Here is a 72,089-nt window from a genome sequence, read left to right on the forward strand (position 1 = left end):
CCTATAACAGTATAATTCAAGCTATCATGGAGCACCATCATCAGAGATTAAAGGCACACATATAAAAAAATCACAAGGGGGGAGCCCACTCTCAACATGCATTATTATCTAAAGCCTTACTAACTATTTTTACCTTAAATGACAAACAAGAAGCTCCTATTATGACTCATTGGACCCCATTAGCCTCTTGAAGTCCGTTACCTCAGGTACAGTGGAAGGATCTCTAAACTAATCAATGGTGTGGTCCTAGCCCATTACTAACCTGTGGCAGAGGATATCCTTGTGTCTTTCCAAAAAATGAACCCAGATCACAATGGATCCCTCTCCTACACATCCAATCACACCATACAACAGGGGATGAAGAGGCTACACATCCCCAAGACACTGAGGGAGATCAAAAGTGGGCCAGGACATGGAGAGTGCTGAAAGCACTTGTGGAACAAGCCAATAACTTAGGAAGAAGACAAAAACAGGACATTTCCAAGCCTGAAAATTTATTAATCTTTTAGTGACACCTATGGTTAGCAATGTAAATGTTCAAGGAGTACATCGGGCTTCTGTTCCTTACCCACCTGGTATGCATGTGCTAGAATGGCATCAGGTAGCACCATATTGGTGTGTAAATGATACTAAGTTATATCCAGGATCTGCATAATGGGATCATGACCCTAAAACAGAACATAAATCTCCTAAGGGAAGTGACAGAGGGACTTGTTAATTATGTTCAATTGGATTGTGACAAAAATTGGAGAGATATATGTGTGTCACTATAGCATAATGGAATAGCTCAATCTATAATCTGTCCATGATTAATCAGTACATCCCTGGATGGTGGAGTGTTGAAAATATGCAAGGGATTGTAAATTTGACAAAATGTAATTATGAATTGGCTAAAATTCATGTGGATGCTATCAATGAATCAGTGTTCACAAATCTGATTATAACTTTACTAAAGGCTTACATCAGATAAATCTGGGGACTCTTACTTTGTAGGGTGCTACCATAAATGTTCTCTGTATATTTCTTAAAATAATTTGGTGACTACTCTCTAATATTCATAAATCCCTGATGTTCACTGTGTATTATTTACAAAATAAAAAGAGTGGAGGAAATGTTAGGGAACAAGACAGCCACAGTATTGACAGGTTTGAGGCTCTGTGTCTGCACATGGCCAACAGACCCTTGAGGAAGTGAAGAGGGCAGTCCTGCCCAAGTGCCTGAAAGGCTTGGATTGAACTGGCCCAGTGCATGGAGAGGAAGAACAGGAAGGACACAGATTTGCAGATGTACTGCACATTGAGGTGCTTCGGCATCAGGTTTGGCATTGTCAGCTTAAACATGAAGTGTGTGTCTGAAAGGATAGGGCCTTCAACCTCAATGGCAGGTGCTTACTGGTCCCTTATGGTGACGTGGAGGCTCCCTCCTCCACTGGCATCCATCTATTTGATCAGGCTTGGTGGCCAGGAGCTGTCTGTGGTATTAAGTGCTTTAGCTAAGGTATCAAATGCCCTGCAATCTCACTTGCAGACTGGTCCTCTAGCTGGATTTCTGAAGTGTAACCATTGTTCAAGGATTCACTTAGGTTGACAAGGAGGTCGCTACATTTGCCAGTGTGCCTAAGCTCCCTGGATTGTTTCTGCCTTGGAGTCACTGCCAAGAGAATTGTGCCATCCTAGGCTGCTAGACATTCACAAGCATCCCTGATCCTTCTGTCTTGTGGATATCAGAGGACTTCTCAGGTCCTTCTGGATATAGATTTTCTCAGGTGAAGCAGCACAATTGCTCAGTTTCTCCCACTGCTATCAAAGGACATCTGTTTACTCTGTACAGATTCTATTTTAATGCTCATAGCCAAGCATTTTTTTTCAGCTGGCAAAACTGACAGTGATTACAGTGATGTTTGCTGATGACGAAGTCTTGGTTGCTCTAAAATTTTTTTTGCATGGTCCTTTTAAAGAAACCTTTGCAACCTTCACAACTGACAGCCACATAGTGATGGCCAGAGGCTTTGTCACCACAGATCGTACAGTACTCCACCACCTGGAGCTGCTGTAGGTCCATCCTGCCCAGAAATTGCTCCACAGAAGCAGAACCCATGACAACCTGGATCCTGCCAGGAACCAGGTTGTCTCAGGTGGTGAATATTTCCTGCTTGGTGCTGGAGGTCTCTGGAAAAGCCAGTATCACCACCCCAGTTCCTGCTCCATCTGGACCAGTGAGAATGAACTGATGTTTAGAGGATAGAGAGGCACCCACTGCTGTAACTCTCTGTGTCATCTTTCCTGTCAGCTGGTCCATCACAGTCTGAACGTGCCGAGGAGAGGCTACCAGCAGAGTTGGTGTAATGATCTGAAAGCACAGGGAGAGGCTGGCCATCCCTCAGAGATTCTGGCAGAAAGGTCTTTGTAGGTGGTAATTCAACCACTTGTGGGTCCCCACTTTGTAATGAACCAGCCCCTCCATATTTGTAGCCAAGGTGAAGCAAGATTATTAGAGAACCTCAGGATTTGGCACCAAAGTGGCCTGGAAGCAGGTCTCATGTTGGTGGTGGGCAACCCCCAAAGAGGAGGGCAGGGCAGAGTGAGACTGGGCCTCCTGAGTAGGTAGATGGCAAGAGCCTGGGGGCTAAGGGATCCCTGGACCACAGGAGAGAGGAGACACTGAATTGTATGGGGGAGGATCAGAGCTGGGGGTGCCACAGGAGTTGTGGGGAAGGAGGAAACTGTTATTGTTTTTGTCAGTGAAAGGTCAGAGTTCTTGACCCCATTGCTGTAGCCACTGCAGCCTGGGCACTGGGAGGAGGAGCACGAATGTTCTTCCTTTTCTTTGTGACAACCATGACACGCAGTTTTTCTAAAATACATATTTTCCATGATTTCTAATCATATCATCTCAGATTCATTATGCAGATATAGTATGACTTTTTTCCCAATATTAAAACATTCTTTGTGTAGCATGGTAACCTGAATTCATGAGTTAATGGTATTTATTTTTATTAGACAATGAAGTCCTATCCCATTTAATGAGCAATGCTTACTTCAACTTTCCCACATAACAGGAATGTCCTGGGAAGAAACCAAGTCAACATTCCTATTAACATTTCACTGATTTTTTTTAGATATACTTATTTAGCTGAAGGTCAGAGTTACAGGGAGAGATACAGAAAGACCCTGAAAGTGTGGGTTCACTCCTTGCAATGTCCAAGGTGGGTCAGGCCAAAACCAGGAGCTTCATCCATGTCTCCCACATGGGTGGTGGTGACCCACACACTCAGGCCATTTTCTGCTGCTTTTCCAGGCCATTACCATGGAGATGGATTAGAAACGAAGCCACCAGAACATAAACTGGCACCTATATGGGGGGCAGGAATTGCTGGTTGTAGCTTTACCCACTATGGCAAAATGAAGGCCCCTATTTCACTGAATTGCAGGAGACAATGGCCAGCTGTACCCAATGCCACCTCAGCTTACTTTTTAGTCTGGGTTCTCTTAGATTATCCTGGAATATTTCATTTTATCTGCAAAATATCCTTCAAAAGGAAGAAAGTTTTAAAGCTAAATCTTTATAGGTTCCAGGTAAACATGCTTGAGTGGAAGGCAGTGTGTTTGTGCACTATGTGTATCACATATTGTGTTGCTGCAGGGGTGTTTGCTATATAAAGTCCAGGACACCCTAATATTGTGTGGAACATAATTATACTAATATGTATGTTGTTTAACTGAAATTCAAATTCAACTAAATGTTCCATCTTTCTAACTCTGACTGCCTTACTCAAAAGACACATAAAAGCCTCTCAAATTAACTAATAAAATGACAAACTGCTATCTATGTTGTATCATTGTGGTTATTTCCTTCTTGCTACCAAGTGTGTGAGGTTGCTTGGCTATCATATAAATTTCTACTCTCAACAACCATTTAACCAACTTCCCAGGTAATTACACTGATTCTTTTCTAGTCCTATCTTTAGGCTTCACAAAATGCCTCTCATAATTCTAATTTGACTTCTACATTATTTTTAATAGAAAACTTTTATTTAATAAATATAAATTTCAAAAGCACAACTTTTGGATTATAGCAGTTCTTTCCCCCATAATCACCCTCCCACCCACAAACCATCCCATTTCCACTTCCTCTCTCATCTAATTCTTCATTAAGATTCATTTTTAATTATCTTTATATACAGAAGATCAACTCTATACCAAGTGAAGATTTCAGCAGTTTGCACCCACGCAGACACACAAAGTATAAATTACTGTTTGAAGACTAGTTTTACCATTAATTCTCATAGTAAAACACATTAAGGACAGAGTTCCTACATGGGGAGCAAGTGCAGAGTGCCTCCTGTTGTTGATTTAAGAGTGTCAATTGTTGGGCCGGTGCCGCGGCTCACTAGGCTAATCCTCTGCCTTGCGGCATCAGCACACGGGTTTCTCGTTCCATTCAGGGCACCAGATTCTGTCCCGGTTGCCCGTCTTCCAAGGCCAGCTCTCTGCTGTGGCCAGGGAGTGCAGTGGAGGATGGCCCAAGTGCTTGGGCTCTGCACCCCATGGGAGACCAGGATAAGCACCTGGTCTTATGCCACGGCGGCCATTGGAGGGTGAACCAACGGCAAAAGGAAGACCTTTCTCTCTGTCTCTCTCTCTCACTGTCCACTCTGCCTGTTAAAAAAAAAAGAGTTTCAATTGTTAAATTAACTCCTATATTACTGTAGTAACATTCTACTGCACAGAAAAACTTCCTTTGTCAGCTGAGGCTATTAGTAATTCTCAAGCTATGATTCCTAATCAAAGCAGAGGAAGGCAGGATCACTGCTTCCATAACAATGACCACAACTCGACCTTTTCTCAAATAGCCACAGCTCAAGCACCATGACTCTAAGAATAGGATGCCTTGTGTGAGGGAAGATTAGACTGTTTGTGCTCTTTGACCTAGTAATTTCATTTCAGGAATTTATGCTAAGGAAACAACAACAACAACAAAAAACAAAACACAAAAACATACGCAGATGATGTTCCTTACAGGTTTACTTGTAATAGCAATAAATCAACAAATAAATAGAAACAAAAATGGAGGCCAACATTCAAATCTCCATCAGCATAGGATTAGGTATGTCCCAGATGGTGCACCAAACAAGATTAGTTTCCTAATGGGACCTTACCCTACTGTCCAGTCTCAACAAACTATGTGATCTCAAAAAAACACCAAAGACAAAAAAGCTCTCCATGCTTCAAATCCACCAATAGATTCTAATTTTATTTTATTAATTATTTATTCATTTGAAAAAGCAAAAATTGCATTTTAATTAAAAATAAAAATATATTCATTATATATTAATAAATTATGAACAATGGGTATTTCAAAAGTTTGAGGGAAATAGAATTCAAAGCTAAATTTATTTTAGTGGAAGAAATTTTGAAATCTATGTATATATGTGCTCTTTAAAAAGTAATAGGACATGTTTATTATAAAAATCTATACATAGATTCAAGTCTTCTTCAACAAAAATAATCTCTTAATTCCATTTTGCATGAACTATTTGAAATATCATTGTCTGCATTGTTCTGAAAGATGTACACATTGTAGAATGACCAAACAGTGAATTAACACATATATCATCTTGCACATTTTTAAGAGGTAGTAGTCCTTAAATCTATTTTTTTCAACAACTTTAGAGAATACAATATATTTTTATTAACCATAGTCACCATGTTTCACATTTTATTCATGTCCCAGCTCAATCATCTTCTATCTTTTGATTATACATGCACATTTTTCTTCTGCTAATTAAGATCTTCAACTTAATTGTCTATTGAACTTAAGTGTTCTTTTCCTAGTTTTCTTAAAGTTACCCTATTATTATGCTTTAATGTTAAATATTAGCAATTAGTTATGTCTTTCAAACTACTATAGCTAAACTAACATTTAACCCTGTACTAGGACCTGTCACATTACAACATTTTATTTTTTTTTCTCCAGAGCTCTTTAAAAACATGAACTATTTTTACACAAAGTTTTATTTTGTACTACATTTTTGAAATATGAGGTCAGAGTTTTTGACATTCAGCCCACTCCAGAATGTAGAATGAATTATAGAAAATTCAGATATATGACCTTCATTTTCAATACAAGTTAGCAATTAACAGGCAGCCCCACAAAGCAAAAAACAAACTAAAACAAACAAAATAATCCAGAAAACTGAAAATCAGAGCAATTATATTTGTTATGAAAGAGTGCTTTATAGGCTGATAATGCAGAATTAGTCAGTAGTAAATACGGAAGTGTCTACCTTTGAAGGTCCGGGAAAGTTTACTTGCTTCTCTAAAAGAAAACAGGAGAGACATGGCTCAATGAGGATGTGATACATTTTGAGGGGCTACAGTCCTTTTGTAGACATGGAAAGGGTAGTTGATGGGCTGTGACTACCTGAGCATATAAGTGTAAAGAATGGGTCTCTGATGGTTGAGACACTAATTCACCAATCAGAATAGATGGACTTCAGGAACAAAAATGGAGACATGCATAGCCTGTGATGGTTGCAGGCACATGTGGGTGGAGACACTGGGAGTCAGACAGGGCATGCACATATAGGGTTTGTAGACATGAAATGTAATAAAGTGGATGCAAATAAACCATTGCTTAGAGATAATTTATAGTCTTAGATGATTATGTTAGAATAAAACACTGAAAAGCAATCATTATAGCTTCCTTGTCAAGAATTTAAAAGAAAATTAGAAGAATATTGAATAAAGGAAAGAAAAAGTAAAAGTAGACATCTATCAAATACCATTAAAAATACCACACATAAAAAAGGATCCAATGATTTTTAAAGAAAAATGCTAATAAAGTTAATAAACCATTAATAAAGGCAATTAGGGAAACACAGGGAAAAGTAACACAAATAACCAATTTCAGTAATTAATATAGAATCATCCTTTTGTAGAGGTTATAGCCCTGGCCTGAAGCACTGGCATCCCATATGGGTGCCAGTTGGAGGCCTGGCTGCTCCTCTTCTCATCGATCTCTCTGCTATGGCCTGGGAAAGCAGTAGAAAATGGGAAATGACCCAAGTTCTTTGACCACTGCACCTGCATGGGAGACCCAGAAGAAGCTCCTGGCTCCTGGCTTTGGATCTGCACAGCTCTGGCCATTGTAGCCATCTGGAGAGTGAACCAGCAGATGGAAGGCTTCTCTCTCTCTCTCTCTCCCTCCCTCTCACTCTCTCTCTCTACTTCTCTCTTTAACTTTATCTTTCAAATAAATAAATCTCTAAAAAAATACACCATGTTTTGAAAATTGAATTTCCAAAACACAAGTGTAACATAAAACAATATAGGGTGATCACTGATGCCATAAACAAGAGTGTCAATTTGTTAAGTCAACAACAGGAGTCACTGTGCACTTACTCCTCATGTAGGATCTCTGTCCTTAATGTGCTGTACATTGAGATTTAATGCTATAACTAGTACTCAAACAGTATTTTTCACTTTATGTTTCTGTGTGGGAGCAAACTGTTGAAAGCGTTACTTAATACATGCTAAATTGATCTTTTGTATATAAAAATAATTGAAAATGAATCTTGATGTGAATGGAAGGGGAGAGGGAGCAAGAGGGGGAGGGTTGCGGGTAGGAGGGAAGTTATCGGGGGGGGGGGGTCATTGTAATCCATAAGCTGTACTTTGGAAATTTATATTCATTAAATAAAAGTTTAAAAAAGCCATAAAACAGGAAAGCTTCTAAGTAAGTTGAATCACATTTTGAAAATCCCAAACAACCAACCAAGAAAAAAGTCACACAGTAAAAATTTCAGGTCCAGATTTACAGAATGCTCCAGAGTTTTAAGGTAGAAAAAAACAGATCTACATTTCCCAGACCTACCCAAAGTAAAAATAAGCAGAGAAAATTTTTAAATTTCCTTTGGAAAATCAATGTTTCTTTGATGATGAAGCAAGTGGACCAGGCTATGAAATAAAAAATAAGTTTTTTAAAAGCATCCATTCATAAACTGAGCTATAGGTATCCAAAGCAAAGTAATAATGTAACAAATTAAACCCCATAAGAAAACATCAATAGCAAGCAAGATATAATAAAAATGAAACAGTTGTTAAAGTTCTCAGACAATTCATCCAGGTAGGTAAAATTACAGGTAGAAAAACCACATCATGTAGGTTACATGTTGTAAAGCATTTAATAAGGTTCAGCATCTAGTAAAAAAATTAAAAACTGCTAGCAGAACATTGAAATAATAAAAGCTAGTGAGTTCATTACTGTGATCAAGATTGAAAGGAACTTACAAAAACAGTGCAACTAGTACAGGATCACTGGATTTTCCCCCTCCTGGGAGTAAACCTAGACCATGATACCTGTACTATCTCTCTTCAGCTTTCTATTGCAGGAGTAGTCAGGGAAATAAAACAGTAAAAAGAAGCTATAAGGTGCAAAAATCAACTTCTAAGTAACAAAATGTGACTATATTGGATGCTGCTTTAATACAGAGATGAACTATGAAGTCTAAAAACATACAAGGATAAATGAAATTACTGGAAAAATCAATATATAAATAATACATAAAATCCACTGGATTACTAAGTACAGCAAGGAATAGAAAATAATATTAAAGGACAATAGGCAGACTAGAAAAAAGTCTGCAAGAGGAATGGAAAAAAGGATGAAAGTATTCAATATATTTAAGTATTCTTAAAATTAAATTAAAAAATGAATGAAAAGAAAAATTAAAAGAAAAACAAAGGCTCAGAAGGCAATAAACAGTCTCTAAATTGTAACTGACCTGAATGAAGTAGGCTGCTGCAACCCCCAGGCAGGATCCTCTCAGGAACAGGGACCAGGGAGGCAGGAGGGGCCAGCAGGTGGCAGGACCCGGAGGTGAAAACCCCTCCTGCTGCTTGGCAGGTGATGTGAGGACTCTGTCGGAACTAAGCCGGGACCGGCCCCTACTTTTCTCCCCTGTGATCCCTGAAGATACGCGTCTGCGCTGTGGAGGGTGCTGATTGGCTCCGTTCTGTATTACGTGTGCGTGCCCTCGGCTACACAAACTGTCCAATCAGGGGCGCTTGCGTAAACAATGCACAATCACGCGGGATCTTGACGCCACAGTAGTCTTCCGGTTTTGCGGTGGAGCGAGGTCCAGGAGGAGTTTTCACGGATGGGAACCTGAGAAGGTGAGGAGCGTCCGTTCGCTGTTTTCTGATCTTCCTTCACGCAGGACGCCTGGCAGAGGTGAGTGTGCGGGACAAGGAGTGCGCGGAGGGGTAGGGGGGAGTTGGCAGAAGTTGATGTTCTGCCTGGCAGGACTCGCAGGGCTCCGGAGGTTGTCCCCAGGCCTCATGTCCCTGCTGGCACCTCACTTCCTTCGCCCCCTGCTGCTCCACGGTGTAGGCCTGGACTGGCACCTGGGACTCCGGGCTTCCTGTCGCTTCCTCACAGAGACTTGTCAGCCCGGAGCCATCTCTGGGCAGCTGTGTGGCAGCAGTCGCCCATCTTCCCCGATTGTGCAGTGGGGGTGAGCGGTCCTTTGGGAGAACCCGTGCTGGGGGTGGGAGGGTGCATGCAGGCGAGCAGCTGTCCTCTATGGGGTCCTCGGTTCCCCTTCTCATCCCAGGGCTGACCCTACTCTGACTATGTCAGAGGCAGGGTCTCATTTCGCAAACTCTGACCTCTCAGCATAGCTCTTTCTGGGAGTCTGATATCAGTGCTATAGACTAGGCAAGTTAAAATCAAAGCTGTGTGGTTCAAGGCTTTTGGTCCAGGTTTTAGTGGGGCAGGGGGACACTGTGTTTGATACTTGAATGTCATTTTATCACGCACACATTCCCTTAACAGGCTGTCATCTGTGTTTGAACTTTCAAAATAGAAACTTCGGTTACATTTATGAGTGTTTTAAAAAAGATTTCTGTTCCATGATTACCTTCCCAGTCCCAAAGATAAAGTAAAAGATTCCTAAGTTATTTTTAATTTGTATTTTAACAAGGTAATTTTTCAAGATTATTTGAGTACAATTGACAAAATTGGTTTTTACTGAAGGCGTGCAACCTGATATTTTGATACATTACTGGAATTTCAAAAGTATATGGAAAATTAAGATTATTTTTAAACCTATTTTCACAAAACATTTGGAGTCCCCATGTGCATATATATCATGAAATTATTAGGACAATCCAACTTTCATATCCATCAACTTACATCGTTCTTAAAAGAGTACTTAAGTTTTTAATAAGTTATATCTAATGCTGTATTCATCTCGTTATTGTGTTGTATATTATATCTCAAGGAGTTAATTTATCCCATAATTGTAAATGTGTATTGTTCCAGTAACATCTTTCCATTTCCTCCACTCTCAGGCTCATGGTAACCACCATTCTGTTCTGTCTTTCATTTGACTTTATTATATTCCACATATACATGAGATATGTGGTATTTATCATTCTCTGTGATATTCCAAATAGTGTAATGTCCACATCGGTACTTTTGGATCCAAATTGTGAAAAATGTCAGAATTTGCTTTTCTCCACATCTGATTCAGCATTTGACACTTTTGATTTTATTTTACTTTTTGATAATATCTTTTTAGCCTATGTGAGGTAGTAGGCATTATGGTCTTTATTAGCATTGCTGAGCCATTTTTCATATGATTGCTTGCATACGTTGATTGGAAAATCTGATCAAATACTTTGTCCATTTTTATTACAGTATTTGCTTTTGCAATATGTATGTTCTTTATATTATTACATTACTCTTACTATCATCTGCCAAGATTTTCTCCCATCTATTTCTTTTTTAATTTTTTCTGTTAGTATGCAGAATCATTCTTCAGTTTTTAAAAATATTTATTTATTTGAAAGGAGAGTTACAGAGACAGAAGCAGAGAGACAGCAAGAGACATATTCCATTTTCTGGTTCACTCCCCAGATGGCTGCAATGGCCAGAGCTGGGCTGATCTGTACCCACAAGTCAGGAGTTTCTTTTGGGTCTCCCATTTTTCTCTGCTATGCCACAGCTCTGGTGACATCTTCAGCTTTGTGTTAAACCTATAAATCTTTTATTTAAGATATAAAAACTTCATGCATTTTGTAAATACAAATTTAGGAACATAGCGATCCTTTCCATCCTGGCCTCCCTCTCACCTGCACCCCCCACCCTTCTTCCTCTTCCCCCTCCTATTCCCAACCTTATTTTTTGCTAAGATTTATCTAAGATATATTTTCTATTAACTTTAAATGCAAAAGATTAACCCTACACTAAATAAAGAGTTAAACAAATAGCGTGAAAAAAAAAAAAACCAAAACACTGTTCCTCAATAGTGGAGACAAGGGCTGTTCGACGTCATTACATCTCAAAGTGTCGCTTGCATTTCTACAGATTACCTTTGAGGCATACCACAGATCAGGGAGTTCATTTAGTATTTGTCTTTCTGAGACTGACTTCCTTCACTAAATATAATATTTTCCAAATGAAAATGAAAGTATTCCATTTTCATTTTGTTTTTTTGCAATCCTACTTCCTTATTTTTGCTTTTGTCACCTATGCGTTTTGTGTCATATCCAAATTATTGCTGAGGCTAAAGCCAATGGATTTTCTCCCAGTATTTAAGGAGCTTTAAGTTCTGAGATCTTCTGTGTAAGCCTTCAATCCATTTGGATTGATTTTCAGGCATGGTGTAATATAATGATTCACTTTCAGATTCTGGCATGTGGATGGCCAATTTGCCCCTGCCTCCAATGCTGGCCCCCAAAATGTCCAATGAGTACACTCAGTGAACCCATTGTCACTTGATCAAGCACCCCTGATGCTGTGCCTGGAGCTGGACAGTGATAAGGTAGAAACTGGCAGAGTCCAGTTTTAGCATCACTTGCTATCTCATCTCCCAGGCCCATCCTGCTGTGCTCTGCTGCTCTGCCCTGTCTGTATTGGGATACCACAGAAGGGGAGAATTCAGGGAGAGGGACATGAGAAGAGTTTGGGATGATGGGGAGAAACAGACCGTGCAGTGATGGGGTTGGGCTCATGGGGCTGTGTTCTCTCTCTGCAAGCCAGAGATGTGGAGGTAATTCAGAACTTTCCAGGAGGGATGGACATTGTGTTATAACCTTGTTTAGAATGCACATGTCCCATATTGGGGTGTCTGGGCTAAAGTTACATCTTCCACTTCCAGCTTCCTGCTAATGTGTGTTCCTGGATGGGGGGGAGTGATAGTTGAGGTAGTGAATCCTTGCCACCCACCTGAGAGACCCTGGTTGAGTTCCTGGCTTCAGCTTGGTCTGGCATGGCCATAGCTTTATTGGGCATTTGTGAAGTGAACAAATAGATGAGGGTGTTCTCTCTTCCTCTCTGTCTCTGTGCAATCTCTTTTTCTTCCACACTAATTAATTAATGAATTTGTAAAAACTGCATGGAATAATTGGTACCAAATCAGAGTTAAATTATAGGAGTAAATTCCTAGTGTTACATAGCATATTGGAGTAACTATAGTCCATAATCTTATATTTTATGAACAAATAGAATTGTGAATTGTGATTTTGAGAAGGGAATGTGTTGTTTACCCTGATTTGATCAATATGCATGGATTAAAAGCTCATACTGTATTCCATAGATATGTACAATTATTTTCAATAAAAAATTAAAAAACAACATTTTACTTAGTGTATAATGTTACAAGTTGTTGAAATATTTAAATTAGTATCACAATTAATGTGATCTTTGGAAGTAGTTTATTAATACAAATGTAATCTAGAACACATGGACTGATATTTTGTCATGTTAAGTGGAGCAATCAGGAGGCAGTATTTTATCTTAAATTAATGATTAATATTTTAAACTGTTTCATGTAAGAAAAAAATTAATTATTTCTTAAAGTGTATATGGAATTAATTAGAATTAGGGCAATATCAACAAGAAATGTGGAATTAAATGTTGGGTTAATTTTGATGCAGAAATTTCTTGAAACATATGTATAGTTCTTTCATACAAAATATTGTCCATGAATTTGAAGTCCTCTCATATTCATGCTTTCAAATATTTTTGAAATAAAATGAACATATTTTAATTTCATGTTCCACAAAATACTTGAAGCCCCCTCATATTTACTGGTTTTTAGTTTCTTCTGTGAAGCCCAAACTCATGAGCCTGTCTGTGCGGTCCTAACTGTCCCATGTTTTCAGTGTGTGTTCCATGCTTTGTACTACTTTGGGAGTCATATAATCATAAGCACAGTATAAGATAAGCCCATTTTCATTAATTCCACAAATGTTTCATATTATTTACAGTACCTCTTCATGACTATTAGTCCCAGACAGGTCTTAATCCAAATTTTGTCTCCAGACATTGACCTTTTCTGGACTGACCCATAATTGGAATCATATAGTGTTACAGTATGTGTGGTTTTGCTTTTTATTTCTTTTCTCTCTTTTTTCCCTTTTTTGAGTTTCATTACTTTTGTAGTCTGTCATTTCATAATTATTTTTGATTTCTAAATAGTATAGCATTATAAAAGATATACTACATATTGTTGTTTTTCCACATCAGTATTTGGGTTGCTTTCACATTTGGGTTTCATGAATATTGCTGAAGTGAGTATTTGGGTGCATGCGGGCTTTGTATCTTTTAGTGATGTATCTTGGAAGGAAACTGCTGAGGCAATCAATAATCCCATGTAAAACATGCTGAGAAACTGCCAAATTATTTTTCCTAGTGGTCTCACAGTTTTATTGGAAGTTTGTTTACCTATAGCTGAATCAGTCATTTTATTGAATGTGAAGTTGGATTGTCCAGAGGCTTTGATTTGCATTTTCACAATGATTAACTTTAAGCATACCTCTTTTGTAATATTAAAATGTGTTACTGAAATCACTGCTTCATTTTATTATGCTTTTTAATTATACTTTGTAATTTTAGTATAAAATCCATGGTCTTATTTTAATTCATTAGTGCTATTTTCATTCTGTGATGCTACATTGAATGTTCTCATTGATTATATTTTCAGAATGTTCATTGCTACTAAACAGAAATATGATTGATACTTGAATCTTTTATATTTTGCAACATTACTGAATTTTACTTTGAGTGGGTCTATAGTGAATTCCTTAGGATATATTTTACATACAAGATTATGTGTTAGGCATTACAAGCCAAGTTTGCTCTTTTGTTTCTAATTTGGAGAGTTGAATTTTTTATTATGAGGTCTTTAGCAGAATCCTCTAATACACTGTTGAGTAGAACTTCTAAGAGTATTTGTGGTTTGTTTTCATCTTATAGGAGTTTACTGTAGATTTCCCATAGGTGCCCTTCTTGAAGTTCTCTTCAATTCCTAGTTTGTTTAGGGTTTTAATCATAAACTGCATTAGTCAAAATTTTTCCTCTATCATAATGAGGTTATCAAATTTTGATTTCCTTTTATTAGCATAAATTATTACATTAATTTTTTATCTGTAACATTTTCTTTGTTTATATTTGAGAACTACATAGAGATAGAGCTCCTACCTTCTGGTTCACTCCCCAAATGTCTGCAGTAACCAGGTCTGGCATAGAACTGAGACCAGAGCCAGAAGCCAGAAACACAATCATGGCCTCCTATTTGGCTGGCAGGGAGCTAGTTGTACCATCACCACTGCCTCCTAGAGTCCAAATTGACAAGAAACTGGAGTCAGGAGTCAGAGCTAAACATTGAACTGTAATATGGAGTGAAGGTATCTTAGCCAGCATCTTAAATGATGGGCCAAATGCCCACACTTAACCTCTGTAGTCTGCTCCTTTGGTCTATCTGTTTTTGCAGTAATAATGCATTGTTTTGATGACTTTTGCTTTTGAATTAAGGGAATGTGAAACCTCTGATATTTATCATATTTTCAGTAATACTTTGTGTATTTGAATTGTTGACATTCCATGTGAATTTTCTGTATAGTTTTTTTTTTTAATTTCTGCTAAATGTAAGTATTGGAATGTTATAAAAATATGTTGAATTTATAGATCACTTCGGATCATATTGATTTCATTTTTAATGAAAGTTTTTCTCTTTTTAAAAAGTTGTTTGAAAGACATAGTTACATACAGTGAGAGAGATCTTCCATCCACTAGTTCACTCCCCAAATAGCTGTAACAGCTGGGGTTGAAACAGGCCAAAGCCAGTAGCTTCTTCTGGGTCTCCCAAGTGGGTGGCATGAACCCAAGGACTTGGGCCATGCTACATTGATTTTCCCAGGTGCTTTAGCAGGGAGCTAGATCAAAAGTGGAGCAGCCGGTTTTGAACCAGTTCCCATAAGAATGTCAGCAACACAGGCAGCAGCTTTACCCACTATACCGCAAAGCCAGCCCCAATACTGATTTCTTACATATATTTTATAATCCACAAACACAGGATATATTTCCATTTACTTGGGCCATCTTTAATTCCTTTCAGTAATCCTTTATAGTTTTCAGTGTTTAGATATTTTATTTCAGTGGTTAAATTTATTCCTAATTATTTTATTCCTTTTGATGCTATTGAAAATTCAGTTCTTGTTATTTCCTTTATTATTGTTAATTTTTAGTTTATAAAAAGACAGCTACTTTTACTATGCTTATTTTGTATTATGAAACTTTGTTGTATTTGATTATATTAACAATTTTACTGGAGAATCTTTAATATCCTCTACATGAATGGTCATGCAAATGAGGCTGCAGAAAGGTTCTGTTGTTTGTCCTGCAAGAGTTAGAAATCTGTCTGCTGGGCCGGCGCCGCAGCTCACTAGGCTAATCCTCTGCCTTGCGGTGCTGGCACACCGGGTTCTAGTCCCGGTCGGGGTTCCGGATTCTGTCCCGGTTGCCCCTCTTCCAGGCCAGCTCTCTGCTGTGGCCAGGGAGTGCAGTTGAGGATGGCCCAAGTACTTGGGCCCTGCACCCCATGGGAGACCAGGATAAGTACCTGGCTCCTGCCTTTGGATCAGCACGGTGCACCGGCCGCAGCGCGCCGGCCGCGGCGGCCATTGGATGGTGAACCAACATCAAAAAGGAAGACCTTTCTCTCTGTCTCTCTCTCTCACTGTCCACTCTGCCTGTCAAAAAAAAAAAAAAAAAAAAAGAACGCGGGGTATCAGCGCCACTGGCGGAGGATTAGCCAACTGAGCCATGGCGCTGCCTCCCCTCCCCCGCAAAAAAAGAAATCTGTTTGTTGGACATTGGGCTAACACTGCTAACAAAATCCACAGAATCACCCAGGGCATCACACCACCTCTGCTTCATGCATTCCCAGTTAGACACTACAGCTTCTTAAGGGATATCTTACACCCTATAATGTGTATTGTGTACTTCTAGCAGCAGTCTATAAGCATGACTGATCCTAAGGGATTATTTGAGACTCAGGTCCTCTAAACTGCATAAACAAGAGTTTTGGGAGCTGTGAAATAGTGATTCTGAGAGCACCAGGTGACTGCTGCCTGCACTTCAGGTTCTTACTGTTCCAGCCTAGCACATAAGTGATGGCCACATCTACTATCAGTTAGGAAGAGGAAGATTGCTGCCCGTACTAAGGAACTCCATACCAAGGTATGACCTTTGATAGAGATGGAAATACAAAGCCTGTTCAAAGACCCAAGACAAAGACTCAGTGAGAAAGACACACCTGGTGCACATATGTTCCTGACAGGAAGTGATCTGTAACTCAACAGACAGGGACTGGAGAGCTGATAGCCATCCTGAAAAGATGCCAAGATCATCTCGAAAGCACAGTTGATGGTGTCCTAGGTGCAGAATGCTTGTTTGGAGACTGACAAATTGCATATTGCAGCATAAATTTTCTTGCATCAAATGATGGTACACAATTGAGAAAAGAGCTGCTGAGGCATTTAGGTGTTTTTCATAGAGTTTATCTGACTGCCATCCCCATGGGACAGGAAGAAGACCAGAGTAGTCCCATTCTGCCACATTTGGGCTCAGCAGTTTATTAAAACTTTAATCAGTGTTATTCATGTTAAAGGCACTAAGACAGATATTCTATCCACTGATTCTCTCATCAAATGTTCACAATAGTTGGGACTGAGCCAGCCTGAAGTGAAGATCCCAGAACTCAGTCTGGGTGGCAGAGACCCAAGTTGTTGAGCTATCACTTGCTGCCTTCTAGAGTGTGTTTTAGCAAGAAGCTTGATTGGTAGTAGTGTGGGGTCGCAAACCTATGTGCTCAGAGGCAGGATGTGGGCCTCTAAAGATCTATCTTAAGTGTAGTTCCCAAATGCTGATTCATCTACTATTCTATGAGAACTCCCAGTGGAGGCCAAACCCACTCTCCTGGCTCTGATGATCACAGCCCCTAAAGTTCCCAGGCACAACCATCCAAGGAGTCTTCACAGCATCAGACTCCTGCTGTGCTACCTATCCAGTGTACCACCAGGTGCTGTTCTCCCTGACTTCTCTCCATCCATTATCCACAGGCTAGCACCCAATCTGGCCATCCACAACAAAGTCAGAATGCTCTCTACTGATGTGGTGGTGAGAGGGACTTCTAAGATGACTCATTTCAAGTAAATCTCATGGCTTCCTCTAGTCCTTCCTTGACATCCAGGTGGCCCATCTACCCAGATAGCCACCAGTAGCTAGCCCCTGGCACACTAGGCCTGGAACCCCACAGGCACCCCTCTGGATGACAGTCACCTGTTTACTGGCTCATGGCATAGATAATCATAGCCTTATTGGGAACTGAATCATAGGCCATTTGGTCTTCAACTCAGCCTAGCCCTGCTGGGTCATTAAGAAAAAGGCTAGCCCTTAGGATACTCTTATGGTCATCATTCTTAAGGCCATGGTTTACATTTCTGGTGTTGTTCTTTCCCACCTCTCATTTACCATTTCTGATCCTTGGCATGGATGGAATTTATGATAGTCTAACATCATTCTCCAGTATCTGGCTTTGTTATGTTTCAACTGATGGATATGTTGGGTTCACTATATCTGCCTCCTGCTTTATTTAGTTTTTAAGGGTAGCATGTAAGCAGATAATACTTTTTAAGAACATAAATCCAGTACCATCATCCCAACTTTCAAAATTGATAGCTGAATATTATCTAATACCCATTGCTTCTGATTGTCACATAGATTTTGACTTATTTATGGCTGGAAGAATGGCTAGAGGATTTCACTTGGACTTACTCTTACACTATAGGCCATGAAACCAATTCTTCCCATTACTCCGTATTTCCCTTCCAATTCTACAGCTTGAGACCAGTGAAATTAGCTATGCTGGGCTTGGGGAACCAGTAGACTCTTTGAAAACTAACCTTGGACTAGAACACTGTTTTCTACCAGCGCCCCATGCACAGCTACTCCAAAATAGGACTGTGATTCTGCTTTATACTTAGGATATACAGGTCAAAAATATTAAGGCATTTATCTCCCCTCACTGTGCAACTACCCACATAAATGTGACAGATTGTTTTAGTTAGAGACTGCAAGAATGTTAACATATATGCTTGATGTGATGTTACACATATCTGGGAACTTGTCATCTTGAGATTTGTATTTGAAAACTGGCTTATGTACAGGAACAACAGAAATTTGACTGATGGAACATGTGCTCTCACTCGTCTTATGAACTGATCTTAAAGTGTTTAGATTGCATCAGTTGAGCACTGCCCTTTTTATCTGAGAAGTCATGTTGTTTCTATGGATGCATGCTATAATAAGCATTTCCATAGCTCTCTTGATCAAGTACCCTTGGCTGCTATTTCATTCTTATTCAAAGTGAACACAGCTTGCTTCAATAGTTAAGTACTTCCACCAAGTCCCTATTATTATTGTTTTGGAATCTTAGCATTCAAATTGCTGAGTTCCCAGTGTTTATGACATTTCCCACCATCAGGAGTGACCTAGAGAGAAGATTCACCTCTGTGGTACTCAGCAATGACAGTGCCCTTCTCACCAACACACATTTTATAAGTTTCATAAATGGATTGTCTTTGGGCCTCTTGTAGAAAAATAGTCATTTTATAAGCTTTTCAATTTTAAATATACTTCTGTATTAATTTAATAACTGAAGCATAATTACTGTGAGATTTCGATTGTTTCTCTGTCACAGCAATTCAGGTATTTATACCTCACTTAACATGGATTATTTTTATTCAATTTCAGATGTCATGCTAGCATTACCATCACCATTTGGAATTCTTGATAGTCAGTAAAATCCTTTGTTTTCAATGAGTGCTCTCACTTTGAGAAATGCCCCTTTTCTAATTTTGTCCTGTACCCTCAGGACCCAACCCCATACATATTCTCCTACTCCTGATAGAACATATTGGCTATGCCCTGCAACTATTTCTTTTGAGATAGATCTATTTTTCTCTCTTAAAAAACTATACTTCTGTATCTGGGTTCATGAGGATGAAAAAGTTATTTGGTCCTTCAAAGTACTTGTAGGATTAGTAGATGTAGTAAAACCCCCAAGTGAAATCTATTTGTAGGTAGCAGACTCCTTTCTTTCACTAAGGCATATGTGATATGATTATATTACCTTCACATAAGTTCATGAAACCAGGATGACCACAATCAGTAATTTTAGAAAATCCACTGTCTGGGGACTAGTTTAGCAAGACAAAAGAGAGTATAGTTAGTTCTACTAGGCAAAGACCATTTTCCTCATGAGTAAGCAACATAACCAGTTAATTCCCCTAATGTTATGGTATCATCAAAATTATGTAAGTATATTATATGGCTTCACTGGAGTACTGTCATAATTTAATCTTTTTAAAAGTAAGCTTTCTTGCATTTCTCCCCAAATCTACATGTTTGATGAATATTATCAACATTAAAATGATAGTTGTATTAAAATGTTTTATTGACACAGTTAACAATTATAGGTTAATCAGACATGGAAACTAACTTTATGGATGAATATTATAACTGTAGCTAGCTGAATCGTCTTCTAGGACAAACATATAAACCCAACAATTAAAGGTTGATATACAGTTTTGGCCTTGTTGAATATTATAATCTATATAAAGTATTTTATGTCCTAGAAGATGAAATATAAATAACACAGCTAAAGTACTTAACAGAAATTACATTGAAAGTCAACAGTCATTGTCGTAGGTGTCTATCTTAATTTCATGGTTGTTGGTTAAGCCTTATAATTCTAGAAATTCATCTGATTCAGAAATGAAGAAATCCTGTACGTGATATGCTAAGCTGTTTATATAGTCTGCCATATTTGTACTAATACTGTAACCTGTACTGAGAAACCTCTGCTCTAAACTTTTTAACTTTTTCCCCGGAAGACTTAATATTTGATAGCAAGAGTTTTCTGTATAAAGCAGAAATGATCTTAGAATGATAAAACTGGCTGTAGTCAACATATTGTAATTATAAACATCAGAATGGAGAACTCAGTGCTTTGTTGAGGAATAATAAATCATCAAGCTATGGTGTAATTCAGTGATTTCCTGGGGGGAGAGAATATTTTGGGTACTGACAGATTTTCAAAGCTTTCAATTAATGACATAAAATGTATTATAAATAAACTCTAGGCTGGCGCTGCAGCTCACTAGGCTAATCCTCCACCTTGCAGCGCCAGCACACTGGGTTCTAGTCCCTGTCGGGGTTCTGGATTCTGTCCTGGTTGCCCCTCTTCCAGGCCAGCTCTCTGCTGTGGCCAGGGAGTGCAGTGGAGGGTGGCCCAGGTGTTTGGGCCCTGCACCCCATGGGAGACCAGGAGAAGCACCTGGCTCCTGCCATTGGATCAGCGCAGTGCGCCGGCTGCAGCGCGCTGGCCACAGCGGCCATTGGAGGGTGAACCAACGGCAAAGGAAGACCTTTCTCTGTCTCTCTCTCACTGTCCACTCTGCCTGTCAAAAAAAAAAATAAGTAAACTCAATAGACAAGACAATCAGTTTTAAATCTTATAACCATGTCACAAAGTGGGAAAATTATCTTTTACATTAGTAAGCACTAAATCACTAGAATATTTGTATCATGTGGGATACATTTATGAGTAGTAAACCATTTTTGTTTTAAAATATAAATTTATTTTATGAGAAATTATTATTAAATTTTGAATAAGCAGTTTAGAGGTAAAATATAAAATGTGTATGTGGGGGCTGGCATTGTGTAGTAGTAGTGGGTAAAGTCATTGCCTGTAATACCAACATTGCATATGGGTGCCCTTTGGAGTCCAGCTACTTCACTCCTGATCCAACTCCCTGCTACTGTGCCTGGAAAAGCTGCAGGTTATGGCACAAGTTCTTGGGCTTCTACACCCATGTGTGGGACTCAGAACAATTGCCTGACTTTGGACCGGCCCAACTTTAGCCCTTGTGGCCATTTGGGAAGTGAACCAGTGAGTGAAAGTTCTGTGTGTGTGTGTGTGTGTGTGTGTGTGTGTGTGTGGATAACTGCCTTTCAAATAAATAAATAAATCTTTTAAAATGCATTTATGTACAGTATATATATATAAATGTTTCAAAAATCCGTGGTGTTATTTGAACAGTAATAATTGAAGTTCTCTGTTTTAAAATAAATATTAATAGAAGTAAATTCATTGTTTTTTTTATGATTTCCTTGGGTGTTCTCTTTGTAATACTTCATGGGTCTTGGACATACTAGTGGGTATGTTGAAGTTTATCTTGGTATCGTTTAAAATTGTGATGGCAAGAAGAGTTTCCACTGTTTTTGTCAGAACACATCATATCAAATAGCCTATAGTCAGGAAATTCTCAGTTCAAACCTTGCAGAGACAAAAAAACTGAGATCATTTCAAGGAGGGTCCCTCTTTTTCTGGTTTGTATCAACTCTGTAAATCTAAATACTGTTTGCTATGTGCCCTGGATTGTAGAAGGAAAACAAGCAACAAAGCTTTAGCTGCTGAGAATAAATTTTGTTTCAACATTATTCTAAAGACTGTAGTTGATTGAAAGAACTCAAAGAAACAAAAATGGGACCTTATTCCTCAATGTCCTTGATATTTTTAATTCTGAAGTCAATTGAATCCAAAACATCTGGCCTCACATCCATATTGTTCACTTTGATAGTGCTGAACAAAATAGCCCTTTAAAAATCATAGAGTCAGTTGAATTTCAGAACATCTACAGGTTCCATAATGGCAGATTTGGGCCAGCATTGAAATATGAGTGATCAGGAATCTGGTTCTTTTGTTCTGCTGAGAGCACATCCAAAATTTCCCCAGAGGCTGGTGCCATGGCTCAACAGGCTAATCCTCCACCTTGTGACGCCGGCACACTGGGTTCTAGTTCTGGTTGGGGCTCCGGATTCTGTCCTGGTTGCCCCTCTTCCAGGCCAGCTCTCTGCTGTGGCCAGGGAGTGCAGTGGAGGGTGGCCCAGGTGTTTGGGCCCTGCACCCACATGGGAGACCAGGAGAAGCACCTGGCTCCTGCCTTCGGATCAGCACAGTGTGCCAGCCACGGTGGCCATTGGAGGGTGAACCAATGGCAAAGGAAGACCTTTCTCTCTGTCTCTCTCTCACTGTCCACTCTGCCTGTCAAAAAAAAAAAAAAAAGAAGAAGCCAAAATTTCCCCAGAGCAGATGGCCTATGTGAACCTGATCCATGAAGGCTTCAATGTAATTCTATTTAGGTCTCTGTGTAAGATAATAATCATGAACCCAAGGCCCTGATCACCATGAATCTGACCCGAATCCAAAAGCAAAACACAGAGCTAATTATCACTGGCTCATTTTAAAGGACTTACAATTCTGCATACGCTTGGTGCCCAGTGGCCCAGTTATAATTGGCTTTGTAGTTGAATTAAGCTTGGCTTTAAGTTATACAGTGGATAGTGTCTGTTTTCTCCCTGAAGACAAAAGCTGATATCCAGCAGAGTGTTGGCCTGGATACAGTCACCCTAAACCATAGAAGATGACAGTGTTAAGTCACATGTGAGAAATGAGGAAGCTTTCTCAGTAAGGTGGTAACAGTACCTATTGATAGATCTTAGCAGTAAAAGTTCCTGTATGGGGCCAGTGCTGTGGTGTAGTAGGCAAAGCCTTTGCCTGCAGGACTGGCATCCCATAAAGGCACCTATTCATGCCCAAGCTGTTCCTCTTCTGATCTAGCTCTCTGCTTATTGCCTGGTAAAGCAGTGAAAGATGGCTCAAGTGCTTAGGCACCTGCACCCATATGGGAAACCTAGAAAAAGGATACTGGCTCCTGGTTTCAGATCAGCTGAGCTCCAGCCTTTGTGGCCCATTTTGAGAGTGAACCAGCAGAGGACCGTCTGCCTTTCTCTCTCTCCGTCTGTAATTCTACCTATCAAAGGAATAAATAAAATCTTTTTTAAAAAGTTCATGTGTCTGTTTGGTACTTTATATATGCATTTAAAGTTCAAGTGGAAATTTATCTTAATTTAATGTGTTATTTTTCTCATATAGGATTGTTGAAAGAATAAATAGACTAAGTGTGTAGAACAACAATATATATGTGCTAGTAGAATATATGGTAATAAATTAACCCCTTCATTTTTTACATGGAAACCTTTGATCAAAGACTAGAACATTTTCTTCTGATTCTAACTGTAGGACTCTACTTTAGGGTTTCTCACTCCCAGGCCATATTGGTTTTCCTATTTCACCAGATGGTGGAGAACCCCTCCTGTGGTGGGAAAATACAACATTAGGAACAAGCAACATGCAAGAACCATCTAACACAGATGTTCAGGTATTTTGGTTCTTCTAGCTTTGATTTGGATGACCTTTGGAAATGGAGGTGACTGTTAGGATAATAGTGGCTTGATTTGGATGACCTTTGGAAATGGAGGTGACTGTTAAGATAATAGTGGCTTTTGTAACCTTTTTTTTTTAGGTTTTGATGTTGGTGTATGCTTATTGAAGGTAGTTGTTCCTTAGGTTTGAACATTTACATTAATTAGAATTTGATGACAATTTTACCCATTTACTTTTCTTCCCCTTTATCTATATCGCCCCATATTTTTCACATGTAATTCCTCTGTTGCAACCAAATGTTACATTTTCCTACTTGTTTGATGATGTATCTGCTATTCTTTTACTGGATCATTTAAATTCTAGCTTGGGGTTGGCAAACTATGGTCTGTATGTTAGATCTGACTGGCATCTATTTTATAAATAAAGTTTTATTGGAATAGAGCTATGTACACCTATTTATGTATTGCTTGGGGCTGTTTTTGGTTGATTCTAGTTTGTAATGGCAGATGTGAGAAAATACAGAAATAGAGACAGATGGGCCCACAGGACTAAAATATATACTATCTGGGCTGTATAGAAAAATTTGCTGACCCCTGTTCTAATTTTTCAATCTATTTATACTTTTGAGCACATGAGTTGGGATGTATCATCCATTCATTGCACTGGAAACTGACAAGAAATAGATGTGTTTCAATTGGGTTAAAATTTTGCAGGAAACAAATTTTGCAGGATAACCATCCAGGTCATGGAGCTGAAATAGGTATTTAGTTAAAACACATGAATTTCATGAATTTCATGAATTTGACTTTTTTGTGGGTCAAAATAATTTGAATTATGTAATTCCTTAAGGTTCAACCCAGTAATACTCCTAACATAATTTTTCTAGTCTCCCTCCTGCCATGAGAACCTGCTGTCAGTAGTAGGGACTCACTGGTCTGGAAAGCCCATTGCTTACTGTGCAAGCATTTCCTCCTACAGTTTTTTTTTTTTAATTTCCATCTCTCTTCAGGTGGTCGCAAATAATTTTTGCACTTCTGTTAAGCCCATGTTGACATATACATGGTCATCCTAGTTCTTGAACGGAACTCTAAATATCAAGTCTGTATCTGCACCTGGGGAGGAAGAAGTGGATTCAGTGTCCAGGTATCCCTAACAATATCCATTCTGCTGGTTTCCTTGACCTTGATAAGATCCCACTGGTAGGACCACTTCATGGGCAATGTACTTAGCATTCAACAGCATTCATGCTGTTGTAACAATCAGGCTAAGTAAAATAGTTTACCCAGAGCCAATAAATTTCAAAAGTCAAGTTCACTTTACAGTGAATACACTTAATTATTTTCATCAACCAATAGTCCAATTTAATCACTATAAAGATTGAAGTTTCACTTGACCATGGTGGCAGAACTTTGATCAAATCCGCATGACTTTGAGTTCCCAAATATAGAAAGCAACTTTGCAAAGATTGTAAATACAAAATATTTTAACACAGATTTCTGTGGTGGTGTTTTTTTATTTAATCAGTATAGGGAATACTTTCTATTAGATTTAAGGTCAAAGAAACAAGTAGGAGACTGTCCATGATGTAGGAGAAAGAACACTGAGTTTGGGAGTTTTGTTTCCTGGGTTCAAGACCCAACTCCACCATTTAAAAGCTGTGCTAACTCAGACATACTTCTTAATCTATAGATTGGACATTATTCAAGTGCAACTTGAGTTGACATATGCAGTCTGAGGCCCCTACAATTTTAGAAGTGCAAGGCATTCAATAATATTATTCTCATATATTTAATTGCAGAGTACAAATAGCTGATCACAGTGAGAGCTATTAATTATTATATTATTATTTCATAGTGGTTAAGTAATTAGCCACTAGATCACCAAAGATCTTGAAGATACACAGAAATAAAATCTCTCTGCTGACAATACTAATTGGTGTGGTATTCCTCAATCAGTCCTAATTTATGCCTGTAATTCCAACCTAATTACTATCAGTTATCTCTTTCATTCTTAAAATAGTTGCAGTGAAAATGATAAATTATGTGGCCACTTTAAGTAAAATGTAAGTAGAACCTGATGTTCAAAAAAAACATTATGATTAAAATCCTTTATTAGTACATACTGTTGATTTTATGTGTACTAGAAAATAAATTGTCCTGCCCTTATTATCACTTTACAGTTGCACAAAAGATGATTGAAAATGTTATTAGCCTAAGGTCAAGAGTCTGTGGGTCATAACAGGATATAGAGTTATTCTCCCAATATTGAGATATTGTTTTAGTCATTAGGCTACTTTTACTTGCCAAGTGTAATAGGGTCACTGTATTTTTTAGTCAAACTCACAGATGTTTCTTCTTTTTTCTCTTTGTTATTTGTTGCCTCTGGGATGAATAACTCTAGAAGAAACAGCCTGCTTTTGTTGCTTCCCTGAATTGGAAAGACTAACTTGAAATGAAATTGGCTGGTTTTACTCAAAATTTTATTAATTATATTTAAGATTAATGTGTTGAGGGTCCTTGCTGTATATTCATATAAGAATTCTGAATATCCAGGTTTCTGAGGAATCTCCAGACTGACTTCCATAGTGGATTAACCAGTTTGCATTCCCACCAACAGTGGGTTAGTGTCCCTTTTTCCCCACATCCTCTCCAGCATCTATTGTTGGTAGATTTCTGAATGTGAGCCAATTTGACCAAGGTGAGGTGAAACCTCATTGTGGTTTTGATTTGCATTTTCCTAATTACTAGAGATCTTGAACATTTTTTCATGTGTCTGTTGGCCATTTGGATTTTCTCTTTTGAAAAATGTCTATTGAGGTCCTTGGCCCATCTCTTAAGTGGGTTGTTTGTTTTGATCTTGTGGAGTTTCTTGATCTCTTTGTAGATTCTGGTTATTAACCCTTTATCTGTTGCATAGTTTGCAAATATATTTTCCCATTCTGTTGGGTGCCTCTTCACTTTCCTGACTGTTTCTTTTGCAGTACAGAAACTTCTCAATTTGAGGCAATCCCAAATGTTAATTTTGGCCTTGACTGCCTGTGCTTCTTGGGTGTTTTCCAAGAAGTCATTGCCGGTACCTATATCTTGCAGGGTTTCTCCAAGGCTCTCTAATAATTTGATGGTGCCAGGACATAGATTTAAGTCTTTAATCCATGTTGAGTGGATTTTTGTGTAAGATGAAAAGTAGGGGACTTGCTTTGTGATTCTGCACGTGGAAATCCAATTTTCCCAGCACCATTTATTGAACAGACTGTCCTTCCCCCAGGGATTGCTTTTGGATCCTTGATCAAATATGAGTTGGCTGTAGATGTTTGGATTGATTTCTGGTGTTTCTATTCTGTTCCATTGGTCTATCCATCTGTTTCTGTACCAGTACCATGCTGTTTTGATTACAACTGCCCTGTAGTATGTCCCAAAATCTGGTATTGTGATGCCTCCAGCTTTGTTTTTGTTGTACAACATTGCTTTAGCTATTCGAGGTCTCCTGTGTCTCCATATGAATTTCAGCACCAATTTTTCCAGATCTGAGAAGAAGGTCTTCGGTATCTTGATTGGTATTGCATTGAATCTATGAATTGCTTTTGGGAGAATGGACATTTTGATGAGATTGATTCTTCCAATCCATGAGCATGGAAGATTTTTCCATTTCTTGGTATCCTCTTCTATTTCTTTTTTTAAGGTTTTGTAATTTTCATCATAGAGATCCTTAACGTCCTTGGTTAAGTTTATTCCAAGGTATTTGATAGTTTTTGTAGCTATTGTGAATGGGATTGATCTTAGAAGTTCTTCCTCAGCCGTGGCATTGTCTGTGTATACAAAGCCTATTTATTTTTGTGCATTGATTTTATACCCTACTAATTTGCCAAACTCTTCTATGAGTTCCAATAGTCTCTTAGTAGAGTTCTTTGGGTCCCTAAGTAAAGAATCATATCATTTGCAAAGTGGGATATTTTGAGTTCTTCCTTCCCAATTTGTATCCCTTTAATTTCTTTTTCTTGCCTAATAGCTCTGGCTAGAACTTCCAGAACTATATTGAATAGCAGTGACCCTACCATTCAACCCAGCCATCCCACTCCTTGGAATTTACCCAAAGGAAATGAAATTGGCAAACAAAAAGCTGTCTGCACATTAATGTTTATTGCAGCTCAATTCACAATAGCTAAGACCTGGGACCAACCCAAATGCCCATCAACAGTAGACTGGATAAAGAAATTATGGGAATGTACTCTATAGAATTCTATACAGCAGTCAAAAAAAAAAAAAAAAAACGAAACCCAGTCATTTGCAACAAGGTGGAGGAATTTGTAATACTTTATCCATTTTAGTTTTTTTTTGTTCTTGTACCATTGGTTGAACTCTGTAATTCACACACAATTATTCTTAGGTGCTTAAATTTTAACTGAAAAGTGATCCCTGTAAGGAATCTGGAAAACATTATGCTGAGTTAAATAACCCAGTCCAAAAAGGACAAATACCATATGTTCTCCCTGATCGGTGACAACTGACTGAGCACCAAAAAGGAAACCTGTTAAAGTGAAATGAACACTATGAGAAATGGTGACTTGATCAGCCCTTGCCCTGACTGTTGATGAACAACTTAATGTTATTCCTCTTAGTATTTTTTTGTTTATTTGTTCTACTTAATACTTTTGGTTGAATACTGTAATCAATACACAGTTATTCTCAAGTGTTGAAACTCAACTGAAAAGTGATCGCTGTTAAATATAAGATTAGGAGTAAGAGAGGGAAGAGATGTGCAATTCAGGACATGCTCAAGCTGACTTACCTACATGAAAGTTCTCTGCGAGTGAGAAACCAGTGAAAAGAACTGGTCATCAAAGCAGGAGGTACCTTTCACTGAACGGAGGAGAGAAGTTCCACTTTGAATACAACCTTGTCTACATATGATCAGAGTTGGTGAACTCAAAAGGCTTCCATAGCCTTGGAAACTCATGACAAGAGCCTAAGGTGATTACTGATGCCATAAACAAGAGTATCAATTTGTTAAGTCAACAACAGGAGTCACTGTGCACTTACTCCTCATGTAGGATCTCTGTCCTTAATGTGCTGTACAATGTGATTTAATGCTATAACTAGTACTCAAACAGTATTTTTCACTTTGTGTTTCTATGTGGGTGCAAACTGTTGAAATCTTTAGTTAATGTATGCTAAACTGATCTTCTGTATATAAAGAGAATTGAAAATGAATCTTGATGTGAATGGAAGGGGGGAGGGAGTCGGAAAGGGGAGGGTTGCAGGTGGGAGGGAAGTTATGGGAGTGGGAAGCCATTGTAATCTATAAGCTGTACTTTGGAAATTCATATTCATTAAATAAAAGTTAAAAAAAAGATGGAGGAATTTGGAAAACATCATGCTGAGTAAATTAAGCCAGTCGCAAAGAGACAAATATCATATGTTTTCCCTGATCAGCGACAACTAACTGAGCAGCAAAGGGGTAATTTGTTGAAGTGTAATAGACACTATGAGAAACAGTGACTTGATCAGCTCTTGTCCTGACAGTTCATGTACAGTGTAATACTTTATCCATTTTAGTATTTTTTTTTGTTCTTGTACCATTGGTTGAACTCTGTAATTCACACACAATTATTCTTAGGTGCTTAAATTTTAACTGAAAACTGATCCCCGTTAGGAATTTGTAAAACATTATGCTGAGTGAAATAAGCCAATCCCAAAGGGACAAATACCATATTCTCTCCCTGATAGGTGACAACTAACTGAGCACCAAAAAGGAAACCTGTTAAAGTGAAATGAACATTATGAGAAATGGTGACTTGATCAAGCCTCGCCCTGACTGTTGATGAACAACTTAATGGTATCCCTCTTAGTATTTTTTTGTTTGTTCTACTTAATACTTTTGGTTGAATACTGTAATCAATACACAATTCTTCTTAAGTGCTGAAACATAACTGAAAAGTGATCGCTGTTAAATATAAGAGTGGGAATAAGAGAGGGAAGAGATGTGCAATTCGGGACATGCTCAAGCTGACTTACCTCAACGGAAGAGTTAGAAACATACCAGGGGATTGCAATTCAATCCCATCAAGGTGACATGTACCAATGCCATCTCACTAGTCCTGGTGATCAATTTCTGTTCACAATTGATCATAATGATAGGACTAAGAGCCAAAGGGATCACATAAACAAGACTAGTGTCTGCAAATACTAGCTGATAGAATCAAAAAGGGAGAGAACGATCCAACATGGGAAGTGAGATACACAGCAGACCCATAGAATGGCAGATGTCCTAAACAGCACTCTGGCCTCATAATCAGCCCTTAAGGCATTTGGATCTGGCTGAAAAGCCCATGAGAGTATTTCAGGCATGGAAAGCCAAGACACTCTGGGGAAAAAAAAAAATACTAAATGAAAGATCTCCACGAGTGAGATCCCAGTGGAAAGAACAGGTCGTCAACGAAGAAGGTACCTTTTTCTGAAGGGAGGAGAGAACTTCCACTTTGACCATGGCTTTCTAAATATGATCAGAGTCGGTGATCTCAGGAGGCTTCCACAGCCTTGGCAGACAAGAGCCTAGGTTGTTTACTGATGCCATAAACAAGAGTGTCAATTTGTTAAGTCAACAACAGGAGTCACTGTGCACTTACTCCTCATGTAGGATCTTTGTCCTTAGTGTGCTGTATATTGTGATTTAATTCTATAACTAGTACTCAAACAGTATTTTTCACTTTATGTTTCTGTGTGGGAGCAAACTGTTGAAATCTTTAGTTAATGTATGCTAAACTGATCTTCTGTATATAAAGAGAATTGAAAATGAATTATTGATGTGAATGGAAGGGGAGAGGGAGTGGGAAAGGGGAGGGTTGCATGTGGGATGGATGTTATGGGGGAGAAGCCTTTGTAATCTATAAGCTGTACTTTGGAAATTTATATTCATTAAATAAAAGTTAAAAAAAAAATAGCCAGGTATGATGTAATTGGGTTCATACATTTAATATAGTGACATCTTCCTGTTGAACTGATCTGTTAATCATTACATACTGCCCATCTTTGCCTCTTTTAACAATTTTTGAGTTAAAGTCTGTTTTGTCTGATATTAGGATGGCTTGACCCGCTCTTTTTGTTTTCTGTTAGCATGGAATAACTTTTCAGTCTCTGTGTATATATTGTTGGTGAGATGTGTTCGTTTTAAGCAGCAAATAGAGAGCTCTTGTTTTTAATCAATTCAGCCAGTCTGAATCTTTTAACTGGAGAGTTGAAGTCATTTACATTCCAGATTACTATTGATATGTAACAACCTGACCTTGCCATTTTTCCATAAATATTACTATTGTTTACTTTGTATTTATATTACTTTTTTGAAGATTTATTTATTTATTTGAAAGGCACAGTTACAGAGAGGCAGAAGCAGAGAGAGTGAGGTCTTCCATCTACTGACTCCTCGGATGGCCACAATTGCCAGAGCTGCACCAATTTGAAGCCAGGAGCCAGGACCTTTTAGCAGGTCTCCATGCAGTTGCAGGGGCCCAAGCACTTGGGCCATCTTCTCTTTTATAGCCAGCTCCTGAAAGAAGTTCTGATATTCGTGAAATACAAATAACCACTACAATTGGATCATGCCTGGTTACTGGGAACTTTTTGGTCAGGTTTGTTTCTGAAGCTGCTTTATAGCTGGATTTGGCTACTTTACATTAATTTATACAATAAGTGCCTTTTATAAAAAGATATAGTATGATGAAATAAAAATAAAAATAACTAAGAAGTACACAGGAAATGTCTTTTAAAGTTTTATATGATGTAAGAGACAAAGAACAGCACAAACCTTGGAATATCTGTAAAAATAAGAAAGCAAATAAGAATCTTTATTTAAAAATATTTTATTCTTTTCTGAGCTGCAAACCAGTTTCTGGAAAAACAAATATGCAAGGGTTTTAATAAATAATGCTATTATAATTACCTTCTGGCATCTTTTGTTATAGAAAATAAAGTTATAGCAAAGTACATATATAAGTAGAGAACCACTTTCTTGCAATGCAGCAGATATATAGAAAGACGCTCAATATCACTAACATACCAGGTAAATGCAAGTCAAATATTCAATAATATTTCACCTTCTTTTACAGTGCCTTTTGTCAAAAGGATAGGAGATGACAAGTGTAGTCAGGGATTTGGATAAATAAGAACCCATCTATATAATTAGTGGAAATGTACATGGGTACAGCCAGTATGAAGACAATATGAAAGTTCCTCAAAAAGTAAAAATAGAATAACTATACGACTCATCAATTACTCTACTGGGTGTATATGCAAAGAAATCAGTCAGTCATCACCTGGTAGAGATATCTGTGCTCCCATGTTTATTACAGCATTTTTACAGTAACCAAGAGATGAAAACACACTAAGTAACCTCTGATGGATGAAGAAATATTATAAATAAAGAAATGGAGAATCAAATATTTTATATTGGAATGCTATTGAGAGAAAATTATTTAGCCATTTGCTACAGCACAGATGAATCTGGAGTATAAACCAGATATAGAAAAAATATTTAAATTGCTTTGTGGTCTTGATTATATGTAGAATTTTTAGGATCCAAATGCTGTACATAGAAACAGTGCAGAACATTGGTTACTGGGATAGGATGGAATGATGTAGATCTTAGGGTAGAATTTGTTTTTAATCATTATTGATTTGAAAGGCAGTGACAGAAATTTATCCTTTTAGATTATTATCCAAATTCCCACAATACCTAGGGCTAGCCAAGTCAAAACAGGAGCCAGGGACTCAACCCAAGTTTCCCCTGTGGTGACAGACCTACAACTTCAGCCATCACCTGCTGCCTCCAAACATGTATTAGCATGACTCCAGAATTTAGTGCAGAGCCAGGGCTCAAACCCAGACCCTCTAATAAGGGATGTGAGCCTCTCATGTGGCATCTTAACTGCTCCACCAAATGCCTGGTCTGGGTATAAAGTTTTAATTCTGTAAGGTTAATCAGTTTAGAGATCTGGTGAACAGCATGAGAACTCTAGAGAATTATATTATAATCTCCTAGAAATAAATTCTCAGTGTTCTTACCATGTACATTAAAAATTTAATGTGAGATACACATTGATATCATATTTTGTCAACATACCACAAAACATGAATTGTAGTGTTATAAATCCATTTTACTCTGAAATATAATTTGCTTAACTTTAAGAAAGATACATATACATGAGGACCTACATGCACATAAATGCACATTCTTCTGATTCTCCCAAAAATCATTAATAGAAATTATTTGAAAATGCTACCAAGATTTTAAGAAAATCATACAGTTTTACATTAAATATTTATGTTCATTGTGTTATCAAGACTTTAAAAATATGTTAAAGTGTTGTACCTCTCTTGTAAACACTAGCAAATTATCTATTATGTGGTGATCATATAGAATGAAAATAGATAATTCAGTGTTCCAAAATAAATATAGAATGATTACATGCAGTGGAATGCATTACAGTTTTATGCTTTTAACAGTTCTCAGATTTTCATGAGAAACATGTGTGTTTTTTAATTGTAATTTTAATTTTAAGTTTTCACACATCATATAACATGTCCAAATCTTGAATATACTATTCAGTGGTAGCTATAAATAATCCAGAGTTTAGGAAATGAGTCAGTTTTCATCTATATTATGAGTGCTTTTGCAGGGCCATAAACAAAACACACTTAAAGGGAGAGGACATTTCTAAATGGAATTATCTCTACAGGCAAATGTCTTGGGAAGAAAATGTGAGAAACAGAAAATAGTAATCAGAGAAGGCCTTATAAATGTGCTGACAGTAAAACCCTTCCAACTCTAAGAGGTATATCATCAATTTATTTGGGTTTCTAAGACCTGGAGTGTTTTTAGTTCTAGTATGATGGAAGCAACACTAGTATCCCTAACTTGATGCAGGCCTATGCAGCAGCTTTGGGCTGCTTTTCTGTTGTATGTGCAGATGTGCCTATCTGAGGTTGTGCCTATGTGTCTGTGCTCCTATTTTTCTCACCTCCCCAAAAAGTTCTTAATTTTATCACCTGCTCTCAGTTGCTTGTGGGAAGTAATGTCAATAGCACCAGCTATTCTGATGACTGGGATCACAGTGTGTCAACCAATCACAGAAACCCTGTGGTCACACTTGGTGTCATCCAGGACAGGGTGAGGGACAGCAGTAGTCACTAACAAGGTGTTAGTCCTTGTTGTCCATTTATCATGAGCAATTATAAGTTCCAGAGTATTCTGCTGCCCAGTCTTCAGTGTTACATTATACAATAGCTCATTTCACACTCAATGGCTAACTCAAAGAATGCTGAGAGTACAGCAAAATGAAATAAGGGCTCAGAATATTCTAGGGGGCTGGCGCCATAGCACAATAGGATAATCCTCTGCCTGTGGCACTGGCATCTCATATGTTCACCGGTTCTAGTCCTGGCTGCTCCTCTTCCAATCCAGCTCTCTTCTATGGCCTGGAAATGCAGTAGAAGATGGCCCAAGTCTTTGGGCTCCTGCACCCACATGGGAGACCAGGAAGAAGCATCTGGTTCTTGGCTTCAGATCAGTGCAGCTCCAGCCATTGCAACCATTTGGAGAGTGAACCAATGGGAGGAAGACCTTTCTCTCTGTCTCTCCCTCTCACTGTCTGTAATTCTACCTCTCAAATAAATTAATAAAATCTTTTAAAAAATCTTAAAAAACAATATTCTATACAAAATTCCCACTGAAAAATATTAAAAATTAAATATTTATTTTTTAAATGTATATATTTTTCTGAAAAGTAGAGGCAGATTTTCCATCTAGTGGTTTATTTCCCAAATGCTCCCAACATCTGAGATTGGACCAGGCTGAACCTAGTATCCAGAGACTCCATCTGAGTCTTCAATGAGGGTGGCTAGGGGCCAAGTACTTGGGCCATAATTTGCTGCCTTCCTGAGAATATCCGGGGAGGGGGACAAGTGCCTGTGGGCCTCTCAGACACGGAAAGAATTTCTGACATAATCAGGTTGCAAATGTTGTGCAAGCAGGCTGCAAGCTGTGGCTGGAAAGCTTGTTATACCTGCTGGCATCTCCCCCATGATAACCTCCTGTTCAGTATGTGTGAGCCTGTAGTTCTAACCACAATGTCAATCCTCTACCCAGAGCTAGTACAGGAGAGGCCTGAGCCCCTAAGGGGACTCTGGCTGACTTCAGGAGACCCCCACTATCTCCTTGGGTGGCCCCAGTTCAATCAACATAGACTATGTGAAGCCCCTGTCCAATGGGCACCCCCATTGATTGACCCAATTAAAATGCAGTAATGCCATAAAAACCCTGGGCACTTCCTGAAAGCCATAGTCCTGCTCTGGCATTCCATCTGGTCTCCTGTTGGGTTAGATGCCTTACTGTTGCTTTGCAAACTAAATAAAGATTTTGCATCTTATTTGCAAATTGTTTCCCATGTTTTTATTTCTATGCTAAGCTGAGGAAAAGCACACATGGAGCTTTCTCAGGTAACCACCCTCCCCTCCATGACCCATAACACTTCCCAGGAACACTAGCCAAAGTGGATCAGAAGTAAAGCAACTGGGACTTGAACCAATGCTCTGATGTGGGATACTGGCATCCCAAGCAGTGACTTATCTCACTATACCATAATGTTGGCCTCTAAGAATATTTAAGTAAACTTGTTAAGTAAAATTATTTAAATAAAATTCTAGATTTACACTATGAGAAAATATTTAAAACATAGATTTTAATTGATTTTAACTACTAGTTTAGGAGTTACTTTTGGTCCAGATAGGATCACAAATTGATATATTTATAATAGTGTATAAATACATATATATTCTGTACAACTTCTGTTATTTGAATATTTAACCAAAAATGCACCACATAGAATCCAGATGAAAGATAAAATAGACCTATTAGCCTTAGAAATCATACATTGCATACACACAATACATATGTTATGAAATCATTTACATATCTCATCTGATGCACCTTCCTGTAAATAATCAATAATGTGAATAATATATTCTTCCTCTCTTGAGTGTGTCTTCCGGTTGGGATGCCGGATTCTGTCCCGGTTGCCCCTCTTCCAGGCCAGCTCTCTGCTGTGGCCAGGGAGTGCAGTGGAGGATGGCCCAAGTACTTGGGCCCTGCACCCCATGGGAGACCAGGAGAAGCAGCTGGCTCCTGCCTTTGGATCAGCACGGTGCGCCGGCTGCAGCGCGCTGGCCGTGGCAGCCATTGCAGGGTGAACCAATGGCAAAGGAAGACCTTTCTCTCTGTCTCTCTCTCTCACTGTCCACTCTGCCTGTCAAAAAAATAAATAAAAATTTTAAAAGAATATTGATTTATCTGGAGGCAGAGCATCAAAAATTACCCTTCCTTCCTTCCAAGGCAGAGTACCAGAAAAATCATGCATTTGGACTCAAAATGGAATCTTTAGTACTAGGAGAGCGAGAGCCATTTTGAATCTAAAAGGAAGGTCACTAGGTGCAGAAATTGAACACTAGGTGTTCTAAATCAATCAAGCCATCTTAAGAAATAAGTGCCCCACAGTAGCTGGGACTGGACCAGATCAGGACATCTTAGCAAGAAGGAGGAAGAGCCCACACTCCGATATAAGATGCTGATGTCCCAAATGGTGTTTTTTTTTTTTTTTTTTGGCAGGCAGAGTGGATAGTGAGAGAGAGAGAGAGACAGAGAGAAAGGTCTTCCTTTGCCGTTGGTTCACCCTCCAATGGCCGCCGCGGCCAGCGCACTGCAGCTGGCGCACTGCGCTGATCCGATGGTAGGAGCCAGGTACTTCTCCTGGTCTCCCATGGGGTGCAGGGCCCAAGTACTTGGGCCATCCTCCACTGCACTCCCTGGCCACAGCAGAGAGCTGGCCTGGAAGAGGGGCAACCGGGACAGAATCCGGCGCCCTGACTGGGACTAGAACCCGGTGTGCCGGCGCCACAAGGCGGAGGATTAGCCTAGTGAGCCGTGGCGCCGGACTTTTTTTTTTTTTCTTTTTTTTAAAGAGCTTCTCCAGGGAACCTGTCTTCAGGAATTTTTCTTTCATAAGATCTATTTATTAGAAAGGAAGAAAGGAAGAAAGGTTGATTTTTTTTTATTTACGTATTGGAATGAGTTATAGAGAGGCAGAGACAGAGACAGAGTCTTCCATCCCCTGGTTCACCTCCAGATGGCTGCTATGGCTTGAGCTATGCTGATCCAAAGCCAGGAGCCAGGAGCTTCTTCCAGGTCACCCACATGGGTGCAGGGGCCCAAGGACTTGGGCCATCTTCTGCTGCTTTCCCAGGCCATAGCAGAGAGCTGGATTGGCCCCAATACAGTGCAATCTTCATTTTTTTTAATTTTAAAAGATTTATTTATTTGGGGCTGGTGCTGCAGTGCAGCGGGTTAACACCCTGGCCTGAAGCACCAGCATCCCATAGGAGTGCCATCAGACAGAAGACCTCTCTCTGCCTCTCCTCTCTCTGTGTGACTCTGACTTTCAAGTAAATAAATAAATCTTTAAGAAAAATTTATTTATTTATTTATTCACTTGAAAGAGTTACACACACAGAGAGAGGAGAGGCAGAGAAAGTGAGAGAGGTCTTTTGTCTGATGGTTCACTCCCCAATGGGCTGCAATGGCTGGAACTGTGCTGATCTGAAGCCAGGAGCCAGGAGCTTCTTCTGGGTCTCCCACAGGGGGTATAGAGGCTCAAGGGCTTGGGCCATCTTCCACTGCTTTCCCAGGCCATAGCAGAGAGCTGGATTGGAAGAGGAGCAGCCAGGACTCAAACTGGTGCACATATGGGATGCTGGCGCTTCGGGCCAAGGCGTTAACCTACTGCACCGCAGCGCTGGCCCCCAGTGCAATCTTTCTTTAAAAAAAAAAATCTTAAGGGAACTCGGCTCAGCTGTGACTCCGTGATCCGCTAATATGAGATCTATTTCCGTCTCTCCTCCTCCATTTCCAATCCAGCTCCTTGCTAATTCACCTGGAAAGCCACGGGAAGATTGACCCACTACTTGGACCAGCTGGGAGAAGTGGAACAGGTGAAGCTCCCAGCACCTGCCTCCTGGATTTGCCCTGGCCACCCAGAGCCCATCCAGCAGATGGAAGATCTCTCTTCCTCTCCCAACCCTCAGCCTGTTACCCCATAACTTTTCCACATACATAAGAGTAAATTAATTTTAAAAAGAATTGGCTAACTAAATCTCTGAAAGGGGGGGGGATGAGCTGGCCCTGGGGCATAGTAGGTTAAGCATCTGCCTGCCTGTGTGTGTGGCTCCACGATCTGATATGAGATGCTGATGTCCCAAATGGTGTCTTTTTTTTTTTTTAAAGAGCTTCTCCAGGGTACCTGACTTCAGGAATTTTTCTTTTATAAGATCTATTTATTTGAAAGAAAGGAAGGAAGGAAAGATTTATTTATTTATTTAAAACAGAGTTACAGAGAGACAGAGGCAGAGAGAGACAGAGTCTTCCGTCCCCGGGTTCACTCCCCAGCTGTGCTGCTCGGAAGCCAGGAGCCAGGAGCCAGGAGCTTCTTCCCAGTCTCCCACGTGGGAGGCCATAGCAGAGAGCTGGATTGGCCCCAGTACAGTGTAATCTTAAAAAAAAAAATCTTGGGCTGGCGCCACGGCTCACTAGGCTAATCCTCTGCCTGCAGCGTTGGCACACCGGGTTCTAGTCCCAGTTGGGGCACCGGATTCTGTCCCGGTTGCTCACCTTCCAGTCCAGCTCTCCGCTGTGGCGCGGGAAGGCAGTGGAGAATGGCCCAAGTCCTTGGGCCCTGCACATATAAGGGAGACCAGGGGAAGCACCTGGCTCCTGGCTTCGGATCGCTGTGGTGCAACAGCCACAGCAGCCCTTGGCGGGTGAACCAACGGAAAAGGAAGACCTCTCTCTCTCTCTCACTGTCCACTCTGCCTGTCAAAAAAAAAAAAAATCTTAAGGGGGCTCAGCTCAGCTGTGACTCCGTGATCCGCTAATATGAGGTCTATTTCCAGTCCCTCCTCCTCCATTTCCAATCCAGCTCCTTGCTAATTCACCTGGAAAGCCACGGGAAGATTGACCCACTACTTGAACCAGCTGAGTGATGTGGAACAGATGAAGCTCCTGGCACCTGCCTCCTGGATTTGCCCTGGCCACCCAGAGCCCATCCAGCAGATGGAAGATCTCTCTTCCTCTCCCAACTCTCAGCCAGTCACCCCACAACTCTTTCACATAAATAAGAGTACATTAAATTTAAAAGAGAATTGGCCAACTAAGTCTCTGAAGGTGGGGGGGTTGGGCTGACCCTGGGGCATAGTAGGTTAAGCATCTATCTGTGACTCCAGTTTGAGATGGAAGGACTCTCTGTAACTCTGACTCTCCAGAAAAAAAAAAGATAAAAATCTTAAAAAGAATTATTATTATTATTATTATGATTATTATTAGGGGGCCTGTGCTGTGGTGTAGCAGGTAAAACTGCCACGAGCAGTGCCAGCATCCCATATGGGCTTCCATTTGAATCCCATCCCAGCTGGCTGCTCTCTGCTATGGTCTGCAAAAACAGTAAAAGGAGGCCTGAGTCCTTCTGCCTCTGCACTCCCATGGGAGACATGGAAAAAGCTCAGGCTCCTGGGTTCATATCGGTGCAACTCAGGGTGTTTCAGCCACCTGGGATGTGAACTGGTACGTGGGAGACCTCTGCCTCTCTGTAACTCTGCCTGAAAAAAATAAATATCTAAAAAAAAAAGGATTAGAAGTGAAAATTGTGATAAAATATTGACCATGTAGAGGGAGGAGATTCAGACAATGGGCATGGCATGTGACACAACATGAAAAAAATCACAGCTTGCTTCTTTTTCTTAAAGGAAGATTGCAAGGCAGAGTGAGTGGGGCAGGTGGTCATTATGCCCTTGTGAGTTATGCTTGGGATGCACACACCCCACAGAGGAGTGCTGCTTTAGGTTCTGCCTGGCTGCTCTGCTAAACATATAGTTTCTGATGAATAGATCCTGGGAGTACCTTGTCCTTTTCACACACACACACACACACACACACACACACACACACACACACACCCCTACCTCCCTACCTCCTTCCCTACCTTTCCTCTCTGTAAGTCTACATTCTAAATCAATCAAGGCAAGACATCTTAGCAGGAAGGAGGAAGAGCCCACACTGATCTGAGAAGCTGCTGTCCCAAATGCTGGATTTTTTTTTCCTTTTAAAGAGCTTCTTCAGGGTGCCTGTCATGTATCGGGGTACACCTGATATATGACAGCAGAATCTGCCTTAACCCGCTGTGTTACCACACTAGTCCTGGCATCACAACATGTATGAATGAAGCCTTTTACCACCTTTTACTACCTGTCCCTGTGCTATAGCTGAGAAACTGAACTGAGAAAACATCATATTACACAGGAGATTGCACTTACCCTGGCTGTTACATTCAGGGTTCATGTGATCAGGTGACAGAATGTGTGTGTGTGTGTGTGTGTGCGTGTGTGTGTGTGTGTGTAAAATCCCAAATCCTGATGATGAATGACAAAAACAATTGAGGTGGGGTGTTTTGTGGCATGGTTGGATTAGCGGTTGCTTGAGATGTTGGCATCTCACACCAGAGTGCCAAGTCGGGTCCTGGGTACTCTATATGCTTCTGAATCGAGCTTCCTGCTAATGGGTCTGGAAAGGCAGCAGTGGATGGCTGAAGTAGATTAATGGAAGCAGATTTCATAATATAAAGACACTGGTGAGACCAGCATTGTGGTGCAGCAGGTACAGCTGCCGCCTGTGACCCCAGCATCTCATATGGGCACCAGTTTGAGTCTTAGCCACTCCAGTTCCAATCCAACTCCCTGATAATGGCCTGGGGGGTGGTATCAGAGGCTATCCCAAGTCCTTAGGCACCTGGAAGAAGCTCCTGGTTCCTGGGTTCATCATGGCCCAGCCCTGGCCATGGTGGCCATTTGTGGGAGTGTACCAGATGTCTCACCTTCTCCCTCTCTCTCTCTCTCACTATCTCTCTCTATATCTCTATCATCTCTATCATCTCTACCTCTATCTCTATTTTTAACCTTTCACATAAGCAAGCAAATAGGCTAACACAGAAGGATCTGTGAACAGAGATGCATCTGGCAGCAGCCTTGTATGTTCTGGCCAAAGAACAACTGGTAAGTTAAACATGCCTGTGGATGGGCTCATGGTGGAATACACCAGTGTGCACCTATGCCCAGGAAGAAAAAGAAAAAAAAAATATTGGTGCCTTCCTAGTTATAGAATATTCTCTGGATAAGCTAAGATGTTCCAAGGTTGGAGCAAAAGGGCAGGGAGGAAAGCTGTGTTCCTGGCATCCCTGGCCAGTTATTTCACTCCCCTGCCCCGTGCCCTCTTCCTAGGCCAGAGTCAGGGCAGAGGTGCCCATGGGGACAGAGGTGGGGGGAGGACACACACCCTCCCAGAATGAATCTTATCCTATCCTGCCACTGTGATGACTTTGCAAGGCACAGCTGAAGAGAGAAACTGGTAGCCTGGCCTTGGGAATCTGCTTGCCACACCCACCCACCCTCAATGACTTGGAATCTGCCTCATTCAATTGGCTTCATTCAAATGCAGAAGAAACAGCCCCGAGCTTTTCTCTGTGAATGGGTTTCCTTTTCTCTTCTCCTCAGCTCCCCCACCTCGGGTCTTTGTCAGTGAATGGCCAACTTTCCCTGCTCTGCCAGAATGCTGCCTTTCTGGGGCAAAGGTCAGTCAGTCCTCTTAGCCCTGGAAACCATGACAGCGACCACAGCTGAAACCCTGACTTGAAGGCTGACATCTTTCTTTATGGCCTAGGGTGTGTTTGCTTAAGATAGAGCGTGCACATGTGTCTTTCAGAGGAGACAGAACCAGTGCAGTGGAATGCTGAGCAGATTCTCTTGCCGTTCTGGAATTCTGGTAGTCACAGGACAGAAGGCTAGCAGGGGATGATTTTGACAACAGACAGACAGACAGACACCTCTGCTGAACTGTGCTTGCTCTGGGGAGGAGGGGCAGATTATGGTCATTCACCTTTGGGTTTCACAAGCACTTCTCACTCTCCCACCTGCTTCCCGTGGAAATCCACAGTCCCCCTCTGTGAGCCCAGGGCATCAGTGAGTGACCTCATGTGCCTTCTCACCACCCTAACACAAGAGGTAGTTGGACAAATGTGAAGGAACCCCAGAGAAGATCGCCACAGAGGAAGACTTGTTATGGCACGATGAGTGGGCAGGCGAGGTGGGGTTGAGGGCCGTAGGGGGATATGGCTGTCGTTGGGCAAATAGGAAGGGTACTGTCTGACAAATACCCCAAAGTGTTTAGGCTCCTGCTGAGCATGTGGGAGATCTGGATGCAGTCTCTGACCCAGCTCCAGCCCGTGTGTGTGTGTGTGTCCCTCTCCCTCCTTATTTTAAAAATAAAAATAGGACTACAGCAACGAACGTGACCATGACGTGAGTGTACCGAAAGTCATGGAACTGTGCAGCCGAACGTGTTTCTGACGGGAGTGGATTTCACATCAGCGAGGAAGTTTTCTGGCTTTGTCGAGTGGGGATGTGAGGGATGTGAAAATCTGACAGTGCAGCCATTTGGAGCATCAGAAAAGAAGTGAATGAGGACTGTAAATGACTGTGGGTCCTGTGACAAAGAGTGAAAGGAGATTTTCAACTTGTAAAATCCACATGCCGGGGGGGGCGGCGCCGTGGCTCACTAGGCTAATCCTCCACCTGCGGCGCCGGCACACCGGGTTCTAGTCCCAGTCGGGGTGCCGGTTCTGTCTGGGTTGCTCCTCTTCCAGTCCAGCTCTCTGCTGTGGTTGCCTGGGAGTTCAGTGGCGGATGGCCCAGATCCTTGGGCCCTGCACTCCCCTGGGAGACCAGGAGGAAGCACCTGGCTCCTGGCTTCGGATCGGCACAGTGTGGCAGCCACAACGCACAGGCCGCAGCAGCCACTTGGGGGGGGTGAACCAACCGAAAAAGGAAGACCTTTCTCTCTGTCTCTCTCTCTCACTGTATAAATCTGACTGTCAAAAAAAAAAAAAAACAAAAAACCATACCCTGGCATATGCCTGCATGCTATACATCCGGGTGCCTGCTTTGAGTCTGGCTACCCACATTCTGGCTTCCCAATGATACACATCCTGGGAGGCAGCATGTGATGTCACGAGTGCCCCCCCTCCTCCACTGGGTAGCGTTTCTGGCTCCTGGCTTTGACCAGGCCCAGCCTTGGCTCTTTGTTGTGGGCATTTGTGGAGTGAACCGGTGGATACAAAGTCTACTTAGACCTCTCCCACCCAGACCGTCGTTGCTGTTACACCCTGAATTATGTGTCATTTCATGATTCCTCTTGACTTCTTGCCTGTGTTCCATTTGCTTAGTTCTCTGTTGGCCTGCTTGTTCATTCTGTAGGGAGGGGAGGTAAAGGGGTTTTGATATATGTACATCTACATTTGCCAGAGGAAGTCAGTTCTGTCCGCATCCTAAGAGAAGTTCACAAAATTCCCTAGTCTGTGGTAGTGTGGTGACACAAGATTGGTGCCGCTGCTGTATATGGTCACTCGGATGTTCCGTGTCTCACAGAGATTTTGTCAAAGGCAGCGATAGGTAGGACAGATGAGGAGCCGTGGGACAGCCGCCACTAGTATGTTCCTTCATTTTGGCAGTGTTGTGAGGGAATTTGCAAAGGTGGGCATATTGTAGAGTATGTTGTAGAGAGCTGTAGTTTGAAGAGGCGGGGAGTGAAACCAGCAGATGGAATCAATCTCTCTCTCTCTGTGTTTCTACCTCCCCCCACCCCACACACACTTTACCTTTCCAATTCAGAAATAAATAAATGAATCTTAAAACTTGAAGAAATAATGTGTGGTGGGCGTTCGGATCAACGGTTAGAGTTTTCGGCATGGGGCGCTCCCGTCTCATGCAATGGAGCATGGGTTCGATTCCTGAGTCTCCTCTGATTCAAGCTTTGTGCAGAGGCATGCCCTGGGAGGCAGCAGGTGAGGTTTCAAGTACTTGGCTCCCTGACATCCATGTGTGGGGATTGTTAGAAAGCCCCACGGTGAAAAAATAGAGTCAGACGCTATTGGGTATGAGTGACGGGAACTGTCAGGGCTGCACCCCAGAGTCTCCACTGGTGGAGAGCTAGAGTCATACTGGAGTAAAAAATCCAATCCTGGCTGGCGCCGTGGCTCAACACCGGGTTCTAGTCCCGGTCGGGGCACTGGATTCTGTCCCGGTTGCCCCTCTTCCAGGCCAGCTCTCTGCTGTGGCCAGGGAGTGCAGTGGAGGATGGCCCAAGTGCTTGGGCCCTGCACCCCATGGGAGACCAGGAGAAGCACCTGGCTCCTGCCTTTGGATCAGCGCGGTGCGCCGGCTGCAGCGCGCCGGCTGCGACGGCCATTGGAGGGTGAACCAATGGCCAAGGAAGACCTTTCTCTCTGTCTCTCTCTCTCACTGTCCACTCTGTCTGTCAAAAAAAAAAAATTTAAAAATATCCAATCCAGGTACTCCAATGGGAGAGGTGGATCATCTTATGATTACTTGAAGATAGTTGAAGATTCAATCCCACAATCGATCACTTTCTTTTCACTTTTTAATGGATTACATATTTATTGGAGAGGCAGCATTACAGAGACAGGGAAGGAGAGAAGGAGGAGGAGAATGAGAGAGAGAGAGAGAGAGAGGGAGAGAGAGAGAGAGAGATGCAAGCATTGTGGGACATCTGGTTAAGCTGGATCAGTCCTGGACCAGGTGGCAGGCACTCAAACCCATGCTGCTGTGGGATGCCAGCGTTGCAGGCAGAGACTTGAGACCAAGGAACCGCTTCCTAGGGCCCTGAGGTTGCCACTGCCTGCGATGCCAGAGTCCAACTCCCTGCTAATGTGCTTGGGAAGATAGCTAAAGATGGCCTGAGTGCTTGGGCCCCTGCACCTATATGGGAGACCTTGATGAAGTTCCAAGCTCCTGGGTTTGGCCTGGCCCAGCCCAGGCTGTTGTAGTTCCATTTGTGGGAGTGAACCAACTGTCTCTGTAACTGCCTTTTGAGTAAATCGATACAGGAGAACCTGGTTGGTGACAGACATCTTAGAGACTACCGGTTATTTTTAAGCAGGAGATTTCTGGGAATAAAGCGGATACTGTCGATAGCCCTACCTGGACTCTCTTTGGGCAGGTCTCTGTGGATGTGGAGTTGATGGGGAAGGAGGGAGGGAGGATCCAGTGTGAAATTTCTGCTTCCCTTCGTCTCCTCTTCACCGGGCCCTCCCTCACTCCGCAAGCCGAGCCGAGCCAAGCCGAGCCGAGCCGAGCCGAGTCTCTCTTGCCTGAGGCTCATGCACCACCTAGTGGCCACAGTATTGAACATGGGTTTGGTGAGGGAGAGCTAAGATGGAGTCACAACTTTCCGGGCTGGTGGGCGGTTGGGGGTGGGGGCTTGTTTGGCGTGGGCTGGGTGTGGAGCACCTTTGGACTTCCTCCTTTGGAAGCTGCTGGCATGACTTTGGGTGGGGCTGGCCCATGTGGGACTGGAGACTGGGGTCAGTTGGTCTCCCCTCCCCAAGTCTCCTGGCACCTGCCTCCTGGATTTGCCCTGGCCATCCAGAGCCCATCCAGCAGATGGAAGATCTCTCTTCCTCTCCCAACCCTCAGCCTGTTACCCCATAACTTTTCCACATACATAAGAGTAAATTAATTTTAAAAAGAATTGGCTAACTAAATCTCTGAAGGGGGGGGGATGAGCTGGCCCTGGGGCATAGTAGGTTAAGCATCTGCCTGCCTGTGTGTGTGGCTCCACGATCTGATATGAGATGCTGATGTCCCAAATGGTGTCTTTTTTTTTTTTTTAAAGAGCTTCTCCAGGGTACCTGACTTCAGGAATTTTTCTTTTATAAGATCTATTTATTTGAAAGAAAGGAAGGAAGGAAAGATTTATTTATTTATTTAAAACAGAGTTACAGAGAGACAGAGGCAGAGAGAGACAGAGTCTTCCATCCCCGGGTTCACTCCCCAGCTGTGCTGCTCGGAAGCCAGGAGCCAGGAGCCAGGAGCTTCTTCCCAGTCTCCCACATGAGAGGCCATAGCAGAGAGCTGGATTGGCCCCAGTACAGTGTAATCTTAAAAAAAAAAAAAACTTGGGCTGGCGCCACGGCTCACTAGGCTAATCCTACATTCGAATTTTCGAATGCATTCGAATTTTCTCGGCAGAACAATTGAGAATCCCGAGAAAACATACTATTTCTATTTGTTACCATGGCACTGGATGCATTTGCTGAACAGAAAGATTGTGCTTTTCTCCAAAACCACTTTGACGGTGATTTGTTGTTTCAATTACTTTTTTTTCTTTTATTTTTTCGTTGTTTCAATTTCAATGGAATTCCACAACACTTTGTCCGGAGATGTCTGGAGGAAAGCAGAAATATCCGTTGTGTTGTGGCTATCTAAATCTCAGATTTTGCTACAGCCTCTGTGTGTGTTTGTGTTTTCTGCACTTCATCTACGGACTTGAGGGTGTTGAATGCATTTTAGCATGCAACATTTAGTTTTCTGCCGACAAACGCTAATTGGTTCCACATGAAGTCAATTCCTCCACACATTCAATTTTCCCGGCTGAACAATTCAGAATCCAGAGACACCATGCCATTTCTGCTGTAAACATGGGATTGGATACACGTGCCGATCAGAAAGATTGTGCTTTTCTCCAAAACCACTTTTTTTTTTTTATTTTTATTTATTTTTTTTTTTTTTGACAGTCAGAGTGGACAGTGAGAGAGAGAGACAGAGAGAAAGGTCTTCCTTTGCCGTTGGCTCACCCTCCAATGGCCGCCGCGGCCGGCGCGCTGCGGCCGGCGCACCGCGCTGATCCGATGGCAGGAGCCAGGAGCCAGGTGCTTTTCCTGGTCTCCCATGTGGTGCAGGGCCCAAGCACCTGGGCCATCCTCCCCTGCACTCCCTGGCCACAGCAGAGGGCTGGCCTGGAAGAGGGGCAACTGGGACAGAATCCGGCGCCCCGACCGGGACTAGAACCCGGTGTGCCGGTGCCGCTAGGCGGAGGATTAGCCTAGTGAGCCGCGGCGCCGGCCTTCCAAAACCACTTTGACGGTGATTTTTTGGTTCAATTTCACCCAAATTCCACAACACCTTGTCGGGATATGCCTGGAGGAAAGCAGAAATATACGGAATGTTGTGGCTATCTCAATCCCAGATCTTGCTACAGCGTCTGTGTTTGTTTGTGTTTTCTGGGCTTTATCTACGGACTTGACAGTTTTGAATGCATTTTATATGTAACATTTGTTTTCTTCCTGCAAACGCTAATTGTTTGCACATAGATTCAATTCCTCCACACGTTCGAGTATTCTCAGCAGAACAATTCAGAATCAGAGAAAACATGCCATTTCTGTTTAGAAACATGGCATTGGATTCACTTGCCGAACAGAAAGATTGTGCTTTTCTCCAAAACCACTTTGACAGTGATGTTTTTGGTTCAGTTTCACCCGAATTCCACAAAAGTTTTTCCTGATATTCCTGGAGGAAAGCAGAAATATCCGGTGTGTTGTGGCTATCTCAATCCCAGATCTTGCTACAGCCTCTGTGTTTGTTTGTGTTTTCGGGGCTTTATCTATGGACTTTGTGGTTTTGAATGATTTCAGCATGTAACTTTTTGTTTTGTGATAGCAAACGCTAATTGGTTTCACATGGAGTCAATTCCTCCACACATTCGAGTGTTCTTGGCAGAACAATTCAGAATCCGACAAAACATGGTATTTCTGTTTGTAAACATGGCACTGGATGCACTACCCGATCAGAAAGATTGTGCTTTTCTCCAAAACTACTTTGATTTTTTGGTTCAATTTCTCCCGAATTCCAAAACACTTTCTCTGGATATGACTGGAGGAAAGCAGAAATATCCGGTGTGTTGTGGCTATCTCAATCCCACATCTTGCTACAGCCTCTGTGTTTGTGTTTTCTGTTCTTTAGCTATGGACTTGACCGTTTTGAATGCATTTTAGCATGTAACATTTTGTTTTCTGCAGGCAAACGCTAATTGGTTCCACATGGAGTCAATTCCTCCACACATTCGAGTTTTCTCGGCAGAACAATTCAGAATCCCGAGAAAACATGCCATTTCTATTTGTAAACATGGCACTGCATGCACTTCCCGAGGAGAATGATTGTGCTTTTCTCCAAAACCAGTTTGACAGTGATTTTCTGGTTCAATTTCACCCGAATTCCACAACACTTTGTCCGGATATGCCTGGAGGAAAGCAAAAATATCCAGTGTGCTGTGGCTATCTGAATCTCAGATCTTGCTACAGCCTCTGTGTGTGTTTGTGTTTTCTGGGCTTTATCTATGGACTTGAGGGTGTTGAATGCATTTTAGCATGCAATTTTTGTTTTCTGCCGGTAAACGCTAATTGGTTCCACATGGAGTCCATTCCTCCCCCCATTCGTATTTTCTCGGCAGAACCATACACAATCCGAGAAAACATGCTATTTCTTTTGTAAACATGGCACAGGATGCACTTCCTGAACAGAAAGATTGTGCTTTTCTCCAAAACCACTTTGAGGGTGATTTTTTGGTTCAATTTCACCCGAATTCCACAACACTTTGTCTGGATATGCCTGGAGGAAAGCAGAAATATCCGGAGTGTTGTGTCTATCTCAATCCCAGATCTTGCTACATCCTCTGTGTTTGTTTATGTTTTCGGGGCTTTATCTACGGACTTTGTGGTTTTTAGTGATTTCAGCATGTAAATTTTTGTTTTGTGATAGCAAACGCTAATTGGTTCCACATAGATTCAATCCCTCCACACATTTGAGTTTTCTCGGCAGAACAATTCAGAATCCCGAGAAATCATGCTATTTCTATTTATTACCATGGCACTGGATGCATTTGCTGAACAGAAAGGTTGTGCTTTTCTCCAAAACCCATTTGACAGTGTTTTTTTGGTTAAATTTCACCCGAATTCCACAACACATTGTCCGGATATGCCTGGAGGAAAGCAGAAATATCCAGTGTGTTGTGGCTATCTCAATCTCAGATCTTGCTACAGCCTCTGTGTTTGTTTGTGTTTTCTGGGTTTTATCTTCGGACTTGAGGGTGTTGAATGCATTTAAGCATTTAACATTTTGTTTTCTGCCAGCAAACGCTAATTGGTTCCACATGGAGTCAATTCCTCCACGCATTCGTGTTTTTTCGGCAGAACAATTCAGAATCACAAGAAAACTTGCTATTTCTGTTTGTAAACATGGCACTGGATGCACTTTCTGAACAGAAAGATGGTGCTTTTCTCCAAAACCACTTTGAGGGTGATTTTTTTGGTTCAATTTCACCAGAATTCCACAACACTTTCTCTGGATGATACTGGAGAAAAGCAGAAATATCGGGTGTGTTATGGCTAACGCAATCCCAGATCTTGCTACAGCCTCTGTGTTTGTTTGTGTTTTTGGGACTTTATCTATGGACTTGAGGGTGTTTAATGCATTTTAGCATGCAATATTTTGTTTTCTGCCGGTAAACGCTAATTGGTTCCATATGGAGCCAATTCCTCCACGCATTCGTGTTTTCTCGGCAGAACAATTCAGAATCCCGAGAAAACATGCTATTTCTATTTGTGAACATGGCACTGGATGCATTTCCCAAAAAGAAAGATTGTGCTTTTCTCCAAAACCACTTTGACGGTTATTTTTTGGTTCAATTTCACACGAATTCCACAACACTTTGTCCGGATATGCCTGGAGGAAAGCAGAAATATCCGGTGTGTTGTGGCTATCTCAATCCCAGATCTTGCTACAGCCTCTGTGTTTGTTTGTGTTTTCTGGGCTTTATCTACGGACTTGAGGGTGATGAATGCATTTTAGCATGTAACATTTTGTTTTCTTCCAGCAAATGCTAATTGGTTCCACATGGAGTCAATTCCTCCATGCATTCGTGTTTTTTTGGCAGAACAATTCAAAATCCCGAAAAATCATGCAATTTTATTTGTAAACACGGCACTGGATGCACTTCCCGAGGAGAATGATTGTGCTTTTCTCCAAAACCCATTTGACAGTGATTTTTTAGTTCAATTTCACCCGAATTCCACAACACTTTGTCCGTATATGCCTTGAGGAGAGTAGAAATGTCGGGTTTGCTGTGGCTATCTCAATCCCAGATCTTGCTATAGCCTCTGTGTTTGTTTATGTTGTCAGGGCTTTATCTACAGACTTTGTGGTTTTGAATGATTTCAGCATGTAAATTTTTGTTTTGCGATAGCTAACGCTAATTGTTTCCATATGGAGCCAATTCCTACACACATTAGAATTTTCTCGGCAGAAAAATTCAGAATCCTGAGAAATCATGTTATTTCTATTTGTTACCGTGGCACTGGATGCATTTGCCGAACAGAAAGATTGTGCTTTTCTCCAAAACCCATTTGACGGTGATTTTTTGGTTCAATTTCACCCGAATTCCACAACACTTTGTCCGGATATGCCTGGAGGATAGCAGAAATATCTGATGTGTTGTGGCTATCTCAATCTCAGATCTTGCTACAGCCTCTGTGTTTGTTTGTGTTTTTGGGGCTTTATCTTTGGACTTGAGGGTGTTGAATGCATTTTAGCATTTAACATTTTGTTTTCTGCCAGCAAACGCTAATTGGTTCCACATGGAGTCAATCCCTCCACACATTCGAGTTTTCTCGGCAGAACAGTTCAGAATAATGAGAAAACATGCCATTTCTGTTTATAAACATGGCATTGGATTCACTTGCCCAACAGAAAGATTGTGCTTTTCTACAAAACCACTTGAACTGTGATTTTGTGCTTCAATTTCTCCCGAATTCCACAACACTTTCTCCGGATATGCCTGGAGGAAAGCAGAAATATCCAGTGTGTTGTGCCTATTTCAATCCCAGATATTGGTACAGCTTCTGTCTTTGTGTTTTCTGGGCTTTATCTACGTACTTTGTGATTTTGAATGATTTCAGCATGTGACTCTTTGTTATATGATAGCAAACGCTAATTGCTTCTACATGGAGTCCATTCCTCCAAACATTCGAATTTTCTCGGCAGAAGATTTCAGAATCCCGAGAAAACATGCTATTTCTATTTGTTACCATGGAACTGGATGCATTTGCCGAACAGAAAGATTGTGCTTTTCCCCAAAACCACTTTAACGTTGATTTTTTGGTTCATTTTCACCCGAATTCCACAACACTTTGTCCGGATATGCCTGGAGGAAAGCAGAAATATCTGGAGTGTTGTGGCTATCTCAATCCCAGATCTTGCTACAGCCTCTGTGTTTGTTTGTGTTTTCGGGGCTTTATCTATGGACTTGAGGGTGTTGAATGCATTTTAGCATGTAACATTTTGTTTTCTGACGTTAAATGCTAATTGGTTCCACATGGAGTCAATTCCTCCACACATTTAAATTTTCTTGGCAGAACAATTCAGAATCCCGAGAAAACATGCTAATTCTGTTTCTAAACCTGGCATTGGATCCACTTACGAAACAGAAAGTTTGTGCTTTTCTCCAAAACCACTTTGACTGTGATTTTGTGGTTCAATTTCACCCGAATTCCACAAAACTTTGTCCGGATATGCCTGGAGGAAAGCAGAAATATCCAGTGTGTTGTGGCTATCTGAATCTCAGATCTTGCTACAGCCTCTGTGTTTGTTTGTGTTTTCTGGGCTTTATCTACGGACTTGAGGGTGATGAATGCATTTTAGCATGTAACATTTTGTTTTCTTCCAGCAAATGCTAATTGGTTCCACATGGAGTCAATTCCTCCATGCATTCGTGTTTTTTTGGCAGAACAATTCAAAATCCCGAAAAATCATGCAATTTTATTTGTAAACACGGCACTGGATGCACTTCCCGAGGAGAATGATTGTGCTTTTCTCCAAAACCCATTTGACAGTGATTTTTTAGTTCAATTTCACCCGAATTCCACAACACTTTGTCCGTATATGCCTTGAGGAGAGTAGAAATGTCGGGTTTGCTGTGGCTATCTCAATCCCAGATCTTGCTATAGCCTCTGTGTTTGTTTATGTTGTCAGGGCTTTATCTACAGACTTTGTGGTTTTGAATGATTTCAGCATGTAAATTTTTGTTTTGCGATAGCTAACGCTAATTGTTTCCATATGGAGCCAATTCCTACACACATTAGAATTTTCTCGGCAGAAAAATTCAGAATCCTGAGAAATCATGTTATTTCTATTTGTTACCGTGGCACTGGATGCATTTGCCGAACAGAAAGATTGTGCTTTTCTCCAAAACCCATTTGACGGTGATTTTTTGGTTCAATTTCACCCGAATTCCACAACACTTTGTCCGGATATGCCTGGAGGATAGCAGAAATATCTGATGTGTTGTGGCTATCTCAATCTCAGATCTTGCTACAGCCTCTGTGTTTGTTTGTGTTTTTGGGGCTTTATCTTTGGACTTGAGGGTGTTGAATGCATTTTAGCATTTAACATTTTGTTTTCTGCCAGCAAACGCTAATTGGTTCCACATGGAGTCAATCCCTCCACACATTCGAGTTTTCTCGGCAGAACAGTTCAGAATAATGAGAAAACATGCCATTTCTGTTTATAAACATGGCATTGGATTCACTTGCCCAACAGAAAGATTGTGCTTTTCTACAAAACCACTTGAACTGTGATTTTGTGCTTCAATTTCTCCCGAATTCCACAACACTTTCTCCGGATATGCCTGGAGGAAAGCAGAAATATCCAGTGTGTTGTGCCTATTTCAATCCCAGATATTGGTACAGCTTCTGTCTTTGTGTTTTCTGGGCTTTATCTACGTACTTTGTGATTTTGAATGATTTCAGCATGTGACTCTTTGTTATATGATAGCAAACGCTAATTGCTTCTACATGGAGTCCATTCCTCCAAACATTCGAATTTTCTCGGCAGAAGATTTCAGAATCCCGAGAAAACATGCTATTTCTATTTGTTACCATGGAACTGGATGCATTTGCCGAACAGAAAGATTGTGCTTTTCCCCAAAACCACTTTAACGTTGATTTTTTGGTTCATTTTCACCCGAATTCCACAACACTTTGTCCGGATATGCCTGGAGGAAAGCAGAAATATCTGGAGTGTTGTGGCTATCTCAATCCCAGATCTTGCTACAGCCTCTGTGTTTGTTTGTGTTTTCGGGGCTTTATCTATGGACTTGAGGGTGTTGAATGCATTTTAGCATGTAACATTTTGTTTTCTGACGTTAAATGCTAATTGGTTCCACATGGAGTCAATTCCTCCACACATTTAAATTTTCTTGGCAGAACAATTCAGAATCCCGAGAAAACATGCTAATTCTGTTTCTAAACCTGGCATTGGATCCACTTACGAAACAGAAAGTTTGTGCTTTTCTCCAAAACCACTTTGACTGTGATTTTGTGGTTCAATTTCACCCGAATTCCACAAAACTTTGTCTGGATATGCCTGGAGGAAAGCAGAAATATCCAGTGTGTTGTGGCTATCTGAATCTCAGATCTTGCTACAGCCTCTGTGTTTGTTTGTGTTTTCGGGGCTTTATCTATGGACTTGACAGTTTTGAATGCATTTTAGCATGCAATATTTGGTTTTCTGCCGACAAACGCTAATTGGTTCCACATGGAGTCAATTCCTCCCCGCATTCATGTTTTCTTGGCCTAACCATACACAATCCGAGAAAACATGCTATTTCTGTTTGTAAACATGGCACTGGATGCACTTCCCGAAGAGAAAGATTGTGCTTTTCTCCAAAACCACTTTGAGGGTGATTTTTTGGTTCAATTTCACCCGAATTCCACAACACTTTGTCTGGATATGCCTGGAGGAAAGCAGAAATATCCGGTGTGTTGTGGCTATCTCAATCCCATATCTTGCTACAGCCTCTGTGTTTGTGTTTTCTGGGCTTTAACCATGGACTTGATGGTTTTGAATGCATTTTGGCATGTAGCATTTTGTTTTCTGCCGGCAAGCGCTAATTGGTTCCACATGGCGTCAATTCCTCCACACATTCGAGTTTTCTGGGCAGAACAGTTCAGAATCACGAGAAAACATGCCATTTCTGTTTATAAACATGGCATTGGATTCACTTGCCCAACAGAAAGATTGTGCTTTTCTACAAAACCACTTTGAGGGTGATTTTTTGGTTCAATTTCATCCGAATTCCACAACACTTTGTCTGGATATGCCTGGAGGAAAGCAGAAATATCCGGTGTTGTGTCTATCTCAATCCCAGATCTTGCTACAGCCTCTGTGTTTGTTTGTGTTTTCTGGGCTTTATCTACGGACTTGAGGGTTTTGAATGCATTTTAGCATGTAACATTTTGTTTTCTGCTGGCAAACGCTAATTGTTTCCACATGGAGTCAATCCCTCCACACATTCGAGTTTTCTCATCAGAAAATTCAGAATCCCGAGAAATCATGCTACTTCTGTTTGATAATATGGCAGTGGATGCACTTCTCGAACAGAAAGATTGTGCTTTTCTCCAAAACCACTTGAACGTTGATTTTTTGGTTCAATTTCACCCGAATTCCACAACTTTTTGTCCGGATATACCTGGAGGAAAGCAGAAATATCCAGTGTGTTGTGGCTATCTCAATTCCAGATCTTGCTACAGCCTCTGTGTTTGTGTTTTCTGGGCTTTAGCTATGGACTTGACGGTTTGTATGCATTTTAGCATGTAACTGTTTGTTTTCTGCTGGAAAACACTAATTGTCCACATGGAGTCAATCCCTCCAAACATTCGAGTTTTCTTGGCAGAACAATTCAGAAAATGAGAAAACATGCTATTTCTATTTGTTACCATGCCACTGGATGCATTGGCCAAAAGAAAGATTGTGCTTTTCCCCAAAACCACTTTAACGTTGATTTTTTGGTTCAATTTCACCCGAATGCCACAACACTTTGCCCGGATATGCCTGGAGGAAAGCAGAAATATCTGGTGTGTTGTGTCTATATCAATCCCAGATATTGATACAGCCTTTGTGTTTGTTTTTTCTGGGCTTTATCTACGGACTTGAGGGTGTTGAATGCATTTTAGCATGTAACATTTTGTTTTCTGCTGGCAAACACTAATTGGTTCCACATGGAGTCAGTTCCTCCACGCATTCGAGTTTTCTCGGCAGAGCAATTCAGAATCAGAAGAAAACATGCTATTTCTGTTTGTTACCATGGCACTGGATGCATTTGCTGAACAGATTGTGCTTTTCTCCAAAACCACTTTGACGTTGATTTTTTGGTTCAATTTCACCCGAATTCCACAACACTTTGTCCGGATAACCTGGAGGAAAGCAGAAATATCCGGTGTGTTGTGTCTATCTCAATCCCAGATCTGCTACAGCCTTTGTGTTTGTTTGTGTTTTCTGGGCTTTATCTATGGACTTGAGGGTTTTGAATGCATTTTAGCATGTAACATTTTGTTTTCTGCTGGCAAACGCTAATTGTTTCCACATGGAGTCAATACCTCCACACATTCGAGTTTTCTCATCAGAAAATTCAGAATCCTGAGAAATCATGCTACTTCTTTTGATAATATGGCAGTGGATGCACTTCTCGAACAGAAAGATTGTGCTTTTCTCCAAAACCACTTGAATGTTGATTTTTTGGTTCAATTTCACCCGAATTCCACAACTTTTTGTCCGGATATACCTGGAGGAAAGCAGAAATATCCAGTGTGTTGTGGCTATCTCAATTCCAGATCTTGCTACAGCCTCTGTGTTTGTGTTTTCTGGGCTTTATCTATGGACTTGACGGTTTGTATGCATTTTAGCATGTAACTATTTGTTTTCTGCTGGAAAACACTAATTGTCCACATGGAGTCAATCCCTCCAAACATTCGAGTTTTCTTGGCAGAACAATTCGGAATCCTGAGAAAACATGCTATTTCTGTTTGTAAACATGGCAGTGGATGCAATTCCCGAACAGAAAGATTGTGGTTTTCTCCAAAACCACTTTGACGGTTATTAATTCCACCACACTTTGTCATAATAGGCCTGGAGGAAAGCAGATATATCCAGTGTGTTGTGGCTATCTCAATCCCAGATCTTGGTACAGCCTCTGTGTTTGTGTTTTCTGGGCTTTATCTATGGAGTTGAAGGTGTTGAATGCATTTTAGCATGTAACATTTTGTTTTCTGCTGTTAAATGCTAATTGGTTTCTCATGGAGTCAATTCGTCCACACATTCGAATTTTCTTGGCTGAACAATTCAGAATCCCGAGAAAACATGGTATTTATATTTGTTACCATGGCAGTGGATGCATTTGCCTAACAGAAATTGTGCTTTTCTCCAAAAACACTTAGATGGTGATTTTTTGGTTCAATTTCACCCGAATTCCACAACACTTTGTCGGGATATGCCTGGAGGAAAGCAGAAATATCCGGTGTGTTGTGGCTATCTCAATCCCAGATCTTGTTACAGCCTCTGTGTTTGTGTTTGTGGGCTTTATCTACGGACTTGACAGTTTTGAATGCATTTTAGCATGTAACATTTTGTTTTCTGCCGGCAAACGCTAATTGGTTCCCCCATGGACTCAATATCTCCACACATTTGAGTTTTCTCTGCAGAACAATTCAGAATCCAGAGAAATCATGCTATTTCTGTTTGCTAACATGACATTGGATCCACTTGCCGAAGAGAAAGATTGTGCTTTTCTCCACAAGCACTTTGACGGTGATTTCTTGGTTAAATTTCATCCGAATTCCAGCAAAATTTTCCAGATATGCCTGGATGAAAGCAGAAATATCCGGTGTATTGTGGCTATCTCATTCCCAGATCTAGCTAAGCCTCTGTGTGTGTTTGTGTTTTCTGGGTTTTACCTAAGGTCTTGACTGACGGTTTTGAATGCATTTTAGCATGTAACATTTTGTTTTCTGCCTGCAAATGCTCACTCGATCCACAGGGAATCTATTCCTCTACACATTCGAATTTTCTCGTCAGAGCAATTCAGAATCCCGAGAAAACATGCTATTTCTGTTTGTAAACATGATATTGGATCTAATTGCCGAACAGAAATATTGTGCTTTTCTCCAAAACCACTTTGACGGTGACTTTTTCATCAAATTTCACCCAAATTAGACAACACTTTCTCCGGATATGCCTAGATGAAAGCAGAAATATCCAGTGTGTTGTGGCTATCTCAATCCCAGATCTTGCTACAGCCACTTGTTTGTTTGTGTTTTCTGGGCTTTATCTATGGACTTGACAGTTTTGAATGCAGTTTAGCATGTAACTTTTTGTTTTCTGACATCAAACACTAATTGGTTCCACATGGAGTGAATTCCTCCACACTTTCGAGTTTTCTCGGCTGAACAATTCAGAATCCTGAGAAAACATGCTATTTCTGTTTGTAAACATGATATTGGATCCACTTGTGGAACAGAAAGATTGAGCTTTTCTCCAAAACCACTTTGACAGTGATTTTTTGGGTTTAATTTCACCCGAATATCACAACACATTCTCCGGATATGCCTGGAGGAAAGCAGGAATATCCGGTGTGTTGTGGCTATCTCAATCCCAGATCTTGCTACCGCCTCTGTGTTTGTTTCTGTTTTCTGGGATTTAGCTACGGACTTGACGGTTTTGAATGCATTTTAGCATGTAACTTTTTGTTTTCTGCCGACAAATGCAAACTGGTTCCGAATGGAGTCAATTCCTCCACACATTCCAGTTTTCTCAGCAGAAGAATTCAGAATCCCGAGAAAACATGCTATTTCTGTTGTAAACATGGCATTGGTGCCCATGACGAACAGAAAGATTGTGCGTTTCTCCAAACCACCTTGACAGTGATTTTTTGGATTTAATTTCACCCGAATATCACAACACATTCACTGGATATGCCTGGAGTAAAGCAGAAATATCTGGAGTGTTGTGGCTGTCTCAATCCCGGATCTTGCCTCAGCATCTGTGTTTGTGTGTGTTTTCTGGGCTTTAGCTACGGACTTGACGGTTTTGAATGCATTTTCGCATGTAACATTTTGTTTTCTGCCGGCAAACGCTAATTGGCTCCACATGGACTGAATTCCTCCACACATTCGAGTTTTCTCGGCTGAACAATTCAGAATCCAGAGAAAACATGCTATTTCTGTTTGCTAACATGACATTGCATCCACTTGCCGAACAGAAAGATTGTTCTTTTCTCCAAAACATCTTTGACGGTGATTTTTCGGTCAAATTTCACCCGAATTCCACAACACTTTGTCCAGCTATTCCTGGAGGAAAGCAGAAATATCCGGTGTGTTGTGGCTATTTCAATCCCAGATCTAGCTACAACTTCTGTGTTTGTTTGTGTTTTCTGGGCTTTATCTACGGACTTGACGGTTTTGAATGCATTTTAGCATCTAACATTTTGTTTTCTGCCTGCAAATGCTAACTGGTTCCACATGGACTCATTTCCTCCACACATTCGAGTTTTCTCTGAAGAAGAATTCAGAAGCCCAAGAAAACATGCTATTTCTGTTGTAAACATGGCATTGGATCCACTTGCCGAACAGAAAGATTGTGCTTTTCTCCTAAACCACTTTGACGTTGATTTTTTGGTGAAATTTCATCCAAAGTCATCAACACTTTGTCCAGATATGCCTGGAAGAAAGCAAAAATATCCGGTGTGTTGTGGCTGTCTCAATCCTGGATCTTGCTGCAGCCTCTGTGTTTGTTTGTGTTTTCTGGGCTTTATCTACGGACTTCACAGTTTTGAATGCATTTTAGCATGTAACATTTTGTTTTCTGCCGGCAAACGCTAATTGGTTCCCCATGGACTCAATATCTCCACACATTTGAGTTTTCTCGGCAGAACAATTCAGAATCCAGAGAAAACATGCTATTTCTGTTTGCTAACATGACATTGGATCCACTTGCCGAAGAGAAAGATTGTGCTCTTCTCCACAAGCACTTTGACGGTGATTTCTTGGTTAAATTTCATCTGAATTCCAGCAAAATTTTCCAGATATGCCTGGATGAAAGCAGAAATATCCGGTGTATTGTGGCTATCTCATTCCCAGATCTAGCTAAGCCTCTGTGTGTGTTTGTGTTTTCTGGGTTTTACCTAAGGTCTTGACTGACGGTTTTGAATGCATTTTAGCATGTAACATTTTGTTTTCTGCCTGCAAATGCTCACTCGATCCACAGGGAATCTATTCCTCTACACATTCGAATTTTCTCGTCAGAGCAATTCAGAATCCCGAGAAAACATGCTATTTCTGTTTGTAAACATGATATTGGATCTAATTGCCGAACAGAAATATTGTGCTTTTCTCCAAAACCACTTTGACGGTGACTTTTTCGTAAAATTTCACCCAAATTAGACAACACTTTCTCCGGATATGCCTAGATGAAAGCAGAAATATCCAGTGTGTTGTGGCTATCATTCCCGGATCTTGCTTCAGCCGCTTCTTTGTTTGTGTTTTCTAGGCTTTATCTACGGACTTGACAGTTTTGAATGCATTTTAGCATGTAACATATTGTTTTCTGCAGGCAAATGCTAATTGGTTCCACATGGACTGAATTCCTCCAGACATTCGAGTTTTCTCGGCTGAACAATTCAAAATCCAGAGAAAACATGCAATTTCTGTTTGTAAACATGACATTGGGTCCATTTGCTGAATAGAAAGATTGTTCTTTTCTCCTAAACCACTTTGACGGTGATTTTTTTGGTTTAATTTTACCCATTTATCACAACACATTCTCCGGATATGCCTGGAGGAAAGCAGAAATATCCGGTGTGTTGTGGCTATCTCAATCCCACATCTTGCTACAGCCTCTGTGTTTGTGTTTTCTGTTCTTTAGCTTCGAACTTGATGGTTTTGAATGCATTTTAGCATCTAACATTTTGTTTTCTGCCTGCAAATGCTAATTGGTTCCACATGGAGTCAATTCCTCCACACGTTCGAGTTTTCTCAGCAGAATAATTCAGAATCCCAAGAAAACATGCTGTTTCTCTTGCAAACATGGCATTGGATCCATTTGCTGAACAGAAATATTGTGCTTTTCTCCAAAACCACTTTGACAGTGATGTTTTTGGTTTAATTTCACCCGAAATTACAACACATACTCCGGATATGCCTGGAGGAAAGCAGAAATATCCGGTGTGCTCTGGCTATCTCACAACCAGATCTTGCTACAGCCTCTGTGTTTGTTTGTTTTTTTCTGAGCTTTATCTACGGACTTGACAGTTTTGAATGCATTTTAGCATGTAACATTTTGTTTTCTGCCTGCAAACGCTAATTGTTTCCACATGGATTCTATTCCTCCAAACATTCGAGTTTTCTCGGCAGAGTAATTCAGACTCCTAAGAAAACATGCTATTTCTCTTTGTAAACATGTCATTGGATCCACGTGCCGAACAGAAAGATTGTGTTTTGCCCCAAAAGCACTTTGAGGGTGATTTTTTGATTAAATTTCACCCGAATTCGACAACACTTTCTCTGGATATGCCTGGAGGAAAGCAGAAATATCCGGTGTGTTGTGGCTATCTCCATTCCAGATCTTGCTACAGCCTCTGTGTTTGTCTGTGTTTTCTGGGCTTTATCTATGGACTTGACTGTTTTGAATGAATTTTAGCATGTACCTTTTTGTTTTCTGCCTACAAATGCTAACTGGTTCCACATGGACACAATTCCTACACACATTCGAGTTTTCTCGGCAGAACAATTCAGAATCCAGAGAAAACATGCTATTTCTCTTGTAAACATGGCATTGGATCCACTTGCCAAAGAGAAAGATTGTGCTTTTCTCCAAAACCACTTTGACGGTGATTTTTTGGTTAAATTTCACCCAAATTCCACAAAACATTGTCCGGGTATGCCTGGATGAAAACAGAAATATCCGGTGTATTGTGGCTATCTCAATCCCAGATCTAGCTAAGTCTCTGTGTGTGTTTGTATTTTCTGGGCTTTATTTATGGATGACGATTTTGAATGCATTTTACCATGTAACATTTTGTTTTCTTCCTGCAAAAGCTAACTCGTTCCAGAGGGAGTCAATTCCTCTACACACTCGAGTTTGTACCTTTTTTTTGCCTGCAAATGCTAATTGGTTCTACAAGGAGTCTATTCCTCCAAACATTCGAGTTTTCTCGGCAGAGGAATTCAGAATCCCAAGAAACCATGCTATTTCTGTTTGTAAACATGGTATTGGATCCACTTGCCGAACAGAAAGATTATGCTTTTCTCCAAAACCACATTGACGGTGATTTTTTTAGTTTAATTTCACCCGAATATCACAACACATTCTCCGGATATGCCTGGAGGAAAGCAGAAATATCCGGTTTGTTCTGGCTATCTCAAAACCAGATCTTGCTATACCCTCTGTGTTTTTGTGTGTTTTCTGGGCTTTATCTATGGACTTACAGTTTTGAATGCATTTTAGCATGTACCTTTTTTTTTTTTTGCCTGCAAATGCTAATTGGTTCTACATGGAGTCTATTCCTCCAAACATTCGAGTTTTCTCGGCAGAGGAATTCAGAATTCTGAGAAAACATGGTATTTCCATTGTGAACATGGCATTGGATCCGCTTGCTGAACAGAAAGATTGTGCTTTTCCACAAAACCACTCTGACGGTGATTTTTTGGTTAAATTTCATCCCAAAATGGTCAACACTTTGTCTGGATATGTCTGGAGGAAAGCAGACATATCCGGTGTGTTCTGGCTATCTCACAACCAGATCTTGCTACAGCCTCTGTGTTTGTCTGTGTTTTCTGGGCTTTATCTACGGAGTTGACGGTTTTGAATGCATTTAGCATCTAACATTTTGTTTTCTGCCTGCAAATGCTAATTGGTTCCACATGGCGACACTTCCTCCACGCGTTCGACTTTTCTTGGCAGAGCAATTCAGAATCCTGGGAAAACATGCTATTTCTGTTTGAAACCATGGCATTGGATCACTTGCCGAACTGAAAAATTGTGCTTTTCTCCAATATCACTTTGACGGTGATTTTTTTAGTTTAATTTCACCCGAATATCACAACACATTCTCCGGATATGCCTGGAGGAAAGCAGGAATATCCGGTGTGTTGTGGCTATCTCAATCCCAGATCTTGCTACAGCCTCTGTGTTTGTTTGTGTTTTCTGGGCTTTATCTATGAACTTTATGGTTTTTTATGCATTTTAGAATGGTGTTTTCTACCAGAAAACGCTAATTGGTTCTACATGAAGTCTAATCCTCCATGCATTCGCGTTTTCTTGGCGAGAGCTTCAGAAAAGAGAGAAAACATTTTATTGCTGTTTCTAAACATGACAAGGGAACCACTTGCCAAAAAGAAAGATTGTGCTTTTCTCCAAAACCACTTTGACAGTTATTGTTTGTTAAATTTCCCCTGAATTCAACACCACTTTGTCCGGATATGCCTGGAGGTAAGCAGAACTATCTTGTGTGTTGTGGCTATCTCAATCCCAGATCTTGCTACAACCTCTGTGATGGTTTGTGTTTTCTAAAGAGTATCTATGGACTTTAGGGATTTGAATGCATTTTAGCATGTAACTTTTTGTTTTCTACCGGCAAAGGCTAATTGGATCCACATGGAGTCAAATCCTCCACACATTTGAGTTTTCTCGGCAGAGGAATTCAGAATCCCGAGATAAGATGCTATTTCTGTTTGTAAACATGGCATTGGATCCACTTGCTGAAAAGAAAGATTGTGCTTTTCTCCAAAACCACTTTGATGGTAACTTTTTCATTTAATTTCAACTGAATTCCACACCACTTTGTCCAGATATGCCTGGAGGAAAGCAGAAATATCTGGTGTGTTGTGGCTATCTGAATCCGCGATCTTGCTACAGCCTCTGTGTTTATTTGTGTTTTCTGAACATTATCATCGGACTATACAGTTTTGAATGCATTTTAGCCTGTAACATTTTGTTATCTACTGGTAAACCCTAAGTGGATCCACATCGAGTCAAATCCTCCACACATTCGAGTTTTCCTGGCAGAAAGCTTCAGAATCCCGAGCAAACATGATATTTGTGTTTGTAAACATGACATTTAATCCACTTGCTGAACAGAAAGATTGTGCTTTTCCCCAAAAACCACTTTGACGGTGATTTTTTGGTTAAATTTCACCTGAATCCCCCACTACGTTGTCCGGATATGCCTGGAGGAACTCAGAAATATCTGGTGTGCTGTGGCTGTCTCAATCCGCCTTCTTGCTACAGCCTCCTTGTTTGTTTGTGTTTTCTGGACATTATCAATGGACTTTATGGTTTTCAATGCATTTTAGCATGTAACTTTCATTTTTCTACTGGGAAAAGCTAATTGGTTGCACATGGAGTCAAATCCTCCACAGATTCAAGTTTTCCTGGCAAAGATGATATTTGTGTTTATAAACATGACATTGGATTGACTTGCTGGACAGAAAGATTGTGCTTTCCTCCAAAACCAATTGACAGAGATTGTGTGGTTAAATTTAACCCAAACTCCACACCAATTTTTTTGGATATGCCTGCAGGAAAGCAGAAATATTTGGTGTGTTGTGGCTATCTCAATCCCAGATCTTACTACATTTTCTGTGGTTATTTGTGTTTTCTCGACATTATCTATGGACTTTATCGTTTTGAATGCATTTTAGCATGTAACTTTTTGTTTTCTACCGGCAAATGCTAATTGTTTCAACATGGAGTGAAATCCTCCACACGTTAGAGTTTTCCTGGCAGAAAGCTTCAGAAACCTTAGCAAACATGATATTTGTGTTTGTAAATATGACATTGGATAAACTTTCCAAACAGAAAGATTTTGCTTTTCTCCAAAAGCACTTTCACAGTGATAGTTTCTAAAATTTCACCCGAATTCCACACCACTTAGTCGGGATATGTCTGGAGGAAATAGAAATATCTCGTGTGTTGTGGCTATCTAAATCTGAGATCTTGCTAGAGCCTCTGTGTTTGCTTGTGTTTTCTGTGCTTTATCTACGTACTTGATGGTTTTGAATGCATTTTAGCATGTAACTTTTTGCTTTCTATGGGCAATCGCTAATTGTTTGCACATGAAGTCAAATCCTCCACACATTCGAGTTTTCCTGGTAGCAGCTTCAGAAACCTGAGCAAACATGATATTTGTTTTTATAAAAATGACATCTATCCAGTTTCCAAAGAAAAAGATTGTACTTTTCTCCAAAAGCACTATGATGAGCATTTGGGTTGCTTCCTGGTCTTAGCTATTGTGAATTGAGCTGCAATAAACATTAATGTGCAGACTGCTTTTTTCTTTGCCAATCTCATTTCCTTTGGGTAAATTCCAAGGAGTGGGATGGCTGGGTTGAATGGTAGGGTTATATTCAGGTTTCTGAGGAATCTCCAGACTGACTTCCATAGTGGCTTAACCAGTTTGCATTCCCACCAACAGTGGGTTAGTGTCCCTTTTTCCCCACATCCTCACCAGCATCTGTTGTTGGTAGATTTCTGAATGTGAGCCATGCTAACTGGGGTGAGGTGGAACCTCATTGTGGTTTTGATTTGCATTTCCCTGATTGCTAGTGATCTTGAACATTTTTTCATGTGTCTGTTGGCCATTTGGATTTTCTCTTTTGAAAAATGTCTATTGAGGTCCTGGGCCCATCTCTTAAGTGGGTTGTTTGTTTTGATCTTGTGGAGTTTCTTGATTTCTTTGTAGATTCTGGATATCAACCTTTTATCAGTTGCATAGTTTGCAAATATATTTTCCCATTCTGTCGGTTGTCTCTTCACTTTCCTGTTTCATTTGCAGTACAGAAACTTCTCAATTTGATGCAATCCCAAATGTTAATTTTGGCCTTGACTGCCTGTGCTTCTGGGGTGTTTTCCAAGAAGTCATTGCCGGTACCTATATCTTGCAGGGTTTTTCCAATGCTCTCAAATAATTTGATGGTGTCAGGTCTTAGATTTAAGTCTTTAATCCATGTTGAGTGGATTTTTGTGTAAGGTGAAAGATAGGGGTCTTGCTTCATGATTCTGCACGTGGAAATCCAATTTTCCCAGCACAATTTATTGAAGAGACTGTTCTTACTCCAGGGATTCGTTTTGGACCCTTGATCAAATATGAATTGGCTGTAGATATTTGGATTGATTTCTGGTGTTTCTATTCTGTTCCATTGGTCTATCCATCTGTTTCTGTACCAGTACCATGCTGTTTTGATTACAACTGCCCTGCAGTATGTCCTGAAATCTGGTCTTGTGATGCCTCCAGCTTCGTTTTTGTTGTACAAGATTGCTTTAGCTATTCGAGGCTCCTGTGTCTCCAAATAAATTTCAGCATTATTCTTTCTATATCTGAGAGGAAGGTCTTCGGTATCTTGATTGGTATTGCATTGAATCTATAAATTGCTTTTGGGAGAATGGACATTTTGATGATGTTGATTCTTCCAATCCATGAGCATGGAAGGTTTTTCCATTTTTTGGTATCCTCTTCCGTATCTTTCTTTAAGGTTTTCTAATTTTCATCATAGAGATCTTTAACATCCTTGGTTAAGTTTATTCCAAGGTATTTGATTGTTTTTGTAGCTATTGTGAATGGGATTGATCTTAGAAGTTCTTCCTCAGCCATGGTATTGTCTGTGTGTACAAAGGCTGTTGATTATTCTGCATTGATTTTATAACTTGCTACTTTGCCAAACTCTTCTATGAGTTCCAATAGTCTCTTAGTAGAGTTCCTTGGGTCCCCTAAATAAAGAATCATATCATCTGCAAAGAGGGATAGTTTGAATTCTTCCTTCCCAATTTGTATCCCTTTAATTTTTTTTTCTTGCCTAACCCAAATGCCCATCAACAGTAGAATGGATAAAGAAATTATTTGACATGTACTCTATAGAATACTATACAGCAGTCAAAAACAATGAAACCCAGTCATTTGCAACAAGATGGAGGAATTTGGAAAACATCATGCTGAGTGAATTAAGCCAGTCCCAAAGGGACAAATATCATATGTTCTCCCTGATTGGTGACAACTAACTGAGCTCAAACGGGAAACTTCTTGAAGTGAAATGGACACTATGAGAAAAAGTGACTTGATTAGTTCTTGTCCTGACGGTTGATGTACAATGTAATCCTTTATCCATTTTAGTATTTTTTTTGTTCTAGTACCATTGGTTGAACTCTGTAATTAACACACAATTGTTCTTAGGTATTTAAATTTTAACTGAAAAGTCATCCCTGTTAGGAATTTGGAAAACAGTATGTTGAGTGAAATAAGCCAATCCCAAAGGGACAAATACCACTTGTTCTCCTTGATAGGTGACAACTAACTGAGCACCAAAAAGGAAACCTGTTAAAGTGAAGTGAACACTATGAGAAATGGTGACTTGATCAGCCCTCACCCTGACTGTTGATGAGCAGCTTAATATGTTATCCCTCTTTTAGTATTTTTTTTGTTTGTTCTACTTAATACTTTTGGTCGAATACTGTAATAAATACACAGTTATTCTCAAGTGTTGAAACTTAACTGAAAAGTGATCGCTGTTAAATATAAGAGTGGGAATAAGAGAGGGAAGAGATGTGCAATTCGGGACATGCTCAAGCTGACTTACCTCAAACAGTAGAGTTATAAACATACCGGGGGATTTGAATTCAATCCCATCGAAGTGGCATGTACCAATGCCATCTCACTAGTCCCAGTGATCAATTTCTGTTCACAATTGATCATAATGATAGGACTAAGAACCAAAGGGATCACATAATCAAGACTAGTGTATGCAAATATTAGCTGATAGAATCAAAAAGGGAGAGAATGATCCAACATGGGAAGTGAGATACACAGCAGACCCATAGAATGGCAAATGTCCTAATAGCACTCTGACCTCATAATCAGCGCTTAAGGCATGCGGATCCAGCTGAAATGCCCATGAGGGTATTTCAGGCATGGAAAGCCAAGACACTCTGGGGGAAAAAAAAAAAACCTAAATGAAAGATCTCCGCGAGTGAGATCCCAGTGGAAAGAATGGGTCATCAAAGAAGGAGGCACCTTTCTCTGAAGGGAGGAGAGAACTTCCACTTTGACCATGGCTTTGTCTAAAAATGATCAGAGTCAGTGAACTCAGGGGGCTTCTATAGCCTTGGCAACTCATGACAAGAGCCTAGGGTGATTACTGATGCCATAAACAAGAGTGTCAATTTGTTAAGTCAACAACAGGAGTCACTGTGCACTTACTCCTCATGTAGGATCTTTGTCCTTAGTGTGCTGTACATTGAGATCTAATGCTATAACTAGTACTCAAACAGTATTTTTCACTTTATCTTTCTGTGTGGGAGAAAACTGTTGAAATCTTTACATAATGTATGCTAAACTATCTTCTGCATATAAAGAGAATCAAAAATGAATCTTGATGTGAATGGAAGGGGAGAGGGAGTGGGAAAGGGGAGGGTTGCGGGTTGGAAGGACGTTATGGCGGGGAAGACATTGTAATCAATATGCTGTACTTTGGAAATTTATATTCATTAAATAAAAGTTAAAAAAAACACTTTGATGGTGATTTTGTGTTTACATTTCACCTGAATTCCACACCACTTTGTCCGGATATGCCTGGAGGAAAGCAGAAATATCTGGTGTGTTGTGGCTATCTCAATCCCAGATCTTGCTACAGCCTCTGTGTTTATTTGTGTTTTGTGGACATTATCTACAGACTTATGGTTTTGAATGCATTTTAGAATGTAACTTTTTTTTTTGACAGGCAGAGTGCACAGTGAGAGAGAGAGAGACAGAGTTCCTGAAGGCATGAAGAGAGTGAAAGGATTAGAAGGCCTTTTTAGTGAGATACTAGCAGAGAACTTTCCAGATTTGAAGAAGGACAGAGACATCCTAGTACAGGAAGCTCATAGAACCCCCAATAAACATGACCAAAAGAGATCCTCACCATGACACGTTGTAATTAAACTCACCACAGTGAAACATAAAGAAAAGATCCTAAAATGTGCAAGAGAGAAACATCAAATTACTTTCAGAGGATCTCCAATCAGACTCAGAGCAGACTTCTCATCAGAAACCCTACAAGCTAGAGGGAATGGTGAGACATAGCACAGGTGCTAAGAGAGAAAAATTGCCAGCCCAGAATATTATATCCTGCCAAGCTCTCATTTGTGAATGAAGGTGAAATAAAGACCTTTCATAGTAAACAGAAATTGAAAGACTTTGCCGCCAGTTGTCCGGCCCTGCAAAAGATACTTAAAGATGTGCTACACTCAGAAACACAGAAACACAGCCATCAATATGAAAGAAGGTAAAGGAAGAACACCTACCAGTAAAAGAGCATGGGAAGCTCAAAGCATATACTAGAAAATATCTCCGGGAAAATGGCAGGGCAAAGTCACTGCGTATCAATAATCACATTAAACATTAATGGTCTGAATACTTCAGTTAAAAGACACCGATTGGCTGATTGGCTCAAAGAACACAACCCAACTATTTGTTGCCTACAAGAAACAAAGATGCATGCAGACTGAAAGTGAAAGGTTGGAAAAAGATATTCCATGCCAAGAGAAACCAAAAAAAGCAGGTGTAGCCATATTAATATCAGACAAAATAAACTTTAATACAAAAACTGTTAAGAGAGACAAAGAGGGGCACTATATAATGATTAAGGGTTCAATTCAACAGGAAGATGTAACTATTATATATGTATATGCTCCTAATTACAGGGCACTGGTCTATTTAAAAGATATGTTAAGGGACGTAAAGGGAAATTAGATTCCAATACAATAGTACTGGGGGACTTCAATACTCCACTCTCAGAAATAGATAGATGATCTGGACAGAAGATCAACAAGGAAACAGCAGATTTAATCGACACTATTGCCCAAATGGATCTAACAGATATCTACAGAACTATCAATCCTACATCTAAAGACTTCACATTCTTCTCAGCAATGCATGGAACCTTCTCTAGGATTGATCACATACTAGGCCATAAAGCAAGTCTCAGCAAATTTAAAAGAGTTAGAATTATACCATGCAGCTTCTCAGACCACAGCGGAATGAAGCTGGAAATTAGCAACTCAGGAAACCCCAGAAAGTATGCAAACACATGGAGACTGAACAACATGCTCCTGAATGAACACTGGGTCATTCAAGAAATCAAAAGAGAAATCAAAAACTTTCTGGAAGTAAATGAAGATAACAACACAACATATCAAAACTTACGGGATACAGCAAAAGCAGTATTGAGAGGCATATTTATAGAATTAGGTGCCTATATCAAGAAATTGGAAAGGTACCAAATAAATGAGCTTTCAGCACATCTCAAAGACCCAGAAAATCTGCAGCAAACCAAACCCAAATATAGTAGGAGAAGAGAAATAATTAAAATCAGGGAAGAAATTAACAGGATTGAATCAAAAAAAAAAAAAACACTAAAAAAATCAGCGAAGCGAGAAGCTGGTTTTTTGAAAAAATAAACAAAATTGACACCCCATTGGCCCAACTAACTACAAAAAAGAAGAGAAAAGAACCAAATCAATAAAATCAGAGATGAAAAAGGAAACGTAACAACAGACACCACAGAAATAAAAAGAATCATCAGAAATTACTACAAGGACCTGTATGCCAGCAAACAGGAAAATCTATCAGAAATGGATAGATTCCTGGACACATGCAATCTACCTAAATTGAACCATGAAGACATAGAAAACCTAAGCAGACCCATAACTGAAACAGAAATTGAAACACTAATAAAGGCCCTCCCAACAAAGAAAAGCCCAGGACCAGATGGATTCACTGCTGAATTCTACCAGACATTTAAAGAAGAACTAATCCCATTTCTTCTCAAACTATTCAGAACAATTGAAAAAGAGGGAATCCTCCCAAATTCTTTCTATGAAGCCAGCATCACCTTAATCCCTAAGCCAGAGAAAGATGCAGCACTGAAAGAAAATTGTAGACCAATATCCCTGATGAACATAGACGCAAAAATCCTCAATAAAATTCAAGCCAATAGAGTACAACAACACATCAGGAAAATCATCCACCCAGAGCAACTGGGATTTTTCCCTGGTATGCAGGGATGGTGCAACATTCACAAATCAATCAATGTGATTCACCACATTAACAGACTGCAAAAGAAAAACCATATGATTATCTCAATAGATGCAGAGAAAGCATTTTATAAAATTCAACACCCTTTCATGATGAAAACTCTAAGCAAATTGGGTATAGAAAGAACATTCCTCAATATAATCAAAGCAATATATGAGAAAAACCCACGGCCAGCATCCTATTGAATGGGGAAAAGTTGGAAGCATTTCCACTGAGATCTGGTACCAGACAGGGATGCCCACTCTCACCACTGCTATTTAACATAGTTCTGGAAGTTCTACCCAGATCCATCAGACAAGAAAAAGAAATTAAAGGAATACAAATTGAGAAGTAAGAAGTCAAACTATCCCTCTTTGCAGATGATATGATTCTTTATTTAGGGGACCCAAAGAACTCTACTAAGAGACTACTGGAACTCTTAGAGGAGTTTGGCAAAGTGGCAGGATATAAAATCAGTGCACAAAATCAACAGCCTTTGTATATACAAGCAATGCCACGGCTGAGAAAGAACTGCTAAGATCAATCCCATTCACAATAGCTACAAAAACAATCAAATACCTTGGAATAAACTTAACCAAGGACATCAAAGATCTCTACGATGAGAATTACAAAATCTTAAACAAAGAAATAGAAGAGGATACCAAGAAATGGAAAAATCTTCCATGCTCATGGATTGGAAGAATCAACATCATCAAAATGTCCATTCTCCCAAAAGCAATTTATAAATTCAATGCAATACCAATCAAGATACCAAAGACATTCTTCTCAGATCTAGAAAAAATGATGCTGAAATTCATATGGAGGCAAAAGAGACCTCGAATAGCTAAAGCAATCTTGTACAACAAAAACAAAACCAGAGGCATCTCAATACCAGATTTCAGGACATACTACAGGGAAGTTGTAATCAAAACTGCATGGTACTGGTACAGAAACAGATGGATAGACCAATGGAACAGAATTGAAACAACAGAAATCAATCCAAACATCTACAGCCAACTTATATTTGATCAAGGATCTAAAACCAATTCCTGGAGCAAGGACAGTCTCTTCAATAAATTGTGCTGGGAAAATTGGATTTCCACGTGCAGAATCATGAAGCAAGACCCCTACCTTACACCTTACACAAAAATCCACTCAACATGGATTAAAGACCTAAATCTACGACCTGACACCATCAAGTTATTAGAGAACATTGGAGAAACCCTTCAAGATATTGGCACAGGCAAAGAGTTTCTGGAAAAGACCTGGGAGGCACAGGCAGTCAAAGCCAAAATCAACTATTGGGATTGCATCAAATTGAGAAGTTTCTGTACTGCAAAAGAAACAGTCAGGAGAGTGAAGAGACAACCGACAGAATGGGAAAAAATATTTGCAAACTATGCAACAGATAAAGGGTTAATAAACAGATTCTACAAATAGATCAAGAAACTCCAATCAAAAAAAAAAAACCCACTTAAGAGATGGGCAAAAGACCTCAATAGATATTTTTCAAAAGAGGAAATCGAAATGGCCTACAGACACATGAAAAAATGTTCAAGATCACTAGCAATCAGGGAAATGCAAATCAAAACCACAATGAGGTTTCACCTCACCCTGGTTAGAATGGCTCACATTCAGAAATCCACCAACAACAGATGCTGGTGAGGATGTGGGGAAAAAGGGACACTAACCCACTGTTGGTGGGAATGCAAACTGGTCAAGCCACTATGGAAGTCAGTCTGGAGATTCCTCAGAAACCTGAAGATAACCCTACCGTTCAACCCAGCCATCCCACTCCTTGGAATTTACCCAAAGGAATTAAAATTGGCAAACAAAAAAATGGTCTGCACCCTAATGTTTATCGCAGTACAATTTCAATAGCCAAGACCTGGAACCAACCTAAATGCCCATCAACGGTAGACTGGATAAAGAAATTATGGGATATTTACTCTTTAGAATACTATACCGCAGTAAGACAACGAAATCCAGTCAGTTGCAACAAAATGGAGGAATCTGGAACACATCATGCTGAGTGAAGTAAGCCAGTCCCAAAGGGAAAAATACCATACGTTCTCCCTGATCGGTGACAACTGACTGAACACCAAAAAGGAAACCTTTTGAAGTGAAATGGACACTATGAGAAATGGTGACTTGATCAGCATAGCCCTGACTGTTAATGAACAACTTAATACATTATCTCTCTTAGTATTTTTTTGTCTGTTCTACTTAATATGATTGGTTTAATTCTGTAATTCATACACAGTTGTTCATAAGTGTTGCAAATTAACGGAATTGTGATCCCTGTTAAACATAAGAGTGGGAATAAGAGAGGGAAGAGATGTATAATTTGGGACATGCTCAAGCTGACTTGCCCCAAATGGTAGAGTTAGAAACATACCAGGGGATTCCAATACAATCCCATCAAGGTGGCATGTACCAATGCCATCTCACTAGTCCAAGTGATCAATTTCAGTTCACAATTGATCATAATGAAAGGACTAAGAGTCAAAGGGAGCACATAAACAAG

At 40.4% G+C, this 72,089-nt stretch overlaps 1 long non-coding RNA gene and 1 pseudogene across 6 annotated transcripts; one reads left to right on the forward strand and one right to left on the reverse strand.

Moving 5' to 3' along the window:
• Nucleotides 1–1,082: 1,082 nt before the first annotated feature.
• Nucleotides 1,083–2,469, reverse strand: LOC149119476 (nuclear receptor subfamily 2 group C member 2 pseudogene; annotated as a pseudogene).
• A 6,589-nt stretch (nucleotides 2,470–9,058) lies between these two features.
• LOC149119477 (uncharacterized) lies at nucleotides 9,059–37,799 on the forward strand. 6 transcript variants are annotated; one of them, XR_016228659.1, is made up of 4 exons: nucleotides 9,059–9,234; nucleotides 23,554–23,636; nucleotides 29,365–29,473; nucleotides 37,598–37,799. It is a non-coding gene; the product is annotated as an uncharacterized LOC149119477 (long non-coding RNA). The 6 variants fall into 6 exon arrangements; XR_016228661.1 differs by lacking the exon at nucleotides 23,554–23,636; XR_016228657.1 differs by lacking the exon at nucleotides 37,598–37,799 and having other exon boundaries at nucleotides 29,365–30,348.
• Nucleotides 37,800–72,089: the final 34,290 nt, after the last annotated feature.

Source organism: Oryctolagus cuniculus, chromosome Y, assembly GCF_051225735.1.
Source record: "Oryctolagus cuniculus isolate XC-2025 breed Fujian yellow rabbit chromosome Y, ASM5122573v1, whole genome shotgun sequence".
Classification (NCBI taxonomy): domain Eukaryota; kingdom Metazoa; phylum Chordata; class Mammalia; order Lagomorpha; family Leporidae; genus Oryctolagus; species Oryctolagus cuniculus.